Consider the following 72,089-nt stretch of genomic DNA (forward strand, 5'->3'; position numbering starts at 1 on the left):
TAATTTGTTTTTTACCTGGCCAATTCCATGTTGTATATTGTTGAGACAGAAAGATCGTGTGACTCTGCCACATTTTTTTCTTGTCATTTATCCATTTAAAGAACCTTTTTTATTAACAATAGAATACTAAAGTACTACATAAATCTTGCAGCTTTTGCATTGTCTTCTTTGTTTCTGCAAATTTAGTCATTAACACCAACACCATTGTCTCTTCTTTATACCCTACCTTTAAATTCTAATAACCATGTTTAATTGCCCTCTGGTGACTGACACTTTCTCTCCATTTTCAGCTGAGCCAGTCCAACTGACTTATTTAGGTTGTAGTTAATAGCCCATCAAGAAAAATGGTGCTTTCTCACACATTTGTAACATCCGTCTCCCACTCAACAGTGATCCCCCAAACAAGCCAGAGGTATTGCTGCCAAGCCACAAGACCCAAACACCCCCTTGATCCACATGCATAAACACACAGTCAGCTATCACCTCACCAATGGGAATTCCATTAAATCTTCCCTATGGCTTGGCTTCTTAAACCTTTTGCCATCTTTGGTTTTATTCCTTGCCTTTTCTGCTTTCCTAAATGGTAAAAATAAAAATTGGTAAATGGAGCATAACATGGTTTCATTGTTAATACTAATAGTTACTTTGTTAGTATTGTTCATAATGACCTGTTTTTATTTTTTGTATTTTTTATTATTTACTTAGAAGCTGGAATTTTTAATAACATTTTTGATGTGTAGGGTAGCAGTATTTCAAGATCTTGTGCAATAATTGATATGTAATCCTTATTGCAAGGTGAACAAATAGTTAAAATATGTCGGGTTAAAAGCTCAGAGTAAGAAGCACAAGAACCCGTCAGACTGTTTGAAGAAAATTCACAGGCTGTGTGAGGTTATGGTAATTAAGATTTTTAAAGATTAAACCAAATTGTTTCAGGGTGACCTAGCAAGGAAAGTTAGTGTACCCCTTTGTGGCACACGAACACGTTAATCTCACACCAATACATGCTGAGAACTGGAGTGATGTACTCATTAGGGGTCATGTGACCTAACCTTTTTACATCAGTTATAATCCCATTAGTAAATCAAATGTCAAATTGGAAATACTATGAGAATGTGTTGGATTTTTTTCTAGTAGTACAACTTTGGACACAAAACTTATTTTTTTATTAATTACCATCTCTGAGTTCTCTATTCAAAAATTCATTTTAAGTATGTTGTAGCTGATACCATAAGAAAGTATTACCCAGCAAGAAGGGCTTATGAATGAACTTATTTTCTCTCACAGATGCAATGAAAAAATGAAACATCGGGTATAGTCTTGTATTCTTTACTTCCAACATTCCTTCCTCTTTTATCTTCAGTTATAGTATTAGATAACTATTATGTTCATATTTCACTCATATTTAGCTTTTTTGGTTAATATTGCTTTTTTTGGCTTGAAGTAGATCCAGATGCTATTTCCTATGAAAAGCCTCAGATACTAGTTCAGGAAAGAGTATGAAAGGCAACTTTTTCTAATATTATTAATCTTCCATCTATACGTCACAAGCATTGTCCATTCTAGAGCTAACCCATTCAACTCCTTACACAACTACGTACAGACGTGGCATGACAACTGCTAATTTTCATTAAGACATTCACTCTAGGATCGCATGCTGTTTTAACATTGATGGTAACCCAAACTAAAATCATTTCAGTAATAGTTAAGAATAGCTAAAAATGAAGTTAAAATATTCCTATTTTGGAATTCATAAAGAATTTTCTATCGACAAGACAAGCTGATTAACAGAAAAGTATGGGAACATACTAGCTTTGGTAAACTTTTATTGGAAAATGTGTCTGAAGTTGAGAATGTCATTGCAGAGGATTTCAATTCTTATTTCCCTAATTTTGCAGGTGAGTATCCAACAGTAAACTTCTGGCAACAATTTGGCAGTTGTAGAATTTCAGGAATATACATCTGTTTGCATGGATGTGCATCTATTCCACTACAGAACAAAAGTGTTTTGCAGACTCTTGTTTCTGCAGGGCTGAAGTTTGGTGTCCTCTAACTTTTGTAATGTTTGTATTTTGATGATGATAAGGAAATCTCCCGTCTTATCTTTCCAACGATAGAGTAGTTGTGTTCAATTTCTCAGAGTCTTTTCGGAGCTGGTAGTTTTTATTACTAACAAACTTTTGTGGTATTGAAAGGGGCAAATAAATGGAGACAAGGTAAAGAAAAGAATTAATTGTCGCCTTTGGATTTACAGACAAGTCTTTTACCAAAATCAGTAGGAACAGGTAGATAGACATTTAAGGGTAGCATATGATCAAATAAGTAATTATCATATCTTTACATATCAGCTAACTCTGTGGCTGTACATGCCTAGCATTTGTACCCATAGCACAGAACAGAGGAGCCACAGAACATACAATCTTGTGCAGCCCTTTATTGATATTAGAGACTTGTGCAATTATATAAAGAGGATAATTCCACCATATAATTTTAGGCTTTCTCACCTAACCAAAGAGAGAAAGAAGTGCATAATCTAGCTGCTATATGTTTAAGGAACCTCAGTTAACTAGGTTTTGTTATAACAGTCTATGAAATATACAGAATCACAAATAAAAAATCATTACTCTGGCAAAACGTTCATTGTCTTAACCAATGCTGTCATTGTATATTAAAAAGTTAATTTAATACTTAGTATAAGGATTATAATCATGCGATTAAGCAATTTATAAACTTTTCAGTGCTATGGATGCAACAAGTTGCTTATGCAGCAAATATAGTATCTTGCATTAGATCATGTATTGATGGTGCATGCACGGTTGCTTGAAATCTTCATAGGTAATGTGTAAGTAAAATTATTTTTACTGCTGTAAAAGTACATTATGAAGAGAGATGGATAAAAGAGTAGGCTTGATATTCGGGTGTTGCGAATTATTTCACCATAACTTACTGAGGTAAAAAATAAAAATAAAATAAAATAAAATAAAATAAAATAAAATAAAATAAAATAAAATAAAATAAAATAAAATAAAATAAAATAAAATAAAATAAATAAAATAAAATAAAATAAAATAAAATAAAATAGAATAAAAAATAAAAATAAAATAAATTAAAAAGAAAAAAAAAAAAGGAGACATAATCACCACTAAACAACATCTATTTTTACAGAGATCAGAATTTATAAATGGCCTGAATTACTGAGATCTGAAATAGTTTGAAACTTCGGTTGGGTACATTTGGAGTAATGTTCTTTGAAACATTTTGAAAAAGGAGTGTGACTAAGGAATTCCAAGAGCAGATTGCAGGCTAAGCTTACACTCTTGGACTGCTTCCCTAACCTCACTTTTAAAGATGTCATTTAAGTCTTAAAAGTCAGAATACAAAACTGCATCATGCAGTTTGACTGTTAATCACTGCAGTGGTGAAATATTAGATCTTGTGGAAGACTTGAGGACTTTGCTTTGTTTTCATGACTAAAATCTTATCCTCAGAGATGCAATTCCTTGGCATATATAAATAGAAACAATCTGGTCCCACTCTTTCCATTGCAATTAGGAAAAAAGCAATCAGAATTTGTTAAACAGACTTCAGGGACAGCAGAGTCTTACATCTTAGAAGACAGATGTTTTGTGATTAAGCTTTCTATTGCAGTCTCATTTAGAAATTGCACAAGTCACAGATAACTTTAGCAAAGTTTACAGTTGGTGCAATTTTACTGCTTTTTTCAGCTCTTAATACCAGCTTTATCTACTTTGTGAGATAGTGTTTAAATAGTTTGCACCCTCTTAAGCGCTGAAATAATGCTTTTGTCCACAGAAAAACTCTTTGGTATTCTCCAAACCTAAATAATAGAGTCTAAAGTTTCCCTTAAATGTCATCTTGCAACTTTTCTGATTCTACCATGCAAAAAGGAAGTGCTAAAAATGAATTCTTACTGATACAGTCTCATTCACATAGAGGGTCACTTATTGGCAGTTGTATAGAGGTGATGATGATGACCATTATTGTTGTTGCTTATTCTTCCCACTACAAAATCTCCATTTATTTGCTTATAGTTTAAGTACCCATTAATCTGTCAAAATTAAAAAAAAAAAAGTGAAAATTATTTATGTAAAAAAAAAAAAACAGACAAACTAGGAAGCAAAAGACAGAAGCCCCCCCTCAGCTCTTCACCTCTCTCACTCCCCAAGAGAAAAACAAAGACACATTTGATCATAATTTAAATGATCTATATTCTGAAAGAGAAATAGTGATGTTTTATATTGTCTTTTTGCCCAGTTTTGTTCACAAACATCTTCCCAAATGTTGCCAAATAGCAAGCATTTGAAAAAATGCAGTCAATTTCTTAGAACAAGTGAAATTAGAAAGATTTTACACCCTTAGAGCACGCCAACCTCTCAGATTTTCGAAAACTGATCATAAACATATTCTTCATAAAAATATCAACAATTCTAACAGTGTTACAGTTACTCCTTGGTGAAATGAGACATTCTAGGAGGAAAGGATACTTAATATATTATACCTGATACAACAAACACACACTCATTTAACTTCTATAAGTAGCTTAAGTAGCTGCAAATTCCAGTGAATGTTTCACACTTTCAAAAGAAAGACAAACTGGAAGAGCCTTTTTTTTTTTTTTTTTTTTTTTTTTAATCCTACTTAAGTCTAGATTTAGAATAGTTTTTGAACCACAATTCTGGCACACCTTTGCTAGAGTTAGCTAAAACTCCATGCCTCTGCAGACAACTTTCCTTGCAGTTGGTTTCTAGGTGTGTCTGATGGCTTATAGAATAGTGGAGATCTGCTGCTATGAGAACTTTCCAGGCTGTAGGCCATAGTATCAGTAAAAGAAATAAGGCTAAAGAAGTCTAAAATAGATTTTGGCATTGCCTGCAGCAAATTGAGAGTTGATTCAGGACTGTACTACTATCTTGAGGATCTCTAAGACTTACCACAATATTCTTCTACATGTGGTATGCTTCCCATTCCAAAGACAGAGAAGAACAAGTATCCTACACGACTCCAAGGCAGTCTTAAGAGAGCTGTCTATTCTCTTTATTTATTGGTCTTGCAACGGTGCTTGAAAGTCTCAGTCACAGAAGAGAACCCTAGGATTCTCCTGTGGTCTGTATAAACAGAAAATGAAAATAAACCCAACATCAGGAATTTACACCTGTCCTATGTTCAGCATCTGGTTCTTCCATTATACATATCCACATACACACTCACATTTACAACTTGTAAAAATAGATCTTTCATATACTTCTTAAAGCCAGTAATTTAACTTGATCTGAAATGAAATGATAAAATGGAAGTTCATGGAACTCCATATGCTTAAGAGCAACTGAAAACCACTGTGCATATCAGTCTGCCAAAAGCTGATTAGATTTTGTAGTTGTCTATAGAAGTTCAGAGAGTTTTTTCACAACTGAAAGCTTAGTGAGATGATCTTTCCCAAGTTCCTGTAGTAAGAGCAGTAAGAAATACCTACTTTTGTCTTTTATGGACTGAAGTTATTTTTATGTTCTCAGATATAACCAACAACAATAAGGTCTGAAATGTATTTAAAATTATTATTTGTTTTATTAAGGAATAAAGATTAAAAGAAAACAACAATAAAGCAAGAACTACAGTATCTTAGAGACATTTTTGAATCTGAGCATCTATTGAGCCACTATTTTCTTTTTCCTAAGATCTTTTGGCAGAATGACATTACAAAAACTTAAATATAAACTGCAAAGAAGAGAAAAGGAAAGGGTACAAGGGAAAAAAGGTTCTGCATTTCAGGACACTATTAGAGATAATCAAACAGACCAAAGCGTGAGGATGAAATCGTTAGAATTTGAGAACTAGTGACATAGCACCAAGATCTGCAAATCCGAGCACACATACAATCAAATATAATCTGGAATGTTTTGTTATACTGAGGGAAGATATTTTCACTCATGATAAGACTGTAGATGTGTTTTCTAGTTTATTTATCATCTAGTTTACATGGCTAACACACCTTTTTGAAGAGAATTTTGAGATTTAGTGCTGGTAGGGATTAAGACGTGACATTATAAGAAGGCAGAGATTACCTAATTAAGTTATCATGAACTGTTTTGAAAGGTTAACACCCTTCTGTTCTACCATTCCCCCCCCCCCCCCTTTTTTTTTTCTTCCCGGGGTGGGGGAGATATTTCCTTAGGCTAACTTAGGCATTTGATTTACTTTGAAGTTAGCGCTTTCTCTGTTTGTCATGAGGTTTTCTGCAGCTACACTTTTTATACTACTAAGTACTCTCCCCGTTGTTTCCAGATGATTGCCCAAAAGAAAGATCCAATAAAGTATTCCAAAATGAAAAAAAAAATTGCAACTTCTGGTGAAAGCACACAAAAAGTCATAGGAACAGCTTTGCTTTGGAGAAACTATCCACAAAGCAACCAGCCAATACTGAAATGGTTACCCAACAGTCATATGGTCCGTTATTAAAATTTCTAGTTATTTCTTTTCCTTTTTGTTATTTAGATGTTTTTCAGTGGGCTTTATATGATACTCGTGCTTTCAGTAATTGTATTGCCTTACTTTCTTCCAAGTTCTTTCTTCATTTTCCGTTTCTTTTTCCTCTGTTGTCTTCAATAAGCACAAAAGATAGCAAATAAATATTTATGGGAACAAAAGAGGCATTTGAAAATAAATAATCCCATAACACAACAGAAAATTAATAATTTATAATATTTGTGGTTAAGCAGAAAATAATTTCTAGCTTTAATTTCCTGAAAATCATGCTTTCATCTTAGTTATTTCTGTATTCAGAATGGCTTAGTTCGAAATCCTTAGCTGATGATTTTAGAGCTCCTTATGTTCAGCTAAGTTTAGAAAGAGTTTAGATGACCCAAATGCTCTAAGAGGGGACACCCTGTCAAATTTCCAGGGCTGTTCTCATTATACTAGATGTGTAGGGGATTTGCAGAAAGGTGGAGATGAAAACATCCAGAAAATATGCTCTTGCAGTCTTACAGTGAACTTTGTGGTGTTTGCATATGCACAGGTTTAGTTGACAGTTTGGGAATTAAGTAGGAAATAAATAGTTTTATGTGTAGTATAAAAAACTTCTAATTTTTAATGGGTAAATTCATGGTTGCGGTTCTGATCATTGCACCTCCAAAAATAATTTAAGGGGTGAAAAGATTAAGTTAAAAAAGACAGGTAGAGCTGTGGGTGGCTTTCATACAAGAGAAACTGAATGGGTCAGGACTCTTCAGTCTGTAACATTAGACAGCTAGAACAAGTTAATAAGTGAATGATCATTATTATTTTTTTTTTCCACTGAACACAGAAACGGAATCCTCCAACTAAATGGCCAGGTTACAAGTTTAAAGCATACAAAAACTGTGTATTTTCATATAATGCAAAACTAAATTTCAGAGGTCACTGCCACAGTGGGTCATAGGGGCAAATGTGGTTTAAAGAAAAATTGAGTCAAACTCATAAGAGATAAGTCTAATAATTACTGTTGGACTCAATGGTGCTGTCTGAATTTCTATTTACAGCAATCCCCAACCTGCTGACCCCAGAAGATGAGAGGTTTCTGTGTCATGGAGAAGCAAACATAGCCATGCTTTTTTTGAAATAGTCCTTCAGTCTTGGACAGCAGAATGAGCTAAATGAATCCCAAGCATTATAGGTATTTAAAATATTTGCTGTATAAACAATCACAGCAGGTTAATAAAGCAAATAAACATTCTGTTAATGGAACACGTAAAATAGCATTTTAAATCTGGACCTAAATTTGTGAACTGTTTACTGCTTTTAACATAGTAGAGTTATTTCACACATACAAGAGCCACATTAAGAAGTTGCTGAGCCACAGAAATCTGGAAAAACAAAACTATTATAGCTTTACTTAATATAACAGTGATTAAAGATTACAGTTCATATCCAAGCATTATGTTCAGCATGCACATGGAAAAAAAATACAAAAGGTAATCACTTTAAATGGTGAGATTACTTTTTAAAAAAACAGCTTAAAAAGATGATGTAGATCTAAAGTTCTGCTTTATAATCCACATCACTGAATTTGTAACTGTCTGGACATTAGGATGGCTTACAGTAACTGAATACATATGCAGTCCTAGTCCCAGCAAATGCAATGTGATAGGGAACGCTAAGCCAAGGCACGGTAACTTGGAGTTGCCTGTTGTTGCCCTGTGTTCTCTGCAGCTGATTAGAAACAGCAATGTCAGTGTCATTTTATTGTTCAGAAATCTTATTAGCTTAGATTCATGCATTCTTAGATTCTCCTTACTTCTGGGTGATCTTTGTGTCTTACATACTTAGACTTGTAGGCAGCTCTGTCTACAAGTCTGTTGGTATACATGGATGTGTATGCCCAAATGACGATGATAGAAGAAAGGAAGGTGGCCTCTCCTTTTATTGGAGAACAGGGATCAGAAGAAGAAAGCCCTTCAAGTTCCTGTCACAGAATAGTTTGTACCTCTCCACTTTCAATTGTGTCCTTTTGTCTCCTATAGAAAAAGGTGTTTAGACTTGTCTCATCCATTCGCTGAAGGCAGTAGGTCCACACACTGGTTCTTCTTTTCTCTAGGCTTGGAGGCCTGCTCCACCACCTTGCTGAAGGCTGCACACAGAAATAGGATACAAGTATCCGTAGCATCTGAGTATCCATTCTGTTCTTAGACCCTTTTTTAGCTAAGCTGACAAGGTTACAATTATCTTTTGGTTTAAGATGAGAAAGCAAAGTAACTGAAGTGACACTTTTCAAACACTACTGTAATTGTTTTTCCAAACTTTCATGAAATAAGACAGAAGCTTCCCATACGTGAGCACAGAAATGATGGCTGCACAATATAGACTAACAGCTTTTAAATGCTTGCTTTCTATTCCAGAAGGATCAACTGACTCTTCTGAGAATATTTTTTTTGTTTGCTCTTAGGATCTATGGTTAGAATAGTGTGCTCTAAGGTGATAAGCTGCACCAGCATATCAGACCAGAAACAGACAAGGAAAGACACTGGCATACTAGTGTTTTCCTCACCTTTTCCCCTTCACTCTCCTTTCTGTTTATTCATTAGTCATGACTGTGTTTCTAAACCTTTATTCAGGTATCTACTGCCATAAAAACTGACTGCTATAAACAACTATTATATATTGCTATACATATCTATTAAATCAGCCTTGCACTACACTAATAGACAAATGAAAAGTGGAAGTGTTGTCATTGAAACAAAATGACAATAAAGGCTTTTTTATTATTTTGGAACTGTCAGCTCTCAAGTTTCACTTACAATGCATTCAGATTTTCTTATCAGGGTGCAAACTGAGCACGTCAGACTTGCTGGTGATTCAAGTCTCATTTCCTCTGTTCCAGATGGCCTGTCCAGGCAAGGACAGATAGCTTCAGATGTTTTGATGGTAGGAACTAACAGGGGAGCAGATTTTCTCTTGCTTGTGCTTTACTTTCCTGATATAGTTTTTTTTTCCCCTAAAAACAATCTTTGTTGCTGCAAGACCAATTAGGTGACAATAAGAGTTCTTTTAGGCCATCGCCCTTTTAATGGACAGACTTTAGGTCTCAAACAACAGCTGAAATGTCTGTAACAGTCTCTCAGATTCTTTGTTGTTGTTTTTGTTCTCTGGTAAAGTTATATTCCAGTCACAAAGAGGAACATGTGAGAAAGGAAAAAACAAAACATTGATCTCAAATTTTAAGCTATCATATCCATATATATATGTGGATGGATATGATAGCTTAAAATTACATACATATTATATTTTATTATATTATTACATTATTATACATATTATATTATTATATATTATATTATTATATTACATTATATTATATATATAATATATAAATTATATATATATATATATAAAAAATCCTACCTAATCAACTTGCTTATTCCAGGAATGTAAACTTATCTGTGGCACTACCTTCAGCTGGTGTTAGCACAGAGTACTTATTCATAAAAACTTGCAGAACTAATAAAAGCTTAAGGATTTCCCTTTACTAATTTCACCATAACCCCACTCCCCAAAATTAAAAAAATAAAAAAAAACAATCTGGACTTGTGTTCATTATAAGCAAGTGTTCTGGAAATTCACATCAAACTGAGTTACAACTGTCATATATTCATAATCCAATAAAACTTTAAATATGTTCCATAGACACTATGGAACTATAGATACTATACTATACTATATATAGATACTATAGACTGTAGGCTAATTAATTAATCCTTGGGTCAATACTTAAGACTTCAGTGGTTCCTTGGTGGGGTCTGTCACTTTCTGGCCTGAAACATGGACATCATGGCACTTCTGCAATGGAGATCTTCAGATGGAAAGGCATGGTATTAACTTATATTTCTAAATGTTTTATTGGATGATGGTTCGCTGTTACTCCCTAAATTAAAAGTATGTATTGAGTTACTTTCTGCAAAATACCATATTTTGGGACATTTCCTAGATATACGGTGTTAGCTTTTCTGAAAGGATACCAGAAATACTCAAGACTCTCTCAGCTGATATAAAGAGTCACAACTCCAGTAAGCCAGGGTCAGTGTTTACTGTTTCCTCAGTTTATAAAACAATAAAATGTCATTGTCTGAATAGAAGGGAATAGCCTTTAAAAATAAAAAGAGAGAAGTAGCAAAAATGATCATCTTGGAAGGCCTCCCAGCAGGAAAGAAAACACCTGTAATAGAGAGGATATGCAAACTTAGGAAGAAAAGATATATGCTGTATGGCAAATGGAGAATGGATTCCTAAATAGCATCATTGTGCATATACTGTTGTAGTTTCCAGCAGAGAGAAATATGTTTTTCTGCAAAGCATTAGGATAAAGAAGATATCTGTCTCTCAATCTATGGGAATAGACTAAGGTCTTATATTAAATATTGTATGAATAGCAATATAACTAGTAAAAATAAATAAATAAATAAAGGCTTGGTTACTAGAGAGCTGAAGAGATGGCTGAAATGGAAAATCACTTTATTTCTCCACGATGCTAAAAGAAAGCAGTGATTTAGTGTTGAATAATCAATGTGAAACCAGCATTTTTACTCTATTGCCTTATGCTATCTAGGTCAACAGGAGAGACAGAGACACCAAGACAAGTTTTTAATTTAAAGATTATTTCCATTCAGCTGGAATAAATGCAAATCATACTTATGCGACTTGCCTCTTTCAGGAGCAATGCAATGAAATTTCACATTTCTGGTTTTAGAAACCTGAAATAACTTAAATACCTAACTTAGAATAAGATAACCAGTCTTCAGTCTTCACACTTTATTTCTGTCTTTCTGTCTTTTCCTAAACTCACTTTAGAGCCTGGACAATTTTACCAACTTAATCCCACCTTGATAGTTTAGGATTTATACATGTCATTCTTGGATTTTTCTAATAGATTGCCAGGGAATATCATACTCTTTGAAAACACTGAGGTGAGAATGAAAAGTGAAAACAGGCCGAAATATATTGTACATCTGATCACTATATGTTGACTGAAGCATATTTTAGGGCCATTCCTATCAATAGAATGAGGACTTCCTGATGATCACAGCATCTTTATCTGATCTTATCATATACATCAATTGCTTTAAGTCAGCCTTTCTCACCTGCCATTAGCATAATGCACTACAATTTCTGTAACTGTATTTTATTTGCTACATATATTTTGTTGCATTTAATTTCTGTGTTGCAGATTTCCTGTGAAAGTACTTTGAATTCATGGTCACAGGTCACACTTCATAACCTCAAGATACTCTAATAGACTGCAAGGTGACTAAAGCATAAAAGACCTTCTGAAAGCACTTTATGGGAGTTATTTGCAGCAAGCGCCAGTTGTTAATGACCCAATACAAAAAGTCATTTAGATTCCACATATTAATGATCTCTTGTAACCTAGGTAACTCATTTTAATTACGTCTGCAAGAACAGAAATGTCATCTCTTTAAAATGAACCAGAAAGGTATTCTACTTAGCAATAAAGCAACCTAACAATTAACTATAAACTTCAACAGACAACTGACCTGAAAATTTGGAGCACCTACTGTAGGTGTCTGTCAAATATCCCTCTATAATCTTTTCTTATTGCTCTATTTTTTTTCCATTCAAATAAAACTCCCAAAATGAAAATATTAAAAGATACATGGATACATCATCATTAAAAATGGAAGTTTGTTTTTTTTTTTTAAATGTGTGTTATGTCTGATTATTTCTTTAAAAATCTCACATACATGATTTAGAAGACTAGAGTCCTTTGAATTATTATAATAAGACAATAAGACAAGAGGCTATCTGAACTGAATTAGAAAGGAATAATGTAGATTTTCTCATAAACTGACCAAGACATTAACTCTTATCAGCATTTATTAGAATCCTGTTTATAATCCTAACTCCATGAGTCTGTATGACACTCTGGAACACTTCACGGATTTGTCATTTAGATATTATGTTTAAATATGCTTATACATACATCCACATGTATGTTTGCTTTTAGTAAAAAACAAGTGGCTAGAGATACTGTGGAGGAAGCAAGTAATTAAATTCACTAGATTAGCCATAAATCTACAAGGTTGTTTTTTCTGCTGCGTAGTGTTAAGGAGGTAAATGACAGATTTCTCAGGTTTATAGTATTCATTACATAAATATCAAGCATAAATTGAAATCTCTTTGCAATAGTCATTTTCATAGGGATGTAGGATATAGAACTTGACTTGAGTTTTTTTTTTTTGTGTGTGTGTGTGTGTTTAATAGGAAGGACCTTATTGCTGCCTTCAAATCTAAAAAGAGAATGAATCACATGCCAAATATTGTAGACCTCCCTTTTACCCTTAAAAAAAAAAAAATTGTACTGCATTTTCTCATTTTTAGATAAACTATTCCACATCATTCAGAGCGAAAAAAATCTTTTTTTTTTTTTCCGCAAAGTTACGTAAGAAAGAAAATACAATAGTAAAAATCTGAAAAGCAGGCAAAGACTATTATTACTATTTCACAGAAAAAAAATCAGAGCAGGATTAGAAAGTACACAAATATTCCAAAACCAGAAAAACCATAAGTTAGTTCATTTGTTCTTTATTATTATTATTATTATTATTATTATTTTATTTTTAAGTTTAAATAAGTGCTACCTGCTGACAAGTTAGATTGTTTTCAACACAGATACAAACACATTTATTTATTTATTTATTTTAAAAGGTGGTGGGTTTGTTTTTGTTTTTTCCAAATAAATTGAAACAAATTCTCAAAATGCAGGTAACATGATTACCTGTTGATCTATTTCTGCATTTAATTATTCCGTGTTGTGCCTGAGTTACTTAAAAGTAAAGTTACTAACATCGAAAATTAACCCCCTACTTCTCCCATGTTTGTTATATTTCTCTTCAAGAGAAGACCTTTTTTTCCTGGAAAAATATGCTGTGAGATTGGGTTTGACAAGGATGGGTTTACTTATACTGCAGAGTACAGAGGTAACTTGTTAATTCAAAAGTGAATAAACTTTTGGTGAAAAACTCTGAACATGTTCACTGGCAAATTATTTCAGGGGAATATTTAAAGTGTTGCCTTGGGACTAGAAATGGAGCAAAGTAATGATCCAGGCAACTGCAACATTTTTGTGGACTTTGGTTGTTAAATGAAGTTTATGAAAGGTAATTAAGGAACAATGCTTAACCTAAGTCCTAGCACTTCTGAAAAGTATAACCAAATGGTTATAATAGAGGACTGCATAAAGAGGAATTGGCACATAAACTTTGATAGCCAAGTTAATGAAGAGACACTGGTTATTATATGAAAGTAGAAGATACAATTAATGTTCCAATGGCACAGAACAATTCTAGCAATTAAGGAAATCCCTCTGTGTTTTCTAGGCATAGTGTCGAATGTGCTAATGTGTTTTTGTCTAGAAAGTTTATCTGTGATTCTGCTTGTGTGTTGTCCATAACTTTGTTACTGGGCACTGAAAAACTTCTGATTTAAACAACCTGTGTTCCCCAGGTTTATAATTTTGTGTGTTGCTTATATGGATGGTGAAGAATTTGTCCAGAGCCAACAATCCAGTAACTTCTTCCATATTCAAGCTCCACAAAATTGCTCCAAACAATAGTGTGGATAAATATGTGAATAGTTCATAAGATTTCTGAGGTCAACGGACCTGTTTCTCACTCAGTTAAACCAGGTTATCTCTGTAAAGAAAAGATAGGACTAGTATTTCCCAAACAAAAAGATCAGCTAACATTTCTCTAGTCATCTATGAAAACTCTGAAAAGACCATTTCTTAATCACGTTGAGTTTAATTTTGTTACCCTTTCTGGAAATTAATACACAACAAAAATCATTTTGTCTACTAAGATTAAGCATTATTCATAAGGGACCTTGTCAGCTAGGATTTCAAAATATTTTTACAAAGTTATTGTACATAATAAATGATGATGCACTGGTTACATAACTGGAATAATAAGAAAATTAGGTTTTGTTCAATATGTTTGCTTGAATATATTTTCAAAACTACTGTAATAGGCATAAAATTAGGCTCTGTTAAAAGATGTATTCCTATTCTTTTCTTAGGGCCTTCCTCATTTCCAAATTTAAATCAACAAAAGGAACTACAGAGGAGCAATAAATACTTCCCCCACGTGTAGTGGATATATATAACATCTGCAGCAAAGTCCCTTTCAGCTGACTTTGGAAAGGGAATAAGGTTCTGCTACCCTGTTTGTGCAAAACTGTGTTTCACTTAGGTTTATAACCAGCAAGCAATTGAGCCACAGGCAAAGAGAAGTGGAAGTATTGCACAAGTTGACTGCTATACAAACAAGCATATGATCATGTATTATGAAGAAGAAAATCAAGTCAAGTCAAAGACTATTCAACTGTAACATTGAAATAAAAAAAGGAAATAAATGGGGTGGGTTTTTTTTGTTTGTTTTTTTTGGTTGTTGTTGCTGTCTTTGTCTGACAAAGGCTATATCCTATATTTTAAAACAGTCACATATCACAAGCTCTTAGTAGTGATGATATATGCACATCTGTTTATAGGGAATTTGAAATTTCAGTGTCTCCTGAGCATACCATTCCTACGAGCAGCCATTCGGCTCATTTCAGAGGAACAGTATATCTTCTAGCAATCAACTCGCAATATTAGTGTACAGGAGAAAAGATGAACCTCAACTACAAATAGCCAACTGAAACATGAGCCACTCCTCACTTCTGGAGGATATCAGTAGTTCACTATCAGAGACAATTTTTAAGAAAATTCAGTTCCAGCTAAAGAAACTTTCTAATTATCTGTATTTTTCTTCATCTTTCGAGGTTTATACAACCCCTTACCATCTCAACACTGCTCCAGCAATTAGATCAGCCCAGTAAACTTATTTTAAAGCAGACAAGAGAAGCAGGCAAGAAACAACCACTTTCAAGAAAAAGTGGTATTTTTTACAAATGTCCCTTTTCTCCATTCAGCTGCTTCTTCTTTGTTCTCATCAGCCTTACCCTTTTCAACTTTTTATTTTTGGTAAGAAGGAAAGGAGTGGCTTATGCTATTTTTACAAGCACTGATTCACAGCCTTTTATGCTTCCCTATTCCTGTAAGGCTGAGATGAGTGCTGAGTTGTTAGTTAACTGCAACATCTATAATACACCATGACACAATCAGAGCATCACCTGAAATTACCTTAGGAATTTGACAAAACAAACAAAAGATATTTAGTTACAATGTTGTTTCCTTTTCATAAGTTAGATTTATGATTCAGAATTTATTTTAAATAAGTATTAAGTAAATACTTTCCTTCCAGGTTCAGGGATGTTATAATATATGACTGAAGGGTCTCTCAATCACTTGCATGAAGGAGATCATATCAGTTAGTTTTGTCAATAACCTCTACCATTGTGAAAATAGTAGAAGAAGGAGAGACAGAAAGAAGCACTGAAGCAGAAGCTATTTCTTAGTCTGCAGTATTCATTAATATTTTGATTCATTTTTGTTCTCAGCCAGTCAAGTAGAATACATTTTATTTTTATATAGCTTCTTACTGCACAAATTTCTCTCTGTCTCTCTAAATTTCATTTACATTTAATTTATAACCTGTGGGCCAGGCTTTTTCTTTCACATTCATCTTGTGCTGGGGAGCTCCATTAATTTCTGTGAAATTACTCCCAATTTCAAATGAAAGAAGAATGCATCCTCCTTTCATTCCCTCTCCATTAGAGCAGAGAGTGGGCAGCAGCTATGCAGCTGCTCATGTTTTGTGGGTTCTTAGGGAAAAACCTTCTAATTCTGTTTGACGTAGTGAGATAGTTGTGAGATAACAGCAATATTGTTACTCAGTTTAAATAGGAATCACAACACTATTAAAAATATACATCTTTGCAAGGTATAGTTTATTCTAGTAACTGTAGACTCCTCTTTGTCAGGGAAGGCAGGAGCATCACATGAAGAACAGTTCAGCCCACTTATCAGAGCAGAGAGATCTAGCTTTCTCTCTCTTGCGTCCATAGTACACAAGAGAATCTATACTCCTCAGTTTGAGTTCACTCATTTGATCCCCATCCCCAGTAAAAGGCAGTACAAAAGCTAATTCGCTTCTAGAAGCCAACCAGCTCCCATGTTTGTCTTCAGGTAGTTGGCTTACTGATCTCGATTACATCTGAGTGCTGCAATTTTGCACAAGGATTGCTTTTAATCATTATACTGGAATACAACATGTTCATTCTCAGTCACTCTGGACCCCACTATTTTTCAATAAAACCAATCTGACTTAAAAATCAGATATGGAGAACTGAACTCTATTCGTGGGGATTGACACGTTCTCCATTTGTGTTTCAGGTAAGAAATGCCGCAGCATTATACTTGCAAGAGAACAAAATCCTGTAATATCTGTGAAATTTTTCAGACGGCTCCCACCTGAGTTAAGAAGATGGGAAGTCATGATTTAAAACAACTGCATCTAGGCAGTTTGCCTGCCTATCAGGCAGAATAGGTTTGCAGTACTGCAGCAGTAAGGAACCGATCTCGATTTCAAAAAGATGTTCTCGATTTCAAAAGATGAACAATATGTAAATGCCTTTAATATATATGATAAGCACAGCATATTAGCAATCTTTTACTATAGCATAAAGTTCTTGTAATAAGCGTGTTCCATAGCCAGTGAATAAAAATGGTCCAGGCCATTAATTTCTTTTCAGGTTAATAAAAAGTAGCTGGAAATGCAAGATCAAAATACGCAATAAAACAATTCTTGACCTGAACTGTCAGAAAGTATTCAGATAGGACATTAGGTTTACCCTGGATTCTGAATAAATTAAATAAATACACACCAACAACCACCCAGAAGTAACTCAGAAAAAGCCACTCACTCATTTGCTCTTTGTAGCAGTCAAAAAATGTAATTTTATTTTTATACGCTCACATGCAGTCTAGCTGATTTCAGTGGGGCACTGCAAAAAACAGTGACTGACCCACCATCATGTCAGCACTAGACTATCAAGTTAGTATTTATTAACATGAAGCTTCTGGACATACTCTGTTCTCTGCAGATCTCAGTAACTCAGAGACGTGTGTCAGTCTGAGAAAAGCAAAAAAACAAACATAAAAACAAAACTGGTCAATTCAGAATAATTAAGGAAAACAGCCTGCAAGATTATCTCCTAAAATATGAGTTACATTCTCGTGTGCTAGTAACTAGTATCAAAAATGTTTTTTATTTTTTTATTTTTTTTATAAACATTTAATAGTTGCATCATTATTTCCTAAATACAGGATCATAACTGAAATAAAGAGCAAGAGTCACTTCTGTCTGAATGCCAAAGACCTGTCAGGCTTCATGCATCTAAAGAGAGATTCTCTAGTCTCTCTACATTCTTACATTTTTCTGCCACGTCTGCCTCTTCCCCCTTTGTGCTGGGGTACCAAGGGGTAAGCACAAACCAGGGTTGCATCCATTCTGCTGTTCTCACACAGCAAGATGCCGGCTCCCTTTTGGAGCTGCTGGAACCTGCTGTTGCTTAACATGGGGCAGCTTCTGGACTCTTCTCATTGAGGCCACCCCTGCAGCCCTTCCCCTCCCCAGACCTTGCCATATAAGCCTAATACAGCAGCAGATCTGTGATCTATCCATACAATTGTGCCTGCTGTACTGAAGAGGTCATTGCTCTGTTGTAACTATAGGATAAACACAGCCAATGCATTGCAGAAAAGGTTTTCACTCAAACAGGCCTTACTACCACGCACAATCCCTGTAGTGTGACCTCTACCACAGATGCTTCCTCCTCTCATTTCAATGCCCTCATCACATGATTCAAATTGGGTATAAAACATAAGACGAGCCAGTATGACGAAGCTTACATTTTGGGAGACAAATATGTTAAGAAATCTGGAAGTATTTGGAGGCTTGGAAATAAGGTTTGCATGCTTATGAGAGTTTCTTCATATGCTCTTCTCTATAGTTCAGACAAATTAGATAAGGAACCAGAAAAACTCATGGAGTTATTCCAGAAAAAATAACAACATAAAACATTTTTGTCACTGCACTTATCATAGACAATTAGCCAGAAATTAATTCTTCAAAAGGCATTACACAGATTGCACATATTTCCAAATTTAACTTTTACTTAAAATATTTATCACTGTAAAATAGTTTGCTGCAATGTCAGTTTGGTTAACAGCACAATGCTGAGCACTAAAATGAAATGAAATGCCAGCCTATCCAGCAGTTATGTAGGTAAATGAACAAAATGTCATGTTCAGTCGCAGTTCCATGTTGGTTTGCCTCTGTTTTCATAGCCTTACTCTACATCACTTCTTTGTGCTTTGCTACCCAAATGCCCCTTAGAGAAGCCGTCCAGTGCATGCAAATACCCATCTGAGCATGCATTTTAAAATTTGTGTAGACAAGTTAGGTATAAGTAGAGAAAAATGTTTGGTAATCAGCATGTAGTAATCATTAGAAAGAGCTTTAAGAAAACTCTGTCATTCCCTGATACTCTGTCAGTATGCATATAATCAAGTTTTAATATGCCGTGGGAAACCGTTTCCATACCTGTTTCAGTGAAGTTCAGCTTTAGGCTTGCAGAACAGAAACTTATCCCAGAATGTTTTAATGAAAAATTAAGGGATTTTTCTGCCCTCACCCTTAACACAGAACACTATTTTTTCTCCAAAAGCCTGTCAGATCAGACCCATACTATCTGACACTGACATTTTCTGACCTTTTATGTGACTGGTTCTCTTGTAAGCAATGCCCACACAGAGTGAATCAAACCAAACATTAAGATACAGACAATCCCAATATATTCCTTCCAGACTTTCAGTTCACATCTCATTTTCTCTGTTCCTGCCTATTCATTTGTAAATTCTTTGTCTCTCGTACATTGCAGTGTTCATTGCTGTCACTTAGGAAATGAATGAGGGTGAAAATATGTTTTGTGTGCACTGACTATACAAAATGTCTCCTATCTGAAGAACATACTGTTTCTCTAACCTTGCTGAATGAAAGTGAATCATATTGAACATATTTATCCTCAATATCCCTGAAATTCAGGATCTGAATACTTTTCCAAGTATTTGATATGACTGGTTTTCACAAAGTGTTCCTAGATAAATCTAACCAGAAAGTGCTGAGCAGACCAGACAGCGATGGTAGTCTTTGATCACTAAGCCATCCCAGACCTCAAGCCATAGGAATGCCAGTAGCAGTGCCACTGTTAGTGATTAATATCTCCACATGTTAAACAAATAACAGGAAATAGTGAGATTTAACACAGGAGAAGATATATTTTGATGTATTATCAAAAACACTTTGGAAATCCAAAACAGAAAACATATTTTACCTACTTGGAAAGACACCATATATAATCTTGATGCCACAACTACATTCTGAACATCAGAGGTTTGCCAGAGATTACCAATTTCAGAGCAAAGCACTAAACCATAAACTTTCATAATTCCATCAGATCACTTACATTTCAGTCTTCAGGCCTGTGAAATAATCTGGTGTAGCTGTATAGGTGAGTGTTTCAAATTTTGAGGAGTAGTATAGCATTACCTAATGTTATGAGACACTGCTTGGGGAACACAAAATTAACTCTCATTATCTCATTTTCTTACACTTTACACATTTATCTCTAAATTTATCCTTTATTTTCACCTTGACACAAGTATTCCATGCATAGGTATTAGGAAATGCCACCTTCCTGACAGATTATTTTTCCTCATATATTAAGGAGTGCTAAAATGTTTAACAGTGATCTCAAAAGTATCATGACTGACATTTGTACTTTGTCACTATTGTTTTAGGTCTCTACAAATTCAAGCAGATGTACTAGTAATGACTAAATATTCTCCGAATTCTCACAAGTGCATTTAAACACTGCAATTAGAGAGTTAGCTTTTGTTTTGAAATGAAGCTGAGCTTCATGAGAATCATTTTCACCTCTGTGTAGGGTTCCTATCCTATAAGGGAAGTATTCTTGTTTAGGAACTGGTGTATGTTCAGAGGAAGAAATGTGATTGGAAAAAAATATTTAATGCAATGAAAATTCTTGCAGTTTTCAGTGAGAAAAACACAGTTAGATCTTTTTCAGTTATATATGTACTTAATGGAAATAATATGAATCTTCAGTTGGATTAAAAATAAAATTTGTTTCTACTTTCAGACATAAAAATGACTTTTTATCTTTGTATCATCCTATTTCTCTCTCAAATTTCCATTCTCAACAGCTCGTAGCTCTGTCTCCAGTATTAGACATGTAAAAAAATGTTTGCACATTTTTAGGATTAACAAACTACAAAATTTTCCTGTTAATGTTAAACACATGTGAGATACCTTATGAACTCTTTCCCTGTTGCACCCTATCCTGTGAATCTATATAATGATTACGTTGCATAGGAGAGGATCCCTGGTTGTCATTCAAATGTGAAGTTTGTGCCTCAGTCAAACCATGTTCTCACAACATAGGTGAGTTTCTGATCAGAAACCTATTTCAAGAGACTTTTAACATTTTTTCCTTTGGCATATTCCATATGAAAGCAAAATGATAAGCTATTTCCTGAAAAATAAAACCATATTAAAGAGTTAGAATTAAGGAATTAGGGACACAACCCTAATTTTGAACTTGCAGAGTCTCAGAAACATGAGGTATTTTACTGCTTTTTCCCCTGCCATTCATGCAATGTTTGCCTTTAGCCCTAATTCAGTGATTTTCCTTCCAGTTTCATTGTTATTTGGCTTGCTGTTCTTTACATATATGTCTTCCTTTATATTATGTCATTCTTTAGGGGGAGCAAAGAAGAAAGAAGTTTTTTGTTTCACGGCTGTTTGTTTTTTCCCCCTATTATTATAACTCAGTGTTAGAACCTGAACTAGTCACTAGATGTCATTCTAACACACCAAATATTTTCTTTGAAATGAGGAAGTTTTCTACCATAAATACTACTCACCTGTTATTTGAGTTTCCATTTAAATATAAATACTTACTCTACTACAGTCTGTATTCATTGTAGCTGCCGCTAATTCTGTGTTCCAATATTCTGACAACAACAACAAAAAAAATAGTTCTACCATGAAATTTTAGGAGCTGAGTGATTAATAGGAAAAGCAAGTCATATATTAAATTGAGTTGTCTGCCGAGTCTCATTAAGTATTCTGCCACTGTGAGTTCACAAAATCATTTCCAATTTCAAGGATTTCATGAATTCTAGGATGTTTGAATATTGTCTGGAAGTTCATACTGAAACATATATTATTCATTATTATTTTATTATGTCAGCCATCCCAGAAAATCACAGGATCAATATTATGCAACTTTGGTAACCATTATGTAAAGAGTAGTCACAGAAAACAACCCTCTTACAGAATCTTTTTTTTTTTTTTTGTAGAAAAAGTAATTCATTCTCTTTTCAAATTATGCTGTCAGAGGAAGTAAATACCGTTATGTGCTGCTATCCCTCTGCAGACAGAGTGGGATTAGGCACTGCCAGGAACATAGTAGTGGGGATTTCCAGAGAATTTAACTCAAACTGGAGTTTTAACTCACTTGAGGAGGATTCCCTTCTTGCTGTCTCCTTGTGCATTTTGATCTCTAGGGTTCTTCCTGTGCTTGCTGATATTTTGATTTGGGTACAATGGCCTAAAACATCCACCCAATATTAGTAGGTCAGCATGTACCCCAATTCAAGAACCAAAAGACAGAGACAAGAACAGTCAGCCTGCTGTTATCGTCTTTTCCCTTATGTTTTTTTCTGTTTCTTCTTCCCCATACATTCATTCTTCATTCATTTCCATTTCAAGTGTCCATGATGTAACACATCTATTTTCCGGTTAGATCTATACAATATTGCAGTTATTAAATTCCTGAGATTTTTCTTCTGTTGAAACATTACCTTAAGCTCCTGCATGTAACCAGGTACTCTCTTTACAGAACAGTAGCTGGAGAATTTGCTGAAGAAATTCCCACCCTTGTATATTCTTGACTCCTTGCTGGAAATTGTTCCCTATTACCCCATTCAGTAGAAGGAAACATGTGAATCCTCAATCCATAATGATCAAAATCAGTTAGTTAAAGTCAACCGACCAATGAAAAAAGTCTATGCTCACCCAGTTGATTTTGATTGAACTAGGCTGGAATCCCAGGAGCTCGTTAGTAGAGCATGGAAAAGTGAAGAGCAGCCGAGGGCAGTCAAGGCTCTGTCTGATATAGAACAAGAAAGAAACAGGTGACAATAGCAAATCTGAAGAAAAAAAAAAAAAAGAAAAAAAAAACTTTTAGAGGAAATATTAATGTAAAAAAAAAAAAGTTCGTAAAATACAATTTCAGAGAAAAACCCAATGTCATTACATAAACCAAAAGTGAATATAATGAAGCAAAGTGAAAAATTCAGATATTGACAGCTTGCTTTTCCCTTCATATTTAGTTTCTGGCCAATCTTATGAAAGATTAAATATTCCTTCTGGCAATTCATGACCTACTGTGGCAAGAAAGAGTGGCAGAAAACTGTGGATAGAGTCCCATAAATGATCGTAACCATAAAATGAATTTCCAAATGCATTGCACGTTGTTGTACAAGAGAACACAATTCACACCAATTGATGACAGCAGCAATTTAAAAGAGTGCCTAATAAAGGAAATTAAGCTTATATTGGTCTATATAAAATCTCAAAAACAGTCTGACTTTTAATAGACAGCTTAGGTAGGTCCATATATATACATGTAAACACACTGTTGTAAAACTTTGCAAACCTACAGCGTGACACCCGAAGACTTACAGCCACCTAGAAGATCCATGAAGTCAGTTTGCTGTACGACAAGTTCTAAACTGCAAGTTACTTTTAATTTATTTATTTATTTTTAAATGGAAGATATAGCAGAAACCTAAAAGCTTTGCATTTCTATCCAGTTCTTAATTTGCGTTACCACCCTTTTCCAAATGAGAACTATGTTGTTAACAAGGATATACAAAATAAAGGTGGGGAAGGGGAAAATTCTGTTACAGAAATGGAAAGTGAACTTCTAAGCTACTCATATTTCAAATAGAAACTCACTACTTGTGCTTCAATTATTTTTACAATTGAAATTAGTACAAATTTAGTGTTGATAAATGAGCTCAAGTCTGTGAAAACAGTATTATAGGATTTTTTTTTTTTAATGTCAGATGACTCATATGTGCAACTTTTTTAGAACTTGTAGAAATGTTTCAAACCAGAGAGGGGCAAAGAAAAAGTGGAAGAGTCTTCTGTGTGGGGGAAGTGTAGAACTATCTTAAAAGCTTCATTATGATTTTTGCTGTGTATGGCAGAAAGCAAACTGGCAAGGAATAGTCCACATCCAGTGCTGCATGCAATATTCTCAGTTGAGCCACTGAGATATTTCAGGGTTGCAGCTGGAAGAGGGCCTCAAAATTACAGAAGTGACATACCATTACATAAACACATTTCTCATGCTGTTTGTAAAGGGGACAGAGGAACAGAAAGCCTGAATGCAAGAACTACAAAGAAGAGATCTATGTCCTTCAAATACAGTGAAATGTTTTTATCTCCCACCTCTCAGTAAGAAAGTATAGAGCCATTGTCCTAGCCTGATTGACTCACAGCAATATAATCTGAAACCGGCAAATTTAAATATCTTAAATTATTCTTTTTAAAGTCATACCTTTTCTTTTGTAAAACATTGATAACGTTATTGAAAGATTCCTGGGATGAAATTATCCTCCTAACAGCAGTTATCAGGAGCTAAACAGGAATCAAAGAGATTAATTACACAATTTTTCTATGAAAGGTAGTAGAATTGTTGCATTATTTTACATTTTTATTTATCATCCTTTGTCAATTTAATGTTGGCAGCAACATGATTTCACCCTGGACACCTCAATCTCAGCAATTTATAAAAAGTATTGCAGAAATATCATGTGCAGAACTGACAAAAGACACCAGTGTGGAGCTATTTAAAAAGACGATCATCATTTTAAGCAATAATCGGGACCGACTGGCAGACAAAAGCTTCATTCTTTGTGGAAGAGAAACTCTCTGTTAATGTAATTAAGGACTTCAGCTAGCAATTGTAGAAGTGTAGAAAATATTTTTTCTTTTTACACCTACACACAGTTAAAGCTAACTGAGGGTTTAATTGAATTTATGACATACACGCGGGATTCTTCAACATGTCCAGGTTTCTCTGCTCTAAGCCATTCTTAAATCCTTTTACAGAGACGCTTCTGGAGTAGCTGCACTGACACAATTGTGTTCGGGAGATGCAATTGTGAAAAGAAAAAATAAATAAATAAATAAAGATTTTTCACCCATTTAGCTCTTTTACGCCCCCGAGGTCTATAAGCAGCTCAGCCTTGCTATAAACACAGCAGGTAATGACATTATTTTGCTGGCCAGCTAGCAAGTCTAGGCTTTAGACCAACACCACCCAGTCTGAGAGCTGTAGAAAAAAGTGAATTTTCTTTCCACGCAGACATATTCGCGTCACCAGAAACCTCATCCTGAGAACAAAATTTCCAGCCTTTAACGTAAGCAAGAATTTCCCAAATTATCAGTGTTAGATAAAGACAGATTTGTTTGTGCAAGGTGATTTGAAGGCTTGGACAAGGCTTTAGGGAGATTTCATTAAATTATAAATCAATTTTAACTCATTTATTTTTTCATAAAGTGTGCATCAATGCACGTACATGAAAGCTTTAGGACTTCTGAGGTTCCTCCTATGCACAAGGGACCTAGTCAGCCTCTTGGGTTACATGTATAATTGCCAAAATTATTTTTACTTCTCATTAATGAGCACATGAAAAGATAGCTGGTTCTGATAGCTCACCTTGGAGTATCTTGTTCTGTTGCTAAATTACCTTGAGCCTTGTTGATAATAATCATTATATAATCGCTGCAGCCGAAGGGACTGGGGTATGCTTGAGCATCAGGAACCTGAACCACGCTGAGCATGTCTTCATTTCATTGATTTACAGTGGTAAATGCAACCTGGTTGAACATGACGAGACTGAAATATACGCATCTAAGAGGAAATTGCAAGATGGCACAAAATGCCATGGACAGGGAGGAAGTTTAGCTCATACTTTGGCTTGGCCGCTAAGATATTTTCATGAATTCGTTAGTTTCCCTGAACTATCTGAACAGACGTGCACTTTTTTTTTTCTTTTATTTATAGAAAACTAAATTCTGCAGTTCATTCCACTCCTTTGCACCTTCCTGGAAGTCCCTTATCCCATCCTTCCACCACTCACCTGCATCCTACCTCAACTTAATCCTCACGTGAGGAGCTTTGAGTGTCCTATGTCTTTAATAATCCTCCACCTCCTCAGCTCCACCTGATGGGTTATTCTCCACACACATACATATTAGACAGAAGCTGTCCATATACCCTGTCTCCCACTCTTCCTTCCACAGTTCCATGCTTTACTTGCATATGCTTCCAGCTGTTTCTGGAAGGCAATCTATAAATTCATCTGCTCGTTTGCAAGAGATTGTAGCAACTCAGGGAAATAAAGTATAGAATGGCTATGCAGTGTCTTTTCCTTTTCATGTAATATCAGGAAAAAACACTATAAATTATTCCTAACTGAGCTATGGTTACTGTGCAAGGTTATGCAGACGTACAAGTTTTCAGGCTGGTTTGCTTAGACATGCAAGCAGCTTTTCCCAAAAATGATAGTTCTTTGGTTTAAGCTAAACACTGAACATGCTAGGACAAACCTTGTCACATCACAACAGGGCAGCGGTTAGATGGTGAAATTCCCTCCAGGAGCGTGCTGGTACGGGTCTTCTGTCATAGTACAGGCTAGAGAAAGAATCATAGGAAAAACTGCAACACTTATTAAGAAGGCAAAGAAAAAATTACTTGATAGCTGGTACCTTTTAAACTAATTATCATACACTTGCCTTCTGAGTATGTAAAAATATCCCTATCATAACAAATAGAAATTAAGAGCCTTTATAGTGCAAGTACATTCCTTTGAAAAGTACTTGTCTTGTATTTTCCTAGAAACTTCCACGTGGAACCTGTTTGTCCACTGGCAGAAGTAAAAGGATGGATGCAGTTTACCCTATGGCAGTCTTTGGCCACGTAAAGACAACTTCAGTTGCTCTTACCCAGCACTAAATCAGCTCTGACACCAGAGACAAAAACCAGCCCTGTTTATCTTAAAAGCATAGCTTTCCACTGCTGCAGCTGGAGGAGAGGATTTGCTGTCCGTCTCCACACACTAAGGCACAGCTGAGCAGCCTGATCTCACCCAGCTGAAGGCAAACCTCTGCATGCACACAGCCTAACTCACTGCGTCGGCTTCCAGGCTGCACAGGCTATCAACACGGCAACTATAATGATTTTTTTTTCAGTCTGTTAGTGTCCACAGAACACCAAGTTGTTCAGCTACATCAGCTGAAAGTTCTTTAAACTCATCCCTCGGATTTTGCACTGAAATTGACTCAGGGAACTTACACAGTCAGATACGGCTGAATGGTTCCGCACTATCTTTTGGCAAAGGACTACAGTTTCCCAGCTAAGAGCAATACCTAACCAGAAGCAGACTTCCCATGTCCAAAAAGCCTTATGTGGTGCATTAAGAGGCTACATCTAAATGAAGTCTCAACTGTCTCCCCAAATCTTGTGGGGTCTCCTTACAGTCAGGTGGAAAGGATAATTAAGGAACTAGGCCTGGAGCAAGGTACCTGCGTGCAAATGCCATGCTTTAAACATTGAGCCATTTGTCTTCTCTTTAACTGAGTGGAAGAAGAGTGAAAATATACATTTATTCTGTAAAAACTGATTTGAATTTTTAAAAATCCAGAAAGCTGAAAACTAAAGGCTTTGGTTCAGGGGTCTGTAGCTCAAAATTAATTGCTAAAACTGCTACCACAATAAGATCAGTTAATTAGGGCTCTCTGGTTCCATGAGCACTAGAGGACACGATCGTTTGAATTTGCTGTTTGTACACCGCAATGTACTGAAAATAGAAAATAAAAGTTACACATGACAAAGTATTGATTAATTGTCTCCAAAAAACAAAAAGACAAAATAACATTAGCCAATTATACAAATCTCCAAAAGACAAACTCAGGGAAACAACATTTCCTTCTGTTGCAATTTCATTTGGAACAGCAGGCTGTGCTCCTGAATTAATTTTACAGCTGAGACAGCTAATCCACAAATAAGTCTGTTACAGTTGGTGGGCATAACAAAAGAAATGCTTGCCAATAGGCACACATGACATCTGGAGCTTGAAGACATTTTCATGAGGAAAAGTATGTTTGGTAATACATTAAAACTTCATGACTAAGTCCCACACAAAAATGTATCCACTAAAAAATCCATAGCCAGTGTAGACCTTTGTGAAAAGCACATGCTCAGAGGGCATCTGCAAATATGGAGAAATCTATTTTTATTATTCCCACTGACATGACATTAAATATTAAAAAGTAAAAACATGTTTTTCTGATTCTTTAAGTGAATTCTTTCTACAGAGAGGAGTAAAATGGAGGTAATAATTGATTATTTTTTTATTTTAAAGTGCTAATACTGCAATCTGTTTTCAATAGTTGGAATATTCAAGCACAGAAATCTTCCAGTTTGAACAGAACTGTATGTAGAACAGGTGAGATTGTAGCAATTTTGAAGACATTAACCTATCTTCCACTACTTGTAGGGAGACCAGAATGTGATACTACATATGTATACTCAGGTTCTTGTTAAACTGAGAAGGGATAGATGTAAGAAGAATTTACTCTGCAACACTTAAAGGTATCTAATTTCCAAGAAATGAGTGAAGTTTCACATCTGAAAAAGGAAAAGTAGGTTCCCCAGGCCTCAATTCTAGAGCCAGTTTGGTTCAACATGTTTATCAGTGATCTGGATGCAGGAGATGACTGCATCTTTAGCAAGTTCACTGACTATATTAAACTGGGAGGTGTTCTTCTGGATCATGAGTCCAGAGGGTCTTGCAGAGGGATTTAGATACATTGGAGAACTGGACAATCATTGATGGCATGAAGTTCAACAAAGAAAAAATCTGGGTCCTGCACCTGGGACAGAGCAATGCCAGACACAGGTACAGCCTGGGAGCTGAGTGGCTGGGGAGCAGCTCAGCAGAAAGGGCCCTAGGGGTGCTGGTGGCTGCAGGCTCAGCACGAGGCAGCAGCGTGCTCTGGCAGCCAAGAGGGCAAACCACATTTTGAGGTGCATTAAACACAACATGGCCAGATGGTCAAACGAGGTCATTCTTCTGGTATATTTAGTGTTGGTGTGGCCTCCCCTTGAATATTGTGTGCAGTTCTGGGCTCCACAATATAAAAAAAAGTTGCTAAGGTCCTTGAGAGTGTCCAGAGGAGGGCAACAAAGCTGGTAAAAGGACCAGAAGGCATGTCTTGTGAGGAGAGGCTGAGGACACTTGGGTTGTCTGGTTTGGAGAAAAGAAGGTCTAGAGGAGACCCCACTGCTCTCTGCAGCTTTCTGAGGAGGGGAAGTGGAGAGGGAGGTGCCGGCTTCTTCTCCTGGTAGGCAATGACAGGACATGTGGGAACAGCACAAAGCTGTGCCGGAGGAGGATCAGGGAAAACGTCCTTATCATGAGGGTGGTCAAACACTGGCTTTCTAGAGAGGTGGTTGATGCTCATGCCTGTCAGTGTTCAAGAGGCTTTTGGATAATTACTTTAATGATATGCTTTAACTTTTGGTTAGCCCTGAAGTGGCTAGACAGCTAGACTAGATGATCTTTGTAGGTCCCTTCCAACTCTCCCCTTCCCTATCCTCCTCTTCCCTCCCCTCCTCTCCCTTCTGCATCAATGTTGTCACTATTTCACTCAGGCAATGTCAGATATTTTAAAGATCCATACACTAATTCAATGTTCTGTCCTTAGTGTGGAAATAAGGAAGAAACAAGGAGCTAGCAGCAAGGAAAACTACATCTGTCACCCAACTCTTGTATATACCACGCTCCTAATTAAAATGCCATTCAGATAAACACTTGAGCACATCCTTATTTAGGTGATGACTTTAATAGAATGATTCTCATGCTTAAACATTATATTCGTAATGAAGCACTTTGAGAAGTAAATCTAGCACTCAAAAAAGTATGAAGTGATGTTAAAAAGTCAGCGGCTATTAGTTGCTCAAGGAAAATAGATGTCTGTGTTGGTCAAACTATGCAGTTATACATCCATAGAACAGATTCATTCTCAGTATGTATAACTAAATTCAAGCCATGTAAGAATGGCTAATTATAGTCCTGTTAAAACTATGTTCCACATCATTTAAGGAAAAATATAAAAGGATACTAGTAACATGAAATTTAATGACAAGAAGGAAATTCCTGTCTTACATGAGAATGAGTATACCTGGCTGTAATAAGGGTTTTAATGTGAATAAATCGACAGCTTAATGCTAATTATTTCATCACAATGTGTAGGGTTAAACCTAACTGTGTGAAAGTGAACAATTAGAACCAAAAATGTACTGACCTTTGATCAGTAGTCTGCAAATTGCAACACACTGCCTAGATGAAATCATGACCCGTGTAAAATATTTCGATATTGTATCATGGAACAAACTGTATAGTTATTATTAAAAACAATGTAAATAGATGGACTTGCTATCATTTTTGTGTTGTTTTGACCATGTTAGCTGTACAATCCACAAAAGGACATAGAGACATAAATTATGGGAAGGATTTATTCTGTGTTCTTAACTGTGTAAAACCTGCTTGAACCTGACAGAGTCACACAAGTGTAGAGGGAAGCAAACGAGGAACACAGACATTGTGAGGCTGAAATCTCTGTTTTTTCTTATTCTGCTTTGGTTGATTTCTTCATTGTTGTATGCATATTGTGATGAGAACATGAATGGTCTTGACCCATCTCTTTTACCATAAGTAAAACAGACTGGATTTTTGGCATCTTCTGTCCAGTATACACATAAATAGGCATATAAATGTGGCTGTATTTACAGCACTTTTGTCCACATTGTCATAATTCTTGCACCGTATTAAGTCAAATCCGAGGACTCTTTGACGGTGAAGCTGTGTGTCTTTTGACATAAGGACATTTAATATCTCTCTCAACTGCCAATAATCCATAATGCCTGTCTCGTGTGTTATATCATCCTGCTCCTTTCCCAAAAGAAAGTGAAATACTTGAGTGCCTCAGTTAGTAATAATGAGAAAAGACATTTTACCTTCTTCAGCTGATAATGTACCATTTTGGGATTTTCTTTTACTCCTAGTATACTTAATATATAAATCACCAAACAAAAAAAGCCCACGTGATCCATGCTGACCCAAGAGTTCGTGGTCTCTCCCCTGCTTTTCTTAGATTCAAGAATAAGTTTCCTACACTCCATACTTTCTAGTTCTATTGGCTACTTTGTATTTCCCTTTTCTTCACTATTTATTTTAAACATGTTTAGTTCTAATTGCTGCACCCCCTCACTACAGAAAAAGAATAAGATTGCAGTTATTTTTTCTTATTCAAAAAGTCACATTTTCATAATAATTTGTAATACTTTATAAATAACTCAATTTGCAATCACATTGTGTTTGAATATGTGACCATGATAACTATGGAAGAAAAGTTTCCATCAGCTTTGAGGAATTAACTCCTCTGAAACAGCCCAGTGCTTGCTTCACACCGTTATCTAAATGGATTCACCTCAGCTTGGTCACACTAAATGCAATTGCTGCTTCCTAGGCAACTGCCAGCTTCCAGTTCCACCACTAATTCAGGTTATTTTATGCTGTGTACAATCTCTGTATTAGGAAAATATAAGGAAATCTCAGAAGATTAAGGATAGAAAAGAGTTGTCCCAATGGCACATTAGTCCAAAATTATCATCCTCCTGTTGTGCCCTTGTTGCAAACAAATTAGTGCAGCCTAGGGAACAAATAGTGGTCTGCTGAGCAAATGCTGACACGCTAAACCACTCTATTACATCCAGACCTGAAGCAAGAACAGCAAGATTTGTGAGTGTTAGCAAATGTCTCAAAGCCAGTTTTGTATAAGGGAGTTCCAGAGCTGGTACAACTCTTTTTTGTAATTCCTCTTTTTGCATGTACTGGATGAACAAACATTTTTCTGGGAGAAGTCTGAGACTCAGCTGTCTGCTGTGCTACTCTAGTGCTTCTCCAGTCCTGTTAGCCCAGGTAGCTCTAGTCCTGTTAGCATAGCTGAAACTGCATCTATATAACTTGCATTAGGTGGAAGAGGGAAGATCCAAAGAATGTAACTGGTTTATCTACCACACATAATAAAGAAAAGAAACCATACAGTCCCATTAGGGAAAGACAAAAACCTTCCAGCTGTGGGGACCAACCCTTCATCTTGATTATAGCCAAAGAAAACAGTTATATTTTTGCACAGGGAACCTAACGCCTGAACAGCTATTAGCAGAGCTAGAAGAGGAAGATCTGCTGTGAAGCAGTCTCTCTTTGTACCAGCTTCAAGTCCTCCTTATTCTATGCCCTAGGTACAACAAAGCAGTCCCATTTATTATTTTGCTGTCCAGCTCAAAATGCTGTGATGTAGCAGGAGGATCAAGGTCATTTTTTCCTCCCTAATTTATTTTCCTGAGGATTAAGGTGGTAGTTTGCACAAATACTGTAACAAACCACAGATAAGTTACCACCACAGAAAAAAAAAAATCTAAATTAAACCTTGCAATGCTGAAAAATATATTTTTACACAAAAATCAATTAGTTAGAGGGAGACGGAAGAAGAGGAAATGTGTGTAACATGTAGGATGTGCCTCATTCTCACTGATGGGGTGCTTTTCTAGGAGCAGACACCCAGAAGTCACACCTGCAATTGGGACTGCAGATTACACTGAATGCCTTCACCAGCAGGCTGCCAGTTCATGCCTTGCGCTCTGTCTTCACTGCTCCAAGAGCATTCTGTGCACTGGTAAAATATTGGATAGTCTCTGCTAGTATAACCAGGGGGTACATACAGATAGATAGAAAACTGTCTTCAAGGGGAGAAATAAATAGTTTTCTGCCGGTTCAGTGAGTTTAGTCTGTTCAAGACATGGCCAGCTGAGTTTCAGAGTGGGTATGAAGGGGATTTTTTGTTGTACAAAAGATCCCCATTTCAGCATCAGTAAGCTGTTACTGGTCCTCATCCAAATTTGCTCTGGATCTATAGTCATGGGAATAAGGAGGGTAAAAAAAAAAAAAAAAAAGAAAAAAAAACAGAGGGAGAGAGACAAAAGACCCAGAACACCCTCCTCTCCTACCCTCTGCCTACTGTTCAAACATAGTCTGATTTGCACACTGTGGGAAGGCAGATCTGTTTCGGGCTTGTCTCTGGAGAAGTCTCTGGCCTACAAATTTCCCTTTCCCTGTAGCATCACAAGATCTTTGGGTTTCACCAGGCAACCCAAAGTTGCTTAAAAGAGGAAGCAAAAGAACTGATCCTGAAGGACTCACAAGTGACAGATTTTCCCCAAGAGCTCCCCTGTCTCTGCTTCAGACAGTGGTGATTGTGGACTGCACATAAGTTTTCAACAAAAAGGAAGAGAGAAGCTGGTTAAAATAACTCCTTGTCCGAAAAATGACTGTAGCAGGAAGAGGAGGTCAAATCTATGCCATTTTATTACAGTCTGTGATATTCATCTAGTGACTGCATGAAGCAAGGGACAAGTAAATAATACACACCCCCGCCTCCTGCGGTCAGCTGGTAGAAGCATATTATAAATGAATAGCATTAATCTAGGTGCCTATCTGTAATTCCACTGACAAAACAAGCCAGCTTCCCTCAGAGAGAAAAGCAACATTCATTGTTACAACTCAGACTATATGACAATCTTATTCTTCAATCAATTTTCCCTTCCCTACCAGAGGGCTGTCTGCTATATGAGCATCATATTTTCCAGTTGATGACTGACTTTTCTGGACATGCAGTATTCCCCAACCTATGGGTTTACAGCCATGTTCGGCAACTGGATCATGCCTCTGGTTGACCATTGGTGTGCTTTATTGCTCTATTCCCTCCAGCACAAGCAGTAAAGCACTGTTCAGAAGGGCTAAACCTGTCCTTTGTTAGGCAGTTTAAGCAGCATTCTGGTCTTCCATCATTTGTCTTTGTGAAAGAGACAGAAGGAAATCTCATGGAAAGATGAGATTAATGCCGTTCCCAAACACCGATCAATTTATTTTCTCGTATCTGTCAGCTCAGATAAAAATCCCAGCATTTGGAAGACACTGAAGATTGAGTTAGAATTAAAATAAAGTCTAGATTAAAATTAAATCATATTGACAATCTGGAACAATCGATGAAGGTATTGAGAGACACATACTCCGTTGGTCAAAGATATAACCTGACGATTTACTGTCTTAGATAAGAAATTTAGCTGCTTTTGATACTCTTGTACACAAAAACATTTATTTTTGTCTCAGATGTGACTAGTGCCTTCTCTCTCGTTACACTTTGCCATCTCAAGAGTATTTTGTTGAGCAGAGCTTGAAGCAGGAGCAATATCAAATGCAGTCATTTGTTCCACCTAGCAAGCACTATGCTTTGCAGTAGAATTCTGCAGCCTACACTGGTCACTCACAGTAACCTAAAAGGTTTGATACCAAACACAAAATCCCTAGCTATTTTGTGAGTTAATTTGCTGAAAAGACCAATTGCCTTTCCCTGGTGAGCATTCAGTACTTGTCGTCAAATGCCTTTGGGATGAAATTTCAGAAGGATATTCTGTAAGTAGAATAATCCTTTCCACTACGGTTGGAACTGGCTGAACTCTCCTCCTTGGACATAGGTTCTTAACTTGCAGGTTGGTTGCAATCATGTCAGAAAACATTACCCATTCAGTAAATGCTAATATGTGCTTCCTCTTACAGGCACAAGAAGATGAAAGGGATCCAGCTATGCCTACTCAAGATTTGAAGTCACAGAAATTGTTTGTCGTCTGACACTGTTTAAAGCATAACATACTGCCTTCTCTGGGCTCCTTCATTTCCACTCGTCAGTACAGAAGTGGGTTAGGGCCTTGTGTGGTGTTTAAATCCAGAAGTAAGAGCAGCTTTGCAGCAAAAGAATCTCTTTTACCAGGGAAACTCCCTCATCCTTTGTCTGCAGTTCTACCTTTCATCTTCAAGCAATTTCTAGGTTTAAAGCAATTTCTAGGTTTAAAGGCTTTTGGTATTTTTTTGGACAGGAAGAGCAAGACTGTTCCTGTTGTGAACTCTTTGAGCTGTCTACTTATCATCAAGACAAAGAGGTCATCTGCACAATACAGGAAGGTCATTTAACTGTAGTTAGAGAGGACTTCCCAGTATGGAAGCAGCCAGAGTCGTTTTCCTGGAGGGCTTTTTAAGATGGTCCTTATAAGTTGTTTCATAGATCCATCCTTCAACTATGAGGAAACACTGTGCAGTGCAGTCCGGAGAGGATTTGTACAGTTACTATAAAGTATCTGTACTGTGCTTTTGGTGAGGTTAGATTCCTCAGCAATCCCATGACTAGACCTGAGCATCTTCTAAATTGCCCCAGCAGACCATGATGCTGGCAAGGTATGCTTTATCCACTGTAAAAGTCAGGATAATAGGAGTTCAAATATTGCTTTTCAAGGAAAATCTGCCAGTGATGAACATCTGAGTTCCAGATATACTATTTTTTTTTAAAGCTCTATGATGTGGTGGTTTAAAAACAGTTCAAGATATTTGAAAACCAGGCTTATGAGATAGTTTTTGAAATAACACTTTACAAATTCCAAAATTTTATAAACAAATCTAATCAATTCAGTTATTTTGGCATAGAAAACCTTGATCTGAAGAGAAAATTCTGAATGAGTTTTAGGCAAATATCTAAATGAGTTTTAGGCATTTCCATGCACTAACCTAGAACTATCTTACCCGCTTACTATCAGATGAACCCTTATCTTCCAGGTAAATAAATCACAATTTTCTGGTTAATTTGAAGTTACTGGTTAACTTGCTGGAGAGTTTCTTTGGCAGAAACTCAGAGTAAAAAATATTATGTTAATAACCATCTTTCTATTCATAGTCTACAAAGAACATCTCTTACAGAGCACATGTAATATCCAAATATCTAAATGCCTCATCAAGGAAATTAAAAAATGTTACACTCATCCAAATTTAAGTCATTGAATGACTTTTGATTCTTGTTCCTCTGGTTTCTATTGTTGCATAAGGTAGAATGTTTTTGCTATTCTCATTTACTGATCTCTTCTTCAGAGGTCAACAGTGCTGACTCTTTTTGCTATCTCAGTAACCGTTAACTATGATTCTATCAGAACCATTGTCATTCATTTTTTTCAAATAAACTGAAAAAAAAAAGGAAGAAAAAAGAAAAAATCAGTACCTTCAGCATTTAGTTAATAAAAAGTCTTATCAACAGAGCATTTGCCAGCTAACTGTCCAAAGACATTGGTATGTATCTTCCAATTTCTCAGCTTTAAACAGCAAATTGAAGTGATTTATTAAAATTTTTGCTTTCTGCTACCAAAAGGGAACACTGAAACCTTCTAGTCATCCAGGGTTGGATGTGCAGTAGGAGGTCTCCAAAAGACTGGTCATAAAAGAATATTTGGAAAATATCTAAAATTTTGGGAGAAAAATGCTGCAAATTTGTCATATCTTAACAGATTACTAGGCTGTCAGGCTGTTATCAGTTAACTCTGTTCAAAGAAACTGTATGATATAAAAGAGCATAAATCAAAATAAACTAAGACATAAGAATCATAAAATAGAAAACCTTTCCTCTATTTTCTGTCCGGCATCTTCTCCAAGCAACTCGCAGTTTGCATAAGTGGCTGTGCCACAAACTTCACTCTCAAGAACTTCACTCTCAAGAACTTCAAAATGTATTTTCTTATTTTCCTTTTCAAGTGAACTGTGGCTTGTAAAGCACAGACAATATTGCTAGAGGTCAGAGAGTTTCTATGTATCATAGTATCACAGTATCAAGTGCTTCTGCTTCTATTACACAGTTATCTCAAAAGAACTGTCTTCTACCCTGACAATTATAAAGTGATAGTGTACACCAGACTCTATAGATTTGTAAGAACTCACTCAGAACTTAGATGAAGATTTAGACTTCCAGAATAGTTCACTGCATATTTTCAGAGTGAACATCAGACATCTTGTTGTCTGCTTATCCCTATTACAAGTAAAATTCATCACAGCAACCAAAGCCTCTATTTATAGTCATAAAATTCAATAGTATGCAAATACTGAGGGAAAAAAATGTAATGAAGGCAGCTGGAATGACTTTTGACATTTTTTTCTTTGAAGAATTACATAGGCCAAATTTCAAATGAAGAAGGTAAGTACATAAATTGTGTTCTTCTAAGTCAAATCTAAGTAGCACATTCTTCTCAGGAAAGTAATTGTAGGATTATGGATGTCTCCAAAAACATAGATTTAAAGACAGAACTCTGCTATTCATTATGTTAATCCTTCAGTTTTCTTTATTTAAGTTCATATTCAGAATCTTATTCCTGTCAGCATGATTTGGGTGTTCATTGTATAAGTAAAAAGACAATTAATTAAAGTTTTTTGCATAACAGAATTGTAGACTGGGTGCAAAACTCAAATACTGATTTTTAATCTAGGGGAACATAAAACATACAAGAAGGGACTGGGCAAAATCCAAGTTTAGCTTTGGCCACCACTGAGAAATATTTGTAAGCAATCAATGTATGATTATATGTCTGCAAGAAATGTTACTTCCAACTAGCCAGAGTATAGCAAGTGTTCTTGAACAAAAGAGTTTATTTTCATTCCAGAGCCTTGGATCTTGTTTTGTTTAGGATTATTACACAGTTTATTATTTAATTTTGTATCTTTTCACCTGTTAAAAGTGAACTATGTAAGAGGTCCAAGAAAAAATGTAGGATCAACATTTCACTTTCTGTTCAACCATAGTATCACTGCCTGTGTACATACCCACAAGAGACAGTGCTCTATGGTTTCCTTGTTTTAAATTAACTTGCAGTTGTGCATCACATTAAATTAATTAACATAAACTCCAGTAAGTCAAACAACTGTAACAGGTAATTATGCAATTACATGTAATTACTTCACTGAGATGAGTTGTAATGCAAGCATTCTTATTAAATTCAGAAGGAATGCAGTGTGTACAAGCACTGGCCTGGTCCTATATAGCCATAAGATGCCATAACATGATTGTGTTGCAGCCATACACAAAGACTGAGACAAGAAACTGAGTAGTAGTTTAAAAGCATGTTTAGAAAAATGATCTCATGTTCTCGGGGGCACTAGGGAATTTTTAGAGTTGTAGTGACCATTTCAGTCTATTAGAGTGGAGTACAGACTCAAAAGGAGAACAGAAATGGTCCACAGTTAGGAAGCCAATTTCATGAAAGAATGGAAGTATAAAGAATTGATATCACCTTCTGTCAATAGAAAGTCTATTAAAACTAATGCCTATTCAGCCATATGCTGCTGAGTTCAAGCATTTCTCTAAAGTATAAGTGATCTGAGACTTGCATAATTGTTCTACTCATTCCAGAAATCTCTACAATCTAACAAATTCTGAAAATCCCAGCAGGTTAAGAGAATGCATTAAATTACATTAGGGCAACATCAGGTTACAAGTGGTAACCAAAGAAAGAGCTGAGAATGGTGAACAGTAACTTCTTCAGTTCTCTTAAACCAATTTGGGAGAACCTACTACAGTTCTTAACTTGAATTTCACTGTGAATAAGAGAAGGCAGAAAGTTAATGGTTTTCTCTTCACTTTCCACACCAAATTACAATTCAATACAACATAATGTATGTAAAATGCAGTGTCTCAAAGTCCTTTTAAAATATGCTTGTCAGATTACTTTGGATTAATCTATTTTACATCCACACAGAGTGCTTAGTTACAATCCTGTCATATTAAAAAGTGCATGTACAAATTATAAAAGCCCACTGAAAGATGCAGATTTTGAAATGCGTCACTTGCTTAATATAACGTCATGTAATAGCATAGCACAACCACTGGGTAGAGACATAAACCACTCAGAAACACAGAGGCAAGATGCTTGCTTGGATCAGATCCAAGCCAACTCCAAGAGCCCAGCCTGGGAAAAGAATGAAGTCTTTAACAAGATCAGTAACCTCTCTGGGAATTTCAGTTTACCACTACAGACCGTAATTTTGTGGTTTATAGTGGAACAGGAACTTATACAATCACATATCCAAATTTTTTTATCACTGGGATCTACTGCTGCTTCTCTTCATTTCCCTTTCACAACTACCTCTCTCCTCACTGCCCTTATGTAACTGAATAAGATTTCTTATTAGCCAACAGCATCTAATGCAGTTTATAAAATATGCGTTGTAAATGACAAACATCTTAAAAAGAAAACATTTTGCATGAAAAGATAGCAAGAAAAAAAAAAGTTACTTAGAAATTAATGTAGCTCTGCTCCAATTGTCTTTATTGTGCTCAATATCTGACATTTTACTGATAACGATCAGTTAAGCTGGCAGGAAAAAGAAGGCTATTTCAGATGAAGAAGACTCATAAGACTATTAGATAAATGTTTCTTGGCTGACTTTGTGAAAAGTCCACTGAAATCAATGTAAATAGTCATACTGACCTTTAGATAAGGTCTGTCTGAGATCTTCATAAATTTGTTCATTTTAATATAACAGAGTTTTGGATAAAAGGCCTTTATCTTATTGATAACAGAATAGCAGACAGACTAATCCTTGGCTTTAGATGAAACTGAAGAACATACTGATTTGTGGTTTGAGCCCTGTTCTCATTATATATTTGCTATTGGCTAAAGACAAGCATAGTTAAATAATTTTCATCTGTGATCCTTTGGATAAGATGCAACCTCGTGATGGTGTTTGCTTTCCATCTGAGCACAAAGCAAATAACACCAGTTATAACACAAGTACAGTCATGAGTTAATTAGCCTAAATATACCTCTCTCAGGACCTGTGATATTATATCCATATGGTCTTGCACAGCGTGGTTATTCCAGCACGCTCAAGCTCTTGGAGCTAGCTGCATGAATTCTACACTGCACAAAACACATATTGTTGCCTCCAAACATAGAAAACAAAAATTTTCTTCATTAAATTGGATCTAAATTAGAAGTTTTACAGGAAGATTAAATTTAAAGGGCAGAATTTGACTACTCTCTTTCTTTGCCTTCTGTTCACCTTCTGCATGGGTCTCCAATTCTTTTTCATGAGTATGTTGGTGCAGGCCATATGTTCTGCACTAAAATACGAACAGACTTGCACATAACAATGGCAAGGAAAAAGGGACACAGAAATAAATGAATATTTATTAGTCTATGTAATTAATGTTTGGAGAAAACAAGTGAGATGGGTCTTTTCAGATCTGAAAAGAGATTGCTCAAAGCTCATTACAACTAATGTTTAAAACTTGTTCCACTAAAAGAGGAGCACGGGTATACATCTACATCTGTTTCTGTGTGTATATGTTTATATATGGAGGAAAAATAAATTTTTCAAACTAAAAATGCTATCCCTTTTTACAGGGACATTACAATATAAGATATCAGAAACTTTAATAATCATGCATAAAATTTATAAATAAATTAATTATATGGGAGACTAGTAAGCATCTTTATTGTTGACCTCGCCTCATTAGCTAACAAGATGATCTGCTCCTAAACATTCACTAGATGTACTTTCCTGCACCATATTGCACAGGAAAAAGTTGTGTTCTCACAGATTAATTCAAGCTGGGGACATACCTGGAGATTTCATGTGGCTTTTGTACAATTTCAAAAAACAGTCTATGATCATTTGCAAACACAGAAAGTGTTGTACTTTGAAATAACTTTGAAATAACTTCTTATTGAACAGTCTGACTGGCAAAGGAGAGTTAACTACAGGCCTAAAATCAGCCATTGCCCTGCTATCCTGATGATGATTACATTTCTAAAACATGGTCCCATTGCAATTTACATGCTTGAGACTCCAGACAAATCATTTTGTGAAACCCGAAGCCCCATTTCTGGCATAAGTGACTGGAAAGAGTCAGTGAAAATTGAGAGTTATTTCAAGATACACTAACAATTACCCCAAAAAAAGCCTTAAGGGAACTGCAATGTAAAAGAGGATAATACCAGTCATGGCAGCAGAAACATTTAATTCAAAAATGTAATAGAGGTGAAAGGAGGATAAGGAATAGAACAAATATTACGTATCAAATACTGCACCTAGTAAACAAAGATGAAATTGAAAGAGCCTAACATACACACACCAACAAAAAAAAAAAATCTCTGGGTCCTAATTCAGGTAGCATAGCAGTAATTTATGACTAACAAAAAGAATTTGAGGCTAAAAACATTGTGGCTGCTAGTTAATGTGGTTTTAAGGAAGTCAGACATTGTCAAAAATCACAGAATCTACTTGTAAGTAGAAGGGCTTCTGGCTTGGTATTTTAGCCTGACATGATTTGATACTACAATTAACATTCTAGATATGAACATTAAGCCTCTGCTGATGGCAGTTTTCAGAAGATGTGGACCAAAAAGGTGATAAAGATAATGCTTTTGAAATAAAATTTATCTTATTAGATGGCCACTATTCAAAGTATATATGTTTGTATGTGTATCTGCATACACATATATATATTAATCCAGCCATATGAAAATTTGTATTTTGCAGAACAATTGTCAATGTTGCTGGCAACTGTGTTGCTACAAAGGGAAAAAGGGAAGGGAAAATAGTAGCAGAAGTCTGAAGAAAATTCAGAGAAATACCTCAGAGATCAAAAAATTCTGATCATGTAAAGAAACTATATGTTTAGATCCTCAAACAGAGAAAGCTCATTTATGCAGTAATTTCAATGACATAAATTACTACATGTATTGCAAAAAAAATAAGAATGAATATGTTGCAACAATGAAAACAAAATTCATTGCAATTTAGTACTCATGTTAGTAATATTTTTATTTGGCTATCAGCTGTCTATGTAGCTTACAATGAAACAATTTTTGGTGCTTCTTCTTGTAAGGAACAGGTTATTAAATGTATGAAAAATGTAAAAGTTTAAATGAACAAGTTACAAGTTTAAATAATCTTGAAGCAGCTAGCTAATTAGCTGCCACAAACATCATTAGGAATCATTATGTGTCTAAATAGTGATCACAACAGTAAGGAGAGATGTTTTATGTTGATTGAAATGTAATCATAGATGGTGATATACTTAGAGGAAGAATATATAACATTTGATTACTATCTGAAATCTTTATTGGTGTTAGTCTAGGGTAAAAAAAGCATTTCAGGTCATTTCAGGCATGTTTAACCTGCCAGAGAAAAGTAATTTTTGTTTAAACTTTGACCATTCAGGTCATATACAGGGAAAGTACCAGTCTGCTCACAGAGGTATGCATGTTTTATAAAAAAAAAAAAAAAACATAACAAAAAAAAACCTGCTTAGACAAAGGTTTTCAACTGTAAGGATTTTCTGTGCACATAGATAAAGTCCATGCTTCAAGTAAAGGAGTCACATGACTAGAAAGAGGGGTTTTCACGGCCAAAAACCTTTTGGGATATCCTCTGTATAGAATAAGAAATTTCCAAAGATAGAGGCTTAATATTAGACCAATTCATTCTCCATCCCATCCAAGTTTTAAAATTCTTTGGGACAGATGCAACTTTTCAGTACTTGTGAGACACTTACAGGAGTTATTTTCTGTGATATCATCAACCAGCTTGTTGGATGAACCTTGTGTGAGTTATATTGCAGGGAAATCACTGTATCAGTAGTAAATTAACCAACTGAAGGGAGATGGAAGTGAAATTTAAAAAAAAAAAAAAAGAAGAATAAGCAGCAGAAAGGATTTATTTTCACAGTATATTGATGAAGGCGGAGCAAGAGAAGTCAAGCATGAATGAGAGATAAAAATGGCTCCAAGAAATCTAGATATGTTTATTAGAAAAAATGGATCTGTGCACTGAAAAGGATACAACTTACTTTCAAGGATTTATCGTCATTACCAGCCAGTGCTCTAATGCAACAGGCAGTACCCAACGCCTTCAGTGAAAGAGTTCAAAACCAAGAACTGTTACACTGCAGAAATACAGATAGACACATCACTTCCTAAAGATGCAAAGGTGGGCGGTTCATACATATTGTGTTTGAGGTATCAAGATCAACATTGCATTTATCAGGGATTTTGCTGTCATTCTGAAAACTGTCTAGGACCAAGCATCAGGTAAAATGCATATTCTTCACCACTCCCAGATTGCAAAAGCTTTGAGACACAACTGCTATGTTAGTTTAGTTTATTGGTACAGTACGGATGTATAAGTCTAAGACAAAAAGGACTGGAAATCAGAGTAGTTTTATTCTCTTAGTTGAATGGAAATGGCAGTGCCAAATATTCACATAATTCTTTAATATGATAAATGAATCACAGAATTCATAGGTCTGTATCCAAAACACTGAGATCAAATGAAGTCTTCCCATTAATTGCTCTGGCTCTGTCTCTATCTAAGACTTCTGACAATGGCTAAATATCAATTTGGCAAGTAAAACAGAGGTAACCATTGTACTTGGCTGCCCCTGCTTCCCCTGGAAGCATGTTTATACATTCATTATTTTAGTCTATGGAAATCAGTATACTTTAGTCATTGTAAATTAGGACTGCATTATATTTGGTTGATAAATTTCTGTCCTTCATTCCAAAATCATGAAAGAACATGACTATTAATATATTTGATTTCACTATATTTTTGTACATCAGAAAATTATCATCCCCATTTTACTTATATTTAAAACATCCCAGACTCTCAGAAGTTTTAAACCCATAACACTCTGACCTTGATCATCTTTTAAAAATAATTAATTAAAGACAGGCTTGCTTTCATCATGAAGTCCTTGATTTTTGAATGTGTATTGACAAAGTTAAAGGAATTTCTAAATCACCACCTCATGAATAGGTTTCTGTATCTCTTTTTTCATTGCAGTCAGCTGATAATGTATGTACAAAAAGTGTCCATAAAGGTTCAGAAGAGAACAGAAACTGTAGACTGTTTCAATTTCAGATGTTGAAGTCATTGAGAAAAAGAAATAGCTAACAAAAAATTAAACAAAATTAACAACCACTAAAAAAAAATCCTGTGAGTCCTGAGTTTTCACAGACTAGCTCTTTTGGTCAGGAGCAAAGCATTACAGTTCATTCTGTCACCTTTAACTGAAACTAAGATTGCAGCTGTGTCTCTGTCTGCAAGCAGGAAGAGAGTATCTCAGCCGTTCATCTCTGCTAGCCTCCACATGAATGATAGTTGCATAGACTCTGTTTCAGAATGACTGTCATTGTAAGAAGTCATTACACGCATGGATGTTTGCTCTGGGTTGGAGCCTTAGCCTTAGTAGTTTGGTTTTGGTAGGCATGATGTTATCAATGTCAATGCATCATAATAATTGGCTTCCTAGTATGATATGGTGACATAACCATGAAACAGCTGTGTCACACATACCAGATACACAGTTGTCAAATACTGGGGATACTGGAACCACCTCACTTAGTTTCAGAACATTAAACTCAACATCAGACTAAAGATACTTCACATCAGTAAACATAGTTGTGGACCAATACACATTCCTCCTGGGCATCTTCTCCCCCACATATTTTTCCTTCTTCTCCTAACTGCTGTTAAAAATCAATAAATTAATTTAACTTTAAAAATTCCAGAATTCAAATCTTGATATTTCACATGTAAATCTACATAGCCAATAATGAATACGAGTTCAAGTGCCAGGAAAGTATTTTCAGCATGCCTTCTGGTATATGAAGACCCATATGCATCTTCATTCTCAGAAATGTATATTTGCTTACATATACAAATGCTTACACAATGTCCCAAGCAGACTTCCTACACTATGTCACTTTTTTTTTTTTTATTGCTAACTACATTATTGCACCTGCCTGTTAAGGTGACTAAACTCATTATAAAGAAAAGAATGAAGAAAGAAATGAAGAAGGAATGAAGAAAGGCTGAACATTTAAATTTCCATCCTCAAAAGATCAGTGTGTGCATTAGGCAGTTAAAGTCCATCGTTGACCCCACTCAGGCTTCAGGCAGATGAACAAGGCCTGCTGAGAAGTAATTTTCTCATGTTTCCAGTTCCAAAATAGCAAACAGAAGAGTCATTCTTAAGCAGTCCTTCCCTTCTTGGCAATGTTATCTACAAAAGTAGCACCATTTGAATGTAAAACTACCAGGAAAGAAATGTTTGACAATTTAAAAGGACAGTGATGTGTAATGCCTCTTGTGCTGCTCCATTTAGGAAATCAAGGCTGTGTGCCTCAAAGGTACATTTACGGTATCCTTGCAATCTGGGTTAGTGATGGACATGTGAATAGTGCAGAATAGTGCAGAACTGATGATACCACAATACCTAAGGCCAGCTAGATGTTACCAGAGAGATCCTCATATTTCTGTGGTTGTTGTCTTCTTTGCATTCTATACGTGCCTAAATATTTCCCAGACTAAGTACCTAGATTATGTACCTAATAGCTAGTTCCAAGTAGCTAGCCAGTTTTGTTAGATATATTCAGGTTTTTAAGTAAAAAGAACCTTGAGTATTTCATCTGTAGATGCTGAAAATTGTTTACCTTAGTTGCTGACTTCGATAGGTTTGTACAAGACTTTCTGCTAGAGCTCATTTCAGTGCACCTTCTTTCTCTACACCTTTGCAGAAGTTCCTGCCAGGAGAAGCTGGGCGAGTAGGGAGGATAACACTTTAGATCAGCACAATGAAACCTGACAGTGCTCATTACATAAGAGCCCTTAAGCAGCTGTTCAAGGGAAATAAGGAAAATAACTTATTACCAAACTTGTGATGCATTAAATATCCAAAAAAAAATGACTATGATGCTTGGTTCCTCTGTGAAAGGACCCCCTCCCCAACCTCCCACCTCTGCTGTGTCTGACACCAACACCAGACTTGCCTCTGACAGCAACCCTTCCTCTCACTGCTCATTTCCCTTGATCTAGAAAACTCTCCAAGGCCCCTAGGGCAATTTTTATTGTGATAGCTGATGTCCCGGCCTCCAGAAGCAACTCTGAGACTTGAATCTTTATGAATTTGCTTGAGCAAAATGTGTTACTGTGTTTATAGGCTACAGGGCACTGGGGAAATCGTGCCTAATTACTCTATTTTGCTAATACAAACGTATCCTTTTATATCACAATTAAGTCATATTTCAGAGGATCTGTGAAGGCTTGTACTTGATTAGAAACTGAAGTCTCCCAAGTAATTTCTTAGTGTGCTCTGCTCTACAAACTCCTTTGAACATTTTTGAACAATTTCATGGCTTAAAGAGACAAAAAATAAGACCTTGCTTGTGTTCAGCATGAATGACAGACAACACTGACAAGTGAGGAACAGATAGCAGTGATTTTTTTCAACTCTGAGAACTCACTGCCACTAAGTACGATACTTCGCATGGTAAATGTTGTGGCAGTAAAATCGAAGAGTACGTCCCTTGCTCCACGTATGTGTACTCCATCAGAACACTTGTCTGTGAAAGTACAACTTCCTGTATGCTGGTCCCTGTGACTTGATATATTATAAGGTTACTTTTTAAAAGCTTAGCTTTAGACATAATCTCAAACTTGAGCCATTGTCCAAATATTACACTTCCAGCCTCCAATAAGGAACATTTTAAACACAAGACAATGAAGGTAATTTTTGTAGAGAGTAAGCATAGCAAAACAGTGAGAAGTGACAGAATCATACAAATACACCAGTGCTGGGGAGCTGACAGAAGTCATTTGTCCTCATTTACAAATACTTACTGACAGTAAGGAAAGAGGCCTGTATTTCAAGCCGGGAATATATTTATTCTGGGGCAAAACTATCAGCCAAGTGTTCCTTCACATACGGTACAAGAAACCTTCCCATGAAGTCTAGCTTTCTGTTGCTCCCTGTTAACCATTGCTTAGCAGACATCGTAAAATCTCCTACCTAAGGTTCATAAATTCCACTTCTCTATCCAGATCGCTTTACTCACTAACTATCCACTACTATTTCATTGTTTCCTCAAGAGCAGAACTTGCAGCATAAAGTCAGAATAGAGCCACTCACAGATCCAGTCTTCCTACAGCCACTAAGGGTACTATAAGCACAAAAGTCTTCCAGAGTCTCAGAAAGGAAGAATCAAAAACACAAGCATGATCTGCCAACATTTGATCCTGTTCTACAAATATCCTAATTCATATTGAATATGCCTTATGGTCATATAATAAAATGGAAAATAAATCGAATTGATTAGGCTATAAGTACATTCAGATATTTTTTTCTCTGGATTTTTATTAGCCTGTGAAATGTGTTGACCTACTCTACAGATATCTCTCCACAGCTCCAACTCAGACCCATGGTCACACTATCAGTTTTTCAGGACACTGTCACCACAATCACAGGATATTCCAGAAAGCAAGCTTAGCCCAGTTTGAGGAAGTCAGACTTATCCCACTTTCCCTTGACCAGGAACGGCCAACAGATTTGTCTCAAAACTACTTCTTTCTCCTCACCATTTTCTCTCAGGTGCTAATCAGAGGCTTAACTTCCATGGGGTTATCAATGAAATAGTTAAACAGTACTAGCTGTGATGATTTGAGCACACTTTTCTCTCCAAAGGAGACTGAGAATCATAGAATAATGGAATCATTTAGATTGCAAAAGACTTCTAAGATCATCAAGTCCAACCGTTCGCCTAGCATTGCCAAGTCTACCGCTAAACCCTGTCCCTAAGCACCACATCCTTCAAATACTTTCAGGGATGGTGGCTTCCAGAGATGGTGACTCAGACACTTCCCTGGGCAGCCTGTAACAAAGTTTCACAACCTTTTCAGTGAAGAAGCCCTGCTACAATCTCCTTTGAGGTAGTGGTAGAGAGTGATAAGGTCTCCCCTGAGCCTCCTCTTCTCCAGACTAAACAGCCTCAGTTCCCTCAGACGCTCCTCACACGACTTGTGTTCCAGGCCCTTCACCAGCTTCATAGCCCTTCTCTGGACACGCTCCAGGGCCTCAATGTCCTTCTTGTACTGAGGGGTCCAAAGCTGAACACAGTACTTGAGGTGCGTCCTCACCAGAGTACAAAGGGACGATCACCTCTCTGGTCCTGCTGGGTACACTATTCCTGATACAGGCCAGGATGCCATTGGCCTTCTTGGCCACCTGGGCACACTGCTGGCTCATATTCAGATGGCTATCGACCAATACCCTCAGGTCCCTTTTCCAATGGGCAGTTTTCTAGCCACTCTTCCCTCAGCCTATAGCGTTGCATGGGATTGTTGCACCCCAAGTGCAGGACCCAGTATTTAGCCTTGTTGAACCTCATACAGTTGGCCTCAGCCCATCTGTCCAGCCTATCCAGATCCCTCTGCAGAGCCCTCCTGCCCTCGAGCAGGTCAACAATTGCACCTAACTTGGTGTCATCTGCAACTTACTGAGGGTGGACTTGATCCCCTTGTTCAGATCACTGATGGTGATATTGAAGAGAACTGTCCCCGGTACTGAGCCCTGGGGGACAGCATTAGTGACCCGCCACCAGATGGATTTAACTCCATTCACCACGACTCTTTGGGCCTGGCCACACTGAATAGAGTCAGCATTTCACTTCACACAAGTCCCGTAACAGCTGTGTGGTATCTGTGATCTTTGTTTTTCCTTTCTCTCTGACTGAATGAGGTCTGGGCATGTTAGCCAGCGTTGTAAAATCTTCCTACTATTTACCTTAGAGCCTTGTCTGTACTTTCTTCCCAGTGCCCTGCTTGCCCTGCATCTGCAGACATCTACACAAGTATCCAGCTACTTACACAACGAACTGATCACTAGGAAGGCTGTCACATGGCAGAAATGATTGAGTTAACTTTGTAAAAGTTTATCGTGTAGCCTGAAGGAGGAATCGGTTTGCTGTTGTTCTCAGGCATTCTGAAGATACTTGCTTAATTACAAACAGTGATGAGAAAAAACATTGTTGCCAGTAATGCATCTCTGAGAAAGATGGTAAACTCAAGAAAAAAAAAAAAAACAGGAAAAATAAACATCAAAAAATACCAATGGTGGGAAGTCCCATTAGATCCAAACCCAGAGCTCCAGGAGGTCAATGAGAAGAGACACAATGTCTTGGTGAGTACTGAACCAGGCTTTCATCTGTGGAATTGTCTTCTAAGGAGAGAAATCTTGCTATCAAGAAATATATTTTAAATGGGTAGTTCTGAAGTATTTTACTGGAAATATTCATCCATAAGTAGTTGTACCATTTTTTTCCAGCCTCAGTTCCTGCTAGAGATATCATCCATCAAAATAGCAAATGATCAACTAGAGTCTAAATTCCTAGAAAGAAACACAGGTCAGTAGTGATTTGAGTATTTTTACAATACTGGACACCAGGGAATACCCACAGGTATTCACAGGTATACCCACTCAAAATGCCATAACCTCAAGAAAAGCAGAGCTTGCTGTCAACCACTGTTCAGAAGAACAGAGACTTTTCTTTCTTTTTTTTTCCTATTAGTCATCAAAGAATGGAGGGCAAGACAGTCTGGAAGCTGCTACTTTAAACTTGAGAGGAAAAACATAGGAGAGAGTTTCTGAGGAAGTATCAAAGAACTGAGATATTGGGTGTCTCCCGTCATGCCAAGTTTAGCCATGAGACAGAACAGTCAAATTTTAACACTGGAAGTTGCTGTACAATAAATATAAAAGTGAGTTTGTATAATCTTGACAAATCCTTTTGCAAGTATACCAGAAGCTTTCTTTTAAACCTGAGCTAACATACCACATCTGTTGTGCAGAGCATATCTCAAAGTGTGTCTGGGGGGTTGTTTGTTTGTTTGTTTGTTTTTGTTTTTGTTGTTGCTTATGATGATGTTTAGCTCTTAAATCAAGTGGAAGAATAGAAGGGAGAAAATAGGAGGAAAGTAATCTTTCACTACCCTTTTTAATCTGTTATTTAGATCAGATGAATTGGAGTTTGGAAAGGCTGTGTGCCAACCTGGCCTTGCTCTGACCTCTCATAAAAAAAATCTGAGGTGAGAGGGAGGGAAAAGAGAGTTGGTTACACTTGTCTTTTTTATCTTACTGTAGTTGTACAAAATATTGCCTCATCGAGCTCTCCACATGTGATCTTCCAGCTCACTTGCAAGTATTTTGATTAGTTATGAAAGGTTCATGCACAGAACTATCATTTTTTTTCCTCAAATCCATTTCCTCTAAGTCACTCAGCCTCAGCATTAGGAGTATTTCAGGGTGGCTTAGTAAAATCTCTTTACTCATAAAATGAGTAAATGAACATGAATGAACCTGAACAATTCCTTTCCTCTACTCTCTAGTACCCAGATGTTTTGACTTGGTTTATCCATATAAAATGGAGTCTACCTTGCTCCAGAGAATCCACCTTCTCTTGTATTCTTACACCAGCCAGCTCGATATTATGGTAGGTTTTGTCATCCTTCTCAGATTTAAAGTACTAGTTAAGAAGAGGAGCTGGGCAGTACCCAACCACCCATTTAAAATAAATAAATAAATGAATAAATAAATAAATAAAAATGTAGAATTCATGTGGGACAATGGAAAGAAAGAGATGCACCTGTATTTAGTTTGATAGTTCCCCTGGCTGTGAAAACCTCACTTTTAGACTTTTTTTTTTTTTTTTTGAGCTGTTGTCTTCATACTGTATCTGCCTATTATGCTACTAGCATAGCCTGAGTCCTAGCTCTTTTAACCACTGGACAACAACAATGGGACTTTGAACAGAAATGATACTCTATTCACTTAAGATTCAGAAATCTCAGCCAAAGGCAAAGTGCAGTGAACACAACAGAAACTAAAAGACTTTCTATGTTCCTTGCCAGATACCTCTCTTTTGAAAAATTAAAATTAGATATCCTATCAGCTGTGTGTTTTTTAAATCACGGTACTCCTATGGAGGGCTCTCAACTTCACTTAACTTCAGGGTTATAAATCATGTAGTTTAGCAGTGAAGAAGTTCTTTCCAGATATGTCTTATATTCCACCTTCTTTTCTGTCAATGTACATGGCAGAATAATGAATTTTTGAGAGTTTGGAAGCTTTCTGACCATGGTTGGTAAACCAACCATGTGAACTGCATTGAACCTGAAGCCCTCATAATTCCCTAGTCTGCAATTCTAGGAGAGCTGAGCAATTTTATTTTACTGAGAATTACACGGTTATTGGGAATGTGTTCTGGAAAACCACCATGAGGGGAAATTAATGTTTTCTGGCTGATCCAAGTTACTCCATCTTTCCTTTTCATCTCTGATATGAATATCTGCTCTTGAATAAATCATCTGTTGGTTTCTTACATATTTATGTTAAGTATCAAGCTATGAGCTGTTTCAAACTACCTAGCATAATGCTGAAGAGGTAGATAAGCTGCTTTCATGGTCACAGTAATGTATTTAAATATAAACTGGTTGGATAGGAAAGAGAAAATCAGAAAAACAATATAAAATTGCTCTTCATTTGTGCAGTGTCCATTAAGATCATGATATAAGGGAGCATTGACCATAAGAAAAATGTAGGACAATCAGACAAATATAATTAAGACAAAATTCACTAATTTATATGCAAATATCCTGGACTGGAGACTTTATATACAGCTGTTAACCTTTTGGATAAAGTAGGTTTTAGCGGGTATTGATGAGATTGTATTTCACTTTCTGGGGAAAAAATATACAAGTTTGACTATAGAGATTAATCAGTAACATCTAGATTTAACTGTGACGCTTTAAAACTCTAAAGAAAATATTTTATAAAGATGATGAGACAATGTAACAAGGTAAGGATCTCTTAGTTGTCGAATAATACCAATTTGCACATTCTTCAGAATTCAGAAGAATCATGACCAAGTCAGTAATCTCCTCAGGGCTGATATCTTTCCCAAAAACTTGTCATCTATAAGTAATGAACCTGAGTATGAAAATACTCAAAATGTTAAAATATTTTGGCAGCTCTTTTCATTCTTGAAATATCTTCCCATTCTGACAGAAATCCACTTTTTTTTTTTTTTGATCTGTATTCTTTTGTACAGTGATCTTACATTTTGGTGATGACTTTGTTTATACAGTCATTGCCCAATTTTAAGAATGCCATGGAAAAGACTGCCAAAAATATTCCAAGTTGAGATAGATTCTGTCACATTCTTTTGATCCACCAGGTCAGACACCCTGTCAGGAAATTAGATTTTTATTTATGTCCTGTTCTGAATCAGCCATTTTATCATATTGCAAATCAAGAACTAGAACAGAATCAAAGTTCAGATAGAGACCTAGAAAACCTAGAAAACTATGGATCTTTCAACATTTAAAATACAGAGTTTGTCCTTTTCCAGTCTTCCAAGACCTTCCCTGTACTTTATTAATTCTCCAGATAAATGTTGATAGTTCACAAGCTATATTGGCTGCTTTCTCTAGTTCTATTATAAGACGGTTTTAATATTACCTTCCCAATAAATTTGAACACATCTTCATTACCTTAATATATATGATTCTACTCTTCAGCCTCTCGTGAACATATCTCCTTTCTATAACCAACCATTTAGTAAAAAGTATCTGATTATGTTATTATTATTATTATTTTGTGAAGACTGAAACAAAGAAATAATTTAATTCTTCAGTATTCTTTGTTTTCCCTCTTATCTGTTCTTCTTTATTTGTTAAGGACCAATACTTTCTTTGTTTCCTTTTTACTTCTAAAAGATGTTTTTCCCATTTCAGTATCTGAGGTTTACTATGCACCTCTGCTTTCTTTACATTCTTAAATTATTCCTTAATGCGTACAGCTTGTTTTCACTTCTGATACATTATCTTTTTGATTTTGTGGTCACTGAAAGATTCCAGGTACTGTCTCACTATTTTTTTCTTGATGTTACCATTTATTTTTGCCAACTGTTTGATAATTCTAAGTTCTCCTGCCTCCCTTTATATGCCAAATTCAGACTTAACCCCAAAATTCCCTCACTGCCAAGTATCATAGATACATGGATTTCTGACACCAGTTCTGCTACTTCTCATTAAAATTTTGTAAAACAACAGCAAAATCAACAACTACAAGCTTTTTCATGCTCTTTTACCACACTTCTTTCTGCGGTGGTATTTTAATCAACTCCTCCTTATGAGTCAAGATCACACAGAATATAGCTCAACATCATGCAATATCCTCCATACTTTGAAAAAGACTTTATGCCTAGCTTCTTTTGCATAGTATCTGTGCTCTATTATATTTTTGAACATGTGCCGTATAGGTCTCTTTTTATCTCCCAGTAGTTATTCAAGTAATTCAAGTCCTTTAATGCACACATTTTTGTGGGTTTGTTGGTTCAAACCGATTCAAACACCTTCCACTTCTTCCCAACTAGGTGATTTATAACAGATTTCTTACTACAACCTCATACATGTCCATTTCCCCTTTACCTTCATTCAATGTCAATCAATAAGCCTTTTGTTTTTGAGATACAAAGCAGATATTTTCTATCTGGACACACAGCACAAATCTCTTCCCTTAATTTTCTGGAGTTCCTTCCACAAAGAGCAGCACTTTTTAATGTTAATAATCTAGTCCTGCAGATTGTTTTTACCACCTCTCTGTGATTCAGTTATGTCATAGCTTTCATTCCAGTTTCTTCTCATTTCCCATATGTGTTTGGAGGCATCCCACTGCCTTGTGGTTTTCTTCCCGACACTCCTAGAGCAATGAGGGGTCTGTTCTATGAGGTAATATAGGCAGCTTCATGCACCTCCCCACTGCAGCCTTCCTGAAGTGTTTTTGCCTAGATTCAAATTTACATTGAAAAAAGCATGCCTGAGGAAGTTTTTTTTTCGTTACATGAGAATACCAAAGGTTCAATATTTTAAACACTCAAAGTAATTTTCTTATCCATTACATTCTAACTTCCACATTTAAAGGTATACTGAGAAAAGTTTACTTAAATGTATACTGAGAAAAGTATACTTGGGCACTGGAACAGGCTCCCCAGGGAAGTGGTCATAGCACCGAGCCTGACAAGAGTTCAAGAATCATTTGGACAATGCTCTCATACCCATGATATGATTTTTTTATGTTTTTAATTTTTTTGGTGGGTGGTCCTTTAGAGACTCAGGAGTTGGACTTGATGATCCTTGTGGGTCTCTTGCAACTTGGATATTTTATGATTCTGTGAAAAATGCACTTTGCACAGAAATCAGTGCCCCTGGGAATGGTCCCCCTAGGTGTTTCTGTGAGTAACCATCAAAGAAACAAGGGCAAATGACAGATGTATCTCCAAGCATATTTTGACACTTTGTATGCTCAAGGCTGCCACTGAAGAGCAGTGGAGAAGTGTTCTCTGGACCTCAAGCCAGAGACCATATCTGTGCTATGGGCAGTCTCCTTGTGCAGTGGTATCAGTACACAAAGCATTGCTGGGGCAGACATTGCTATATCAGCAAAACTGAATTTTGTACTAGCAAAACCATGACATCCTATACACAATAATCTTTTCAAAGGGTTTTTAGAAAGGTAAATGTAACAGCACAAGTGGCTTCCAAATTAAGGTTACAAGGAAGTAAAAGGATGGAGTTACACATTGTCCATCCAGCAGAAGTGATTCATCAGCTGCAGTTTCAGCAAATTTAGGTACTCTACCCCTTACAGTGCATGCAGCATCCTACCACATCACCTCAGGTCTTGTAGCTTTTTATTCCATCTCCCTCTGTGAGTTTTCCCAGAAGATGTAAATATCTGTATGTTCTGTGAACAATTTCATATGGGCAGTAAGTTTAGGAACTTTAACATGTATTTTCGTTATTATTTCAATTCTACCTGACATTAGCGGGTATAAAGAATTTTGAAAATGACATTTATGATTAGATAATTGTAGTTGTTTTTATTTGTCTAGAGCAATTAAAACCTGGTACTTCAGGGCACACTGCAGGGGTAGAGGGAAGCCACCAGCCTTCCCAAACACAGATTTATGCAAACATAATTTTTCAGAGCAGCTGGGCTTCAGGTATCCTACACAGAGTAATAGCCCACCTAGTGTAAATCCACTTCCATGCTCCAGAAATTATTGGAGAAATTTTTGTCCTACATCACGTAAACTACATGGTGTATGGAATTACTGCAGTTCCTCTCTGGCATAAGGCTCATTTGATGCACTTGCTGGTGCCTGCTCTTGCAGAAAAGAAAGATTCCAGAGTCCGCTTATACAGTGCCCTTCATAAAGCTGCATAAATAGGCAAAGGGAAAATTTTCTAACTTCTGAAAAAATTAAAATTTTGAGAATGATATTTTCTTCTGTTGGCAAGAGTGTATACAATATTTTTATTAAAATGTTTATACTGGAAAATAATACTTAAAGAAAACTCATGTATTTTTCTTTCTATGTTAGAAAACGTTTAAATACTTTTGATTACTGATTTCCTTTTCCTTTTCTGCACTGTCTATCCTTCTTCACTCCTCCTTTTACCTGTTTCTCATTTTTGCCAAAGGAAAAGATCATGCAACTAGAAATGGGAAACTTTTTTTTTTTTTAACTTCCATATGTCAATAAAAATCACGATTGAAGATACCAATGTTTGAAAATGTACCATATGTTTTTGCATACGTTTTCAAAATAATTTTGTTGCTTTAAATGTTGGCCAACTCGAGTCTACCTTCAAGTGTCCAGGAGTTCTGCGAGGGGCAGAGCCAATCAGCTCATTCAGACTGCCAAGATGCTCCAGCTTCTCGATAGACTAAGGAGGCGCAGTACCATCAGAGGGACAAAAAGGCAGGCAGCCATCCTCTCCCACACTGAGTAGCTTCTGATGCTGGAGTCTTGTACTGCTCCTGTGTACCAGACTAAAAACTCATGATGGATTGGTGAAAATGCACACCTCTGAGCCCCCTTTTCCACCCAGCTTTTCTGCCAGGGCAACTGTGATAGCCTAAAGCCAGTATAGAATAATGGAGGAAAAGGTCTCTTCTTTTTCATCACTTCTAGAACATTGATATGTTCTTTGTTGTCTATTGTAAACAAAAATAATTAACATTGCTAATGACTTATAATTCAGCCTCTTCAGATTTCGTACAGTATAACCCTCCATTAAAAATAACAAGAGGCAGAATGATGTGGAAAATATGGTTCCACAGAGGTCTGAACTGTGCAGGTGATTTAATTTAAAACGGGCACATGATAACCTTCAAAATCTCCAGAGTAAAGTAAGTTACCCCATACATATAGTCTGCTCACGTACATAAGAACTACACACTGAATCCGTGCTTATTGAACGCAACAACCTGAAATAGTCACTGCATGCAGAGCTAACCATATCTGAAACTTGTGTCAGAGGCAGGGAAAATATACAAGCACCAAGATGCAGATAAAAATACACCTCTTGTTTGAACTCTGTAAGACCTGAGAAGTGAATGAAGAAAATTTCCTCTGACTTCTTTATCACTAAAGTGAGCTAGCCAAGTCTTTTTGTCTTCTCAACATACAAGTATTGGAATTTTCTGAGCAGATAAAACCCCCAGGCTTTCAAATCAGAAATGCATTATTGACTATTTAACGAAGGCAAGAGTTGAATCAAGCCTTTTGTGGCAGAATGTAAAGGAAGAGGGTTTTAGTCCTCAGCTTCAACAAAGTCTGCAGTCCTCGCCAAGACAAAATTCCTGTTGATCTCCTTGCAAATCTCACATATTCCTTCTTTATACATGGGAGCCCCCCTAACTTTGGTTTTATATCTTCCATCCATGCTGAAAGGAAAGACATTATCTCCACTTCTCTAGCAAATACTAAATGCAAACTCATGTTTCCCGTGGGGAAAAAATGTTCTTCTACCTTTTGTTTTTAATACTAGCTAAATAGTGAATACATAACTACAGTGGATTTGCTCTTTTCTGTCTTGTTTCAGTTTTGGTGTTTTGCATAGATCACTCAGCAGCTTCACATTTGTAGTCAGTTGTTACTACCCTCGTATATTGCAGTCTATAAAGCCTATAGCTGTTTAAAATTAGGTGATAGTTCACTATGGGAATGTTCACTGGGAACAGTAAGAGGATGTACAGCATTACAGCAAAGGGAAATAACAGTTTCATTACATACGCCAAAATAAGGCTGTCCTATGTCAGACAGCACAGCCTGTATAGGGAGAACATTTTTACTTTACTTCAGTTCCATTTTTCTCTTTTTAGCCAAATCCATTAAATGCAAATACCAGAAATCTGGCACCGGCAAATGTATTTGGGCCAGCAAAGCAATCTGCCAGTGCAGAGTGAGTTGCAAAGAGCAAGACCTCAGACGTAGGTTTGGAGTCTATAGCTGAAAAAAGCAGAACAAAATCAGGTCCTATTCAGCTTGAGTGGGCAGGAACCAGGCTGAAAATAAAATAGGAGTTAATAATATATTTTGGAGGAAATCACTCTGCCTTGTGGTTTGGTTACCACCTTGGTTTCATGGGCTTGGTGAATTGGGATTTAGGTAAGAGTGCTGTATATCTGGATTTGCCAATGGGAGCATAAAGCTGCTGTCAGATTCTCCCTGCCTTATAAAGTGGCCAGCTGGCAGGGCAGGTAAAATTCACCAGGGAAGTCTACATTCAGAGCAGACCTTACAATGTCACTCCTTCAAGATCCAAACTGCCATGCAGATTTACTACCACAGATATCTTGGCCTAGGACTGTGGCTTTTGTAGGAAAAAATTGTGGGAGAAAATCCACTTGCAGCCAGGAGTGAAACTTAATCCAACACAAGTATGAATTGAAATGAATAAAATATTTTGGGAAGACCAATCAGCAAAGAAATGCCACTACATCAAACTGTGCAGAACATTTCTGAATAGTGGGCTGGAGCAAATTTTCCTTGCACAAATATTTAAGTGGTGTTGGTCTTCTGGCTTACATGCTCTGCCTCTACTGGAGACACTCTTGGAGGAGCAGCTGGGGCTTATTGAAGGATCCTCCCCCCCAGCAGTTTAAAACCCATATATGGTGGGTTGGAGTGGGTGAACTATGGACTGGGCAGTGAATGAAAAGAAAAACATTTTTAAACTGCAGACTTATCTAGTATTTTAAAACAGTATAGTCATTTCAGCTGTACACTTCTGTATGTCAGCCAGTACACTTACTGTGACCACAGTCCGTAGAGAAGTTGTGTGTTCATGCATGCAGAATTGGAAAAACTACCTGTCAAAAAAATGTGATTTTCCCTGAACAGCAGGTAATCAGCATTCAGTAACAACCTTGTCTCGGCATGAAGCCTGATAGGAAACAGAGTGTCATAGCGGAGAAATAAGATAATTGAAAAGGAAAATGTTTTAGTACCCAGGAATTCTTTTGCCAGTCTCTCTGAACTAAATCTCAACAACTGACTGGCAGACAGTGTCTGCCAGTGTCTCTCTGTCAAAGGAATAGGTTGGCCCTGACCCTCTTCAGAAAGTGAGACACGTCAAACAAAAGACAACAAGACTCATCCTCATTTCAGCTCACAGCTATTAATTTTCCGGTGTCACTGCTCCAAATAACAGATGTGTAGCCAGAGCTGTTCCTGGATTCCAAGTGATGGGGACCAGTTTCCATCACCTTGACTCCTCTAATTACGCTGACAAGTCTCCTGAAATCTCTGCTGTGGTCCTTCATCTGAAACGAAAATGCAGATGAACTTCAATAGTGACTGTTGAGCTGAGTGGAATGAGAGGATTAATTAGTTGCACTTCATAAAACAATAAGATTAAAATCCATGAGTAACTGCAAAATGCAATTGGCAATAACGATGCAATCACCACAGTGCAAGAAAGACAGGACTGGTCCCAGCTATGTCACACCTGGAGTGAAATACATTTCTTGTACTAAGCTGATGGACCAGGGAAAAGTTGCTGTCTGGCTCTCAGCTCTGCTGGCCTGGGCAGCTGCCTCTTTTGTCTAGAGGCTGCAGCACCATCACAGGAGCATCACCTCTACATCTCCGGGGTCCAATGATCTCCTTGGACCAGGGCATCCTTCAGCTTGCTGGGGAGGGTTATGGCTAGCTCTGTGTTTTGGGTCTGTGAGGTATCCTGAAGAGGAGGGGGTTGTGCAACAGATAAAGCAGTTTTAATCCTTCCCCTCCTCAGCACACCCTGGAGCAATGCAGGATCTGGGCCATCAGTGGGGCAGTGCAGCCACCCAGCTGCTGCCCTGCACTCTGACAGCACTTTGGCACCACCAGGGCATTGTCCAAGGACAAAGGGTTTGCATGTTTTGACACGTCCCAGATGGTGCCAAAATACCATTATAATTTTAATATCATTCTGAAAATCCATGCCTTTCACTTCGAAATTGCTGTATTGAACAGTTTTGACATTTCTGACAGTGCTTTTGTCCCACCACTCACAAACATTCAGTGCTCTCACCTCACAGTTGCAATTTACAATTCACTGAAAAACATATCCCACACACTACGGTCTTTCTCTCTCCCTCTCTCTTTCTCTCTCTCTTCTTTTTTTTTTTTTTTTTTTTTTTTTTTGGTAGGTGAAGTCATGTCTTGGATCACCGTTTGCACTGCTGAAGATGCAGAACTGGTCCAAAGTACAGCTCCACAGCTCCCTCTTGCTTATGCACTAGACTGTGCCTAAAGAGCATATTTCTAGCCTTCCTAGGGGCACTAAACTAGTAGCATGTCAGCCATAGCTTTCCTGTTAAAAGTGCCTCTCTGCTTACCTTTTCTCTCCAGATGCCCTTTACCTAACTTTATACAAGCTGTGATAGGATGAATGTCACCAAATTCTTTGGTAAAAGCCCATCTCTAGGAAGAGACACATTTCTCTAAAAAGGGACAATAGCAAGAAAAGCATGTGCTGCGGTAATGCCTCCACTGCTTCTCTCTTCTCTCTACAGATAGTGTTTTTCTCTTTAAGGGAAAAAATAATGGGGACTGCCCAGCCTCCTTTCCAATCCCATTACAAGAAAGTGTCAGATCTTGGCAGATGTGCTAGAGAAAAGCTTTCACAGTACCTTGCTAAAATAAAGGCAGCAAGGAAAAAAAGAAATGTATAGCATGAGCCAGCACTGTGAAGGTGCTTCTGGCCTCCACATACCGGTTCAATTCAGGTAATGATTGGAAAATATAAGCCTTCTATCACAAAGGTTTAAAATTGCACAGAAAAACTGGGCAGTTCACAGGTTTCTATTCCTCTGCTGAGTGCACTGCAAATGCAAGGTGCCTGCTGCAGTTCTTTCCAGGGATACATCAAGTGGAGAGAAAGAAAGTACAAAGCTAATGGAAAGCAGAGAGCAGAGTAGAGAGGATGGAGGGAGCACAGCAGAAGAAGATGGATAAAGATATGTCTTCTGGCTGAGATGTGATGCAGCCAGCTAGTTAACTTGCTTTCTACAACCTCTGATGGACTCTCTTTCCACTGCAGGGACATCTCTGGCCAGCATATGTAATGACTTAAACGGCAAGCATAATGCTCCCAAAACATGATACATTGCCTGCTTACAGCACACACTTCCTCTTCACTGTGGGTATAGAGCAGAGTCAGGAGCAGCATGAGACCTCTGTGGCAGTGAGCCAAGGTTTGGTGTCCCCCACCTGGCTTTGAGACCCTTCCCATGCACAGCAGAAAGCAGTTCCCTACCCAAAGCTCACCATCCCCTATAAAACAAAACCATAAATGAGTGCAAGAGGCAAATACAGAGGGGAAGAAAGGGTGCTGTGATCGTGGAATGCAGGTGCACAGGCTTCTGCTTACTGCTCTTCTGGCTGAAGGATTAACTGTCCCCAGCCCAGAGCCACCAGCTCTACCCTGCTGTCGTAGCTTGGCCAGCTGAGCCCCCCTGGTGAGCAGTCCCTCACCCCTTCAATCCAAGCAAAGAGGGTTTTCATGCATGCTTTCAGTGCTAGGTCTTTGCTAAACTATGTGTATGCAATGAATTCACGCTGTTAGCATGTGAGCTCTGCCTTTCTTGATCACCAGCCTTCCTACCACGTGGGAATGACTTTCAGTCGCCACTGGTCAGGAGCAGACTTAAACCTTTCTGAGCAACTGAGTTCTCCCAGAAAAGCAGTGTTTCTCCTTGAAAAACCTTATCAGGCAGGCAGGGCCCGCCACATCTTCTATGCTATGTTACAGCACAAACCTCACTGGTTTGCCTTGCCATTTCTGCACTGACACCATAAAAATTAATTGTATTCACTGTATTTAAATACATTGCTGACAACAAAAATTATGAATTCATTCATTAGGTGAGAATAAGTTTTATTGTTTAATCTTTAAAAACAAATATTTTTTTTTCAATTCCAATAATCCAATGACACTTTCATCAGACCTTAACACATAGTAACACAGAGCCCCTGAAGCTGGTGACATTTCATTTACACACACTTTGCTAGCAATAACTGATGACTAACCCTGATGAACAACGGATGGGAAAATCCAAAGACTGGCAGGTTTGAAAAGTTTACTGGACATTGTGATTGCTACAGAAGAAGCTACTCAGACAAGAGGGAAACCTTCCCACACACTTAGTGGGAGCATTATCTGAGTGCACTGTCATTCCCAATGTCTAAGTATACGGAGATTTCACTGCAAAGGCATAATGTTCCTTCTGTTAACTTATAAGAGGAACTGGCATGGATTCTATAATGATTTTTAAAGCATTACATTTTCTAGTCAAAGATGAATGTGACTTTTTACACGCATCTTTTGCTCTGTACTCAGACCTGACAGCTAGGTTCAGAGAGCCCAATGCCAATTGGAAGGAACCTGAAAAGATACAGCTTTTTTTTTTTTTCCTTCACATTAAGTAATAGGCATTATGTAAATATATATTGACATATTTCCCAGGCTAAAAAAAAAAAAAAATTATCTCACGCGAGTCAGCCTTGGTTCCCACTACAGGGAACACAGAAATTAAAGTGACTGTAAATCCAGGCATGGAGACTCCAAACTTTCCTTCCTGATTTTCCTGTGTAGATTTATCAGAAAAATATATATTTGTGGTTTATGCTAATAGCTCAAAATATTATCTCACCATGTAGCTAACCAGCACCACGCCTCAAAGTGCAGTCACAACACAAAAAATATCCCCAAGTTTTTCTGATTATTTTAAAGACCTGTGTATTACAGCTGAGATTTCAAACGACACCATGGATGCCAAGCATGCAGCTCCTCTGCATAATGCGTATTACTGTTTTAGTTGTTGTTGTCTTTTGACAGTGTGACATTTTTAGTCTTTGCCAGTTAAAGCCTCCAAACATGCCTTTGTTGGTGAATCCTCCAGAGACTTATTCACATACCCAACTTTGTGCACTGACATCAATGGGACTTCGAGCGGGAAGGACCAGAGGACCTCTGAACATAGCTTCCAGACCTGTTTTCCAATGATTCACCATCAGGTCAACATTGCCTAAAGGTCTCAAAGCCTGATCCTACCTCATCTGAGGTCAGAGACACAGCAGCTGCAGTGACATCAGCCCTGAAGGAGTAGGATCCCATTTGGGCCCAGTTGTGGTCCCATATATCTTAGGAAGTTTTGGAGAACACACACACAAAGTCTAAGCATTCAGACTCCTGCTGTCTTTTCTGATTGCTTCTCCAGAGACCCTGAAGACACATGGTAATTTTGAGCATAGGGGGGTGTCTTGTTCTGTAATGCCCTGTAAACCTCTTATACTACTTATCCAGGTGGCTGGTCATGTGTTTTAAATATATATGCATCTGTGGAAATCCAATAAAATTCATCTTAATTATTGTTCATCTAGAAAACATGGAGGGTAAAAGGAGGTTGGGGGAGGGGGGGGGGGCAGAGACAGTGCGTGCAGTTTAAAAGCAGGGCAGAAAAATCTGTGATTCTGTGATTCTGTGAAAACTCTGCGTCCCAAGAAAATGCCAAATGTGCTCTATAGCAACAGAAATTCCCTTAAAGTGGCTACTTGGAGACTATTTCATGGAGTTTAACATGGCTGTCCCTTTTGCAACTAGGATCATTTTCTTCAAGTCACCACAGAAATGGCAGTGAAACACTGCTGCTGCATCACTGATGTTACGAAGATGCAGGTATTCCCCTGAGGCCTCCTGGGGAGCCTGGGACCCACTGGCCCTGCAGATTGGAGGCACTCTGGGAGGAGGACCACCTTATCTCCCAAGCTAGCCCCAGCTGGAGCACAAAGCTTTAACAACTTAATCAGAGGGCTCTGGCGTGTCCAAAATGAGAGCCTGAAGCCCTCAGCATGCCTTTGCAGTGGCAGAGGAAGTGGTGCTTTGTGCTGGCAAGCTGTGAGACAGAGCAGCAATTCAACCCAATCCTCCCTCACCGATAGAAGCAACCATTTCCAGAGTCCTTTCTCGGATACCATTTTGTTCTCTTTTCCTACTTCTTCCAGGGGAGAATAAAAAGGAGCAGAGAACACAGGAAAGAAGAGATGTGCCTGTTCTTGCTCTGCAACATAGTCTTTGTAAGGCAAGTTCAAGAATTCCTGAAAGACTGGGGTTTTGGCATGGGAGAATTATTACTGGTTTCAGTAGTTTGCACCAGCAGAGATTGTTGCCCATTATGCTGTTTCTTGGCAAGGTCTTCACCCCCCTAATTCCAATGTCCTATAGAAAAACTGGGAATAATGAACTATGTTCTAGGTCAAGTTCCTCTCAAATTACACCAAAAAAGGTAAATAAAGGCTGCATGCCATCTTCAAATTACCCGAAATATTGTGGTTTCGTTAATGTGGAATGTGGTCAGAACCTGCACAATCTCAAAGCAAGGAACAAACTGACCTGTGACTCCCAGAAAATATAACACATGGTTTCTCAGCATCTCTTCTTCAAAAATAAACTTTTCAGTTGGTAATTAACTTTTCAATTGTTACAATTAGAACAGCATGAGATTGGTCTTTTAAAGCTCTACATTGTGTTATTTGCTTTGAACATACAGGAATTAAAATACACAAAGTCTAGAAAGGGTAACACTTTACAGAAAACTTCCCCACAGATATTGTGTTCTCTTGAAAATGGGGTTGATGGAAGTTAAAACAAACAGGATTTGTCTGGCAGTTTTTGATGTGAATACAGTTATCACAATATACTTAAGTCAACATGGAGAGAGTCATATATCATTTATAGTATGTCCATGCTGTAGCATGTGCCCCATCAAAGTGTACATGAGAAAGAACAGGAAAATAGTGTATAAACTGGGATAATAGAAGGGCTCTTAAGAAGAAGCTACATTCATATGTCCAGTATAACAACATTGTTCTTTGATTCCTTCATATAAGCAGCTCTAGAGGTCTGTAAATGCACAATGCACAGGTACTGCTTCTAAGGTGATTTCTAAGTTTTCAAGTTCAGTGCTTTTTTCTCCCCGCACAATCACCTTTACCGACTTCTTACTGCCCTCCCTCATTTTTACGAGGAGGTTGTTCTCCAAGGCTGCGCTTTCTTGAGAAAGGCTTCCCATAGCACTTAGCTTCTCCTGGCAGCATTTTGGACAGCTTTTAAAGTATTCAAAAGTATCACCATGCTTTTCAGAGGGGAAATAAGAACATCCTTCCACAATTGGAAGAGCATTACATCTAGATTCACTTTTGACCTTAAATGTTCTCAAACCGGTGTTCAAAGTCAATCTGTATGTCTGCAGCATCTTGACACAAAAATAACTCCTGATGCATAACTGTCGAAGAACTTTGAAATCTTTGGCAATGGTACTTCGGAAATTGGGCTTCAGAAGAAGATAGATAACTGGATTGTAGAGTGTGGAGGATTTTGCAAAAACAGCTGGAATGGCAAAGGCTAATGGAGGAATCTTATCTATTGATCCAAATGCTGCCCACATGGCAATGATGGCATAAGGGCTCCAGGCAGCAAAAAACCCAATGCACACAGCAATACTCAGCTTGCAGGAGAAAAAAAAAAAAAAAAAAGAGAGAGAGAGAGAGAGAGAGAGAGAGAACATTGAATTAAAAAACTGCATGCATGAGAAAAACAGCTGTCAATATAGTATATGCATAAAAATACCACCTAATTGATCCCCCTTGTTAAAAGTCTCCCCAAATCTTCCATTATACCTCAGCTGCCCCCCTAATGCGTATTTGTCTAGCAACTTAACTCTGTGTGAGACTTGTAACTTTCAAAGTTTAAACATATCAGCTCTTACATTTATCTTTCTTTTCACTGAAGTGCCATGAAAATTCTTTTTACACCAAAAAAGGAAGCTAAACAAAAGAAAAAGACACTTTTCTGAGGAAGCTTTTATATGGATTGCAAAGTCATTTCCATCTACTTTCTAATTCATGAGTAATACTGGTTTTCCTGGCTAGGGAGTGTCTTCAACAATTTTATTTTTTGTGCTCATCTGGAGACATATATAGACAACAGAAAACCAGAATGATCCTGAAGGTGAATTAAATTCATTAATTTAAATTAACTTCTACCCACCAATTACTTGTCTTAGTAAACTATATCAAGAAAGTTTTAATAGACTTTAAAAAAAATCATTGTTTTTTTTTTTTGGTATAAATTATCACAGAGATATGTAAAATGCAAGAATAAATATTTAATCAGTAATAAACATAAACTCTGAGAAATCTGAAGTAAACTGTAAACATCAGCTTGTACAGGAAAACTAATCTGCAGGGCATTCTTCTAAGCGTGGTTTATAAATGAAGTGCATGAATATTTTAAGGACAGAAACAAGAATATTCATGCTCCTGTAGAAGTTTCAAAAGTCCGTGTTTGCCAAGAGCATGTATTTACAAATAAAGAAGGCAGTAGAGAATCCATTCCCTTTAGAGTAATACTGGATCCAAGCGAAGAGAGGAAAAGACATACAGAAAGTCCTTTTGCTTTCAGCTGCTAACTGTGCCACCTCCCTGAACTGACCTCTGCAAGTGGGAGTACAGAGCAGCTAACTAGCTTGGTTAACTGAAAATGCAACACTTTTCTCACTGAGGCTCTGGCTGTAGATTCAAGGTTGCAAAAATCATGTTTGTTGTTTGTTTTTTTTGTTTGTTTGTTTTTTAATTTTTATTGTGAGAGATCACATTGTTGTACTCAAAGTGAGAATGACAGAGAGAGGTCCTGAGCACTTAATATCAGAGGAAAACACATAAAACTCCTTTAAGGCATAGAGATCTACACAAAATACTATTATTTTCTCCCTGAGTTTAAGAGTTTCCCAAACTTTATTTTACAAGAAGAAATGCATGGTGATTGCCAAGAAATATATTACACGAGTTTTATGAGGAATGTCTGTCATGTATAACTGTTTGTACTATTAAGGTAAAATCTGTTTATGAATTTGTATATGTCTCTAGAAAGCCATCTGCTATAACAATAAAGGCACAGGAGAAATTTCCCATTTATGGGCAATATCCATTGGGTCACCTGAAGTCCAAAGCCACAGTGATTTGTCAGAATTAAGAAGCAAGGTATTTTGACAGAATGAGACTAGTTAAGAAAAGATGGAAAGAAACTTTATCACACATGATAAAGTGAACTTAATTTCTCTCTTCCCCTTCCACACCCTCCTACCCGCCTCCCCACCGAGTGCTTTATTTATTTACATCAGCTGAAGATCTGGCTCTACTTGTGGAAAAGCTAATGTCACAGGCATGGGTTTTGTAATCCTAAACTGTCCATGTCCATGGCATTCCAGGATGAAATGAAAAGCAATTTTTGTGGCAAGCAATGTGCCTTGGCCCTTTAGAATCACGTCAAGAAGAAATGGATGTTAGAATTGACTGGTTCATTTCCCAGATGGCTTATTTGTGGCAGCAATTAATCTCTGGGATTGTGATAGGTTTTACTTTGTTCCCGTAAAAAGATATTTGGCACATACTTTCAAGGAGCTCTCAGCCTACTTCCTGAACTGCATCAGTACCATTTTTACAGCAAAACAGGACATTCATGTTACGTAACCTCAGCTATCCAAAACTTATATTCTAGGTCTAATCTAGTCAAGGTTCTTTACAATGTCAAAGGAAAGAGAGACATATCACCAGAAAGCAATTGATATCATCCAAAGATGTATGTCTGTAATAGATGTGACAGAGTGCTCTAAGGTCCTTGTCATTGACAATTTTGAAGCTGAACTTAACTAATTTTAAGTGAAGTGCAACTAAGCAAAAGGAACTTCCTTTGAGACACTTGAGCATATCAGCTGTATATACATGCATGTAAAAAGAGACTGTTATTATTATTTATACTGTCCTGTCACATACTGAGAAGTCTAGATTTTAATAGAAAAGCACTTGGATGACACTTAATAATCTGCCTTTGGTAAGAAGTAGGAAGAGTGGGCTAACCAACGATGTCACCATGAGATGGCAAAGAATGTCAAGCTTTTCATAAACACAACAAAAGAGGAGAGTTATGGTGAGGCAGATATGGAGCAACTTTGTGAGCATTCACAAGAAACTCACAAAAGTGACAAACTAAAGGACACCTTCGTGTTCTTGTGAGCAACCAAAACCAACAGCTGAAATACAGAAGAATGACCAAAGGGTGGAACATTGCATAAACATACTAAGCCCTCAGAGACGTCCTTCAGTACACATTCGTGGAGATACGGTATATTTGTATAGCTGTATCATAGCTACTTCTGAGAACTTTTGTAGGCAATATGCGTTGGTTAGTTTTCCTAAATGATCAGGAAAAATTATTGAATGCACGCTATTGCAATGAAACTAGAGAGGCAGCAGAACAAAGTGAGAGAGCCATAATGCATGATTTCAATTACCCATATATAAACTAAATAATAACAGAAAAGCTTTGAAAGGAATATATATTTATTTATTTACTTATTTATTTATTTTTCCGCAAATTTCACTATAAGGAAAAGAGTACTTGTATTTCTTTTTTATTTTTTTTTTCCCCTTCTGGTTCATATTTTAACTTTGCTTCCAAAATACTTTCTTAACTCATTGCACAACACAGTGGCCAAAAGTTACCTAAAAACTTTAATGTCAGAATGGAAACAAAGAGACATTGGTTCTGTAATTCAGGCCTCACTAACCAATTAGAATATGTTAGGAAGAAAACTTTACCGCTGCAGCAGTTTATTTCTAAAGGTGAGTTCATTTTAACCAGAAAAGGTTGTTCAGAATAAATGATCTGTACATTCATTCTTAAATTTCATTAACTCAAAAAGTTTACTTATCAACTCCTTATACCAAAGAGAACTGTTCAAACATGAATATGAGTGTCACACTATATGAGAGGTCAACTACCCCATTTCATTACATCACTCTGTGATTGATCCAATTCTCTTTAAGCTATACTTGATGGACAGTTCTGGTCTTGGATGTGAAGGTCTTACCCCCTGAAGCATCACTACACAATGAGGCCCAGGGAGGACAACAAGCATGCTGGACCACAGAGAAGCCTTTTCATTATTTCACTCTAGGCTGTAGTCCAGATTTCCTCATTAAAGTGAGCAAGAGACATATTGGCTGATTTTAGCATCAACTTATAATACACAGCTGCCAAAATTGCAGTAGCAGCAAGCTGAGCCTTTGTAGACTATGAGGAAATCCAGCCTGAATACATGTGACTGGCTGAGGAACAATGTGAAGATGTGACCTAGAAAAATATGTGCAGGCCTCAAATAAAGGTGTAAAAAAAATATCTGTTATGGAGGCTATTCCAGAAAATACTAATTCTTTACATTCTGTAGAAAGTGCCATCAGTGGTTTACATCCAAACACCTTAGTGTTGAGAAGATATTTTAATGAACTATAATGAACTTTCTGTAATGTCTTTATTTTATCAAGGAAATACAGAGAAAAACAATTTCAGACCTATGAGCTATCTTTTTATTGCTGCACATATCTGTGGACATTTTTAACACTTTTTTTTTTTTTTTTATCAAAGCGTCTATCAAGAGTGTCCTATTGTTGCTCTGCGGCAGTATGAATAAAAGGTGATGCTTTCTTTTCACATCTTGCAAGTCAGAATTTTATTTTAATTATTTGTATTATCACTCAGAGATTTCACTGAGCAGGAAAATCATTAATGTCCTGTCCATCATACAGGCAGATAAGAAAAATACCTTCACAAGATATGTCACATCACCTATACACCCAGGGCCTATTCGGACTAGGATGTTTGAACTAGAACTTACGTAGTTTGGCAAGTATAAATTATTTCATGCAACATAATAATTTTTAAATATATGAGTACACCAATACAATAATTTTCCAGGGTAAGGCAAGAAGTGATTCACCTTTGCTCTGCCTCTTAGGTTAGACAGGATTCAATCATAGTTTGTGAACACTATGATCAGACATAGAGGAATTTTCAAAAATCGTTTTGAAGTGTGCCCTTGAGCATAGGCAAATCCCATAAACAAATACCTTCCAAAAATATCTCCCCAAGAAGGAAATAAACACAGTTACAACTGAAAAAAAAATCCTTTGTGTCTGTAAAACAACCACAAGGGCATTTTTCAAATACCAAATGTAATGGTAGTTGACACTCCTGAGAAATTTACAGTCAAAAATCTCTCCTAGGGAACTGCAACTGAGTTGGAACTTGGGAGAACTTTGTGGTTTGTAAGAAGAGCTTAACAACAAAGAATACAAGCTACACAGCATACACTGCAGGTAAACAGAAGAAGAAAACAGATGTGCCACACTTGCAGCATGCTATCAGCTTTGCAGTTAGCTCTTCAACTGGTGTGTGCCAGTTCGGCAACACAGCTTGGAACAAACCAGACTGTTGGCACAAGCTAAGGACCTAATTAAGCTATTTCAAACTACATGTTTATTGTACTTATTGGGTGAAATCAGCTTGCTGACACTTTTAAGTAAATGATTCTTCATGACCTCTTTGGAAGATAAAGCATTTTCCATATATTTGTGTCTATTTTATCAAGAAATTTCCTGATGTAAATTTATGACAGATAAAGGGAAAAAGCACAGCTAAGACCGTGTCAGGGTAATACAGAACCAGCTGCTGAGAGTGGGGACTTTCATGATCAGTAACAGCTTCTGCGTGCTCCAATTTTTGTTCCAAAAATACCTGTAAGCCTTCATCCAACCAGCATGAAATAGGATTAGGTTTGTCTAGGGTTTTTATTTCTGTATTTGGTCTTTTACAGACCCTGGAATGACTAGGGAAGTTTTTAATTTGCAGAGACGGATCTCCTTTTCTGGCATGGCAGTAGAGTCCCAATGATGTATTTACTCTCACTAAGATAAAGGTGATCGAGTCTTACTCTTCACCCTGTACAAAAGATGAAAAGCAATGCCTGAGATGTGAAAATAAAAGCAGTTTCTTACAGGGACCATTCCAAAATGTGTGCCATGCCTTTAAACACCAGAGAAAACAACAAGCAGGAGCGACTTGGTGGTGAGAACCTCTCACTCAGCCAGTCACCAGGTCACAGGGAGGTAGCCCTTCCTTCCTTCGTGTCAGCCTGCCAGGAACAGAGATTTGCTACTTGTTCCCACGTAATAAGGGGGAACTATGCAAATGTACAAATCTTTCACAGCTTCTCTCTTAGGATTACTGTAAATTTCTTTTATATGAAAGCACAAAGCTTGCAAGGGATAGTGGTTTAAAGTAAGCTGGAAAACAGACTTTATCAGATCATATATTTGGAAAACTAATTAAAAACTCGAACCATTTGATCACTATGTTTTTTATTGAAAATGTTATTACAACAGAAATATCTCATTTGAATCCTTGCTGGCTAACGTCTATTTCTGACTTCTGTATGTCTGAGTTCAGGAGCCATTCACCCCATGTTTTCAATAGAAAATAACAAAATGTACAAGCATATATATATGTACACTAAAATATTGTAATCGTAAAAGTAAAATTCGCAGGAGTACCTAAGGAGTACAACGTAACCATCTGGTCCTCAGTGCTGCAAGTCTGAATCATTGCTCGTCTTTCCCAGAAAGCTTCAAAAGATTGGGTCCAGTCTGTTCTGGCCAATAGAAGCAGATACGAAGCACAGGTACTTTAAAAGTGCCATCAGTGAATGTCACCCTGAACCTCATGCATACTTGTATCCCAAAGAAGAGTCTCAACAAGTCAAACTGCTTGTGCCATATAAGATGAAATCTAGAAATCTTGTGAATCAAGGGAGTTTTCAAAATTTTCATTTCAGCCCAAACTGTAGTCCCCTATCCTAGATTTAAACAGAAGCCAGAAGTCTCAATGAGCAATTTCTGCCCCTAATAAAGCAAATAGATTTGCCAAAAGTCAATCAAATCTTTCATTGTCATTCATTTAGTAACAGACTGCACCAAAAGGAGCATTGGAGACTTGAGGACAGGATGTGGTACTATCATGGAAGGGGTGGCCACAACTATGCAGACTTAAAACTTTCTCCTGCACAGTGTTACTAAGCTAGGAGCAATGGAGCAGGCTGTAAAGAAAACTAACTCCCAAAGACTCTTCCCAGCACTTAAGCTGTCTTAGAAAAGGATCTCCACCTAAAAGCTAATACACAATAGTGGGAGATGCTGGACACTAAGTTGAGTTTTTATAGTCTCATTGGCTATAATAAATTGTTAAATACAATAAGATCGGGGATCGTTGTCTGGATCAGACACAGACTAGTCACATCCACACTGCATGGTGCCCAGACTTGGTACTCAACAACAAACTCTTGTGGTGTCTTGGTGAAGGTAAGACATCATTACTGAGGGCTTGGGGTACATTTTTTCAGTACAGTGTTTCTATTGCAGGAAACAAAGTATTTGTTGTGTTTGTTTTCCTCCCTGCCAATCATATTTGGTACACTATCACTTGTCTTCTCTGTAGAACCTTTTGCTTACTTTGGCAGCCAAATGCCTTCATGTTTGAAAAACAGAAAATATTTGCAGCAAGTCCTTAGTTTTTCTCAATTTATTTATGTGGCATGATTATTGCAGCAAAGACCTATAAGATTCCTAGTTCTCAGTGGTTGCAAAAAAGGAACAATGGACTCTAGGAAGATAATTAGATAAGGCTATGGCAAAGCCAATAAAATGATACCTTCTTCTTTCCTTTCACTTTTAAAGTATTTGCTACGGGTAAAATTATTCTGCTGAGAATAAAAAGTTTTTCCTATAAATTGCTTCTGACAGGGTAAGTACAACTATTTTCAGAGTCTGTGAGACTTTGTCTAAATGCATAAGCAGCAAATTAATTCCTCTGATTCAAATATTTTTTTTTATGCTTCAAGGGAGACTATTACAACCTCTACTTTGTTTTTCTGCAAAATAATAAGCCACTGAGCTAGTGCACTGCTAAAATAAAGGAAGCAGCAAAAGAAATTAGAATTTCACAGGCTAAGCTTTGAAACTTCATGTCATGCATTTTACTTCTCCCTTCAGCCACCAAAGCACAAAAGAGTAAAAAACAGTAAAGTGCTGTTACAGTATCATGATTTAGAGAAAAACACCTGATTTATGTTGGAGTTTTCTCCAAAACAAGTCAACAGACCTCTTTCCAATGATTACCCTTCTCACAAGACCTGGGAACAGACCTTTACCGGCATGTTTTTTAAGCAATCTGGCATTATTATGTTCACTTATTCTTTTGTACTTAGTGATTTACAGATCTGCTCAGCTTAATGGTGCTGAGTTGTGCAAGACTCACGAAGGTAAATCTTCAACTCTCTTGCTAAAATATGGCAAAAAATGTTATTAATTTT

The 72,089-nt window shown here is 36.9% G+C and overlaps 2 protein-coding genes across 22 annotated transcripts in view; both read right to left on the bottom strand.

The window, feature by feature from the left end:
• Nucleotides 1-17,354: 17,354 nt before the first annotated feature.
• LOC308190569 (uncharacterized protein) lies at nt 17,355-26,628 on the bottom strand. 13 transcript variants are annotated; one of them, XR_013947331.1, is made up of 8 exons: nt 26,610-26,628; nt 26,214-26,298; nt 25,352-25,481; nt 22,605-22,698; nt 22,045-22,137; nt 21,486-21,538; nt 19,972-20,070; nt 17,355-17,576 (listed from the first exon to the last, which is right to left on the bottom strand). XR_013947331.1 is itself a non-coding variant. In XM_080582134.1 (7 exons), the coding sequence occupies exons 3-6, from the start codon at nt 25,443-25,445 to the stop codon at nt 21,490-21,492; spliced, it is 330 nt and encodes a 109-aa protein (XP_080438260.1). In that variant the 5' UTR covers nt 25,446-25,481; nt 26,214-26,298; nt 26,610-26,628; the 3' UTR covers nt 17,355-17,576; nt 21,486-21,489. The 13 variants fall into 13 exon arrangements, 2 of the variants coding, with proteins under 2 accessions (XP_080438260.1, XP_080438261.1); XR_013947332.1 differs by having other exon boundaries at nt 19,972-21,057; XR_013947334.1 differs by lacking the exon at nt 19,972-20,070 and adding an exon at nt 24,157-24,236 and having other exon boundaries at nt 25,321-25,481.
• Nucleotides 26,629-60,698: 34,070 nt separating this feature from the next.
• LOC308189629 (opsin-5-like) overlaps nt 60,699-72,089 on the bottom strand; it is a 67,352-nt gene continuing 55,961 nt past the window's right edge. For all 9 annotated transcript variants that reach the window (XM_080579834.1, XM_080579832.1, XM_080579835.1 and 6 more), the window contains one exon: nt 60,699-64,334. In XM_080579834.1, the coding sequence (XP_080435960.1) occupies nt 63,723-64,334 (612 nt within the window). In that variant the 3' untranslated portion in view covers nt 60,699-63,722. The remainder of the gene's footprint in view (nt 64,335-72,089) is intronic.

Source organism: Anser brachyrhynchus (assembly GCF_964034855.1).
Source record: "Anser brachyrhynchus genome assembly, chromosome: 2".
In the NCBI taxonomy this organism is placed as follows: domain Eukaryota; kingdom Metazoa; phylum Chordata; class Aves; order Anseriformes; family Anatidae; genus Anser; species Anser brachyrhynchus.

Coding starts and splice junctions, on each gene's coding strand:
- LOC308190569 (XM_080582134.1), bottom strand. CDS start 25,445: ATGCTCAGCGTGGTTCAGGTTCCTGATGCTCAAGCATACCCCAGTCCC. Junction 22,699..25,351: donor TATTATCAACAAGGCTCAAG/GTAATTTAGCAA, acceptor GTTCTATATCAG/ACAGAGCCTTGACTGCCCTC. Junction 21,539..22,044: donor AAGAAGGGAATCCTCCTCAA/GTGAGTTAAAAC, acceptor TGTTGTTGTCAG/AATATTGGAACACAGAATTA.